At 47.0% G+C, this 71,119-nt stretch overlaps 2 protein-coding genes across 2 annotated transcripts; both read right to left on the bottom strand.

Annotated features, from left to right (window-relative positions):
* Nucleotides 1–11,825: 11,825 nt before the first annotated feature.
* Nucleotides 11,826–42,308, bottom strand: SLC17A9 (solute carrier family 17 member 9). Its single transcript, XM_056845380.1, has 13 exons — nt 42,160–42,308; nt 33,893–34,090; nt 32,678–32,817; nt 31,191–31,290; nt 28,571–28,701; nt 27,580–27,676; nt 26,123–26,219; nt 23,304–23,391; nt 22,762–22,796; nt 14,819–14,934; nt 13,348–13,403; nt 12,128–12,157; nt 11,826–11,989 (listed from the first exon to the last, which is right to left on the bottom strand). The coding sequence occupies exons 1-13, from the start codon at nt 42,306–42,308 to the stop codon at nt 11,826–11,828; spliced, it is 1,401 nt and encodes a 466-aa protein (XP_056701358.1).
* Nucleotides 42,309–48,367: 6,059 nt separating this feature from the next.
* GID8 (GID complex subunit 8 homolog) lies at nt 48,368–67,059 on the bottom strand. Its single transcript, XM_056844496.1, has 5 exons — nt 66,984–67,059; nt 57,173–57,302; nt 54,492–54,688; nt 51,214–51,411; nt 48,368–49,174 (listed from the first exon to the last, which is right to left on the bottom strand). The coding sequence occupies exons 2-5, from the start codon at nt 57,288–57,290 to the stop codon at nt 49,001–49,003; spliced, it is 687 nt and encodes a 228-aa protein (XP_056700474.1). The 5' UTR covers nt 57,291–57,302; nt 66,984–67,059; the 3' UTR covers nt 48,368–49,000.
* Nucleotides 67,060–71,119: the final 4,060 nt, after the last annotated feature.

Raw genomic sequence — 71,119 nt, 5'->3', positions numbered from 1 at the left:
CTCCCAGGTTAGACAAAGAGAGGAGGAGGAGAAGGAGGAGAGTTGCCGACTTTCTCTACCACTTAAGGAAGAATCAAACTGGCTTACAATCTCCTTCTCTTCCCCTCCCCACAACAGACACCCTGTAAAGTAGGTGGCGTTGAGAGAGCTGTGACTAGCCCAAGGTCACTCAGCTGGCTTCATGTGTAGGATTGGGGAAACAAATCCAGTCCACCAGATTAGCCTCCCCCACTCATGTTGATGAGTGGGGAATCAAACCCAGTTCTCCAAATCAGAGTCCACCACTCCAAACCACTGCTCTTAACCACTACACCACACTGACTATAAGAAGATAACACACATGTACGTCTAGAGCAATGTAGCGGGGCGGGGGCAATGTCCAACCGTGCTGTGACTCATGAAATCTCATATTGAAATAAATTCTGTTAGTCTTTAAGGGGCCACAGGACTTTTGTTTTATTTTGCTGCAGAAAAGTGCACGCTTGACGTGCCTCTTTTTAAACTGCCCAAGCAAAATAACCAGCACGATGGCCAATATCAAATAATATGATGGAAGCAATGTAGTATTCTAACAGGAGGCTGCCTATTATATGATGCTTTGTATACTACATTGCTTCCATTATATTATTTGACATTGGCCATCGTGCTGGTTATTTTGCTTGGGCTTCATTTTCTGATGGTGAGGGGTCTGGAGACCAAGTCCTATGAGGAAAGGTTGAAGGAGCTGGGAATGTTTAGCTTCAAGAGGAGAAGACTGAGAGGGGATATGATAACCATCTTCAAGTACTTGAAGGGCTGTCATATAGAGGAGGGTGCCGAGTGCTCCTTTCCTGGAGGTTTTTAAGGAGAGGCTAGATGGCCATCTGTCAGCAATGCTGATTCTATGACCTTAGGTAGTTCATGAGAGGGAGGACATCTTGGCCATCTTCTGGGCCAAGTAGGGGTTACTGGGTGTGTGTGTGTGGGAGGTAGTTGTGAAATTCCAGCATTGTGCAGGGGGTTGGACTAGATGACCCTGGTGGTCCCGTCCAACTCTATAATTCTATGAGTTGTTTTCTGTTGCCCCAGATGGTCGGACCAGAACCAACGGGTTGAAATTAAATCAAAAGAGTTTCTGTCTAGACATTAGGAAGAATTTTCTAACAGGGCGGTTCCTTAGTGGAACAGGCTTCCTTGGGAGGTGGTAAGCTTTCCTTCCCTGGAGGTTTTTAAGAAGAGGTTAGATGGCCATCTGTCAGCAATGCTGATTCTATGACCTTAGGCAGATGATGAGAGGGAGGGCATCTTGGCCATCTTCTGGGCATGGAGTAGGGGTCCCTGGGGGTGTGGGGGGGGGGAGGTAGCTGTGAATTTCCTGCATTGTGTAGGTGGTTGGACTAGCTGACCCTGGTGGTCCCTTCCAACTCTATGATTCAGCATAGATTGTTTTTTGTTGTGGTGGTTGTATTGTCATTTTAAACTGCAGCATAATCTTCTGAGGGCAGAGCGGGCAAAGAAGGATGAGTGTTATTGAGAAGGGGAAATTAACATTACGAGACTACAGTTTTCATGCTTTTAGATGTCACCAACTCTGATCATTGTGGCACTCCACTGCAGAGCAGTTGAGCATGGCGTGTGTGGCTGGTGTGCATGGCAGATGACTCAAGTCCATGCTCATGTGTACTGGAAAGCAAGATCCAGGCATGCACAGGGCAATGTTATTAATTGGGTTTCCGTACAGGTTGGGGAAAAAATAAAACAAAAAGCAACATAATAAGCAGTGGGTTTCTTTGTGCTCAAGACTTGCTGGAAGAGGAGTTTCATTTGAACATTTCATTAAAAGAGGGAAAACCTACCGCCTCTTATCCTTTTAAACACCCAAATTGCACATTAATCAAAATCAATTTTCATATCAAACAGAGAAAGTAATCAGTCCGGTTGGCTGTCAAGTATCCGATGTCTGCCTTGCCTCATCTTTCCTGATCCTTGAATACATTCTTGCTTTGAGTTCTGGGTATTATTAGTTTTTTGTGCTCAGTAAATCTGGTATTAAAGGTAGCTCAATTGGAGAATGCAGATTTCACGGTTATTAAATGGGCTATGAGAAGCAATCGTACGATACAAAATGGCTCCCAGTTAATCTAATAAATCTGACGGGCTAAGATTTAAAAACATAACAAAAAACCTTAATCTTATGCATAGAAACAATCTAATTTCTGAAAAGCCCATGCTTTAGAATAAAATCCCCATAAAGGTTGGAGTAATCACACTTCTCTTCTGGCAAGGTATTGTGCTTACTGGGGCCGGACTTGATATTCCGCAGTATTCTTAAATTGCAGTCAGAAAGAGTAAAATTTTGGGCAGGCAAAAAGGTGGGGACTAACTATTCCTTCCTTCCAGCATGGTGAAGTAGTTAAGAGTGGCAGACTCTAATCTGAAGAACCAGATCACGATGGGTAGCCACGTTAGTCTGTCACTAGCAGCCAACACGGCGTAGTGTTTAAGAGCGATGGTTTGGAGCGGTGGAGTCTGATCTGGAGAACCGGGTTTGATTCCCCACTCCTCCACATGAGTGGCGGAGGCTAATCGGGTGAACTGACAGCCCATTCCTGAGAATGGGGCCGAAAGTCTTCCGGAGGCGGCGTGACCTCGCCACCAGTGTAAGTGCGTGTAATCGCACTTACGCTGGCGGCGAGGCCACTCCTGCCGGCGGCCAAGCGCTGCGGGACTGTGCCTCGCCCCTCCACTGGCGTGGCCTCTCCGTGGCACAGGCCTCGGCGTGGAGAGGCAGCGCCGGCGCAGGGGGGCATTCCAGGGGCGTTTCAGGGAGAGGCGGCTCCCTATCCTGTTTCGGCCCTGGCTGGCGGTGGCAAGAATGGTGTTGCTGCGCCTGCTTTTGAGCAGGTGCAGCCTCGCTGTTTTCAATGGGGTGAAAGGCCCCATTAAAACAAAAAAAAAGTGAAAGGCCCCATTAAAACAAAAAAAAAGTTTTCCGGCATACGCAAAATGGCTTACGCAAAATGGCGCCATCTCCGCACGCCGTATTTTCAGGAATGGGCTGTGAGTTTATTTCCCCACTGCTACACATGAAGCCAGCTGGGTGGCCTTGGGCTAGTCACAATCTCTCATCCCCACCTACCTCACAGGGTGTTTGTTGTAGGGAGGGGAAGGTGACTATAAGCCGGTTTGATTCTTCCTTAACTGGTAGAGAAAGTCCGCATATAAAAACCAGCTCTTCTTCTAGCAGTAAAAACAGCAAGAGTTTAGTAGTGCTTTAAAGACTGACAAAGTTTCTGGCAGTGTATGAGTTTACAATCCAGTTTACAATCACCTTCCCTTCCCCTCCCCACTACAGATACCCTGTGAAGTAGGTGGAGCTGAGGAAGTGTGACTAGCCCAAGGTCACCCAGCTGGCTTCATGTGTAGCAGTGGGGAAACAAATCCAGTTCACCAGATTAGCCTCTGCCGCTCATGTGGAGGAGCGGGGAATCAAACCTGGCCCTCCAGATCAGACTCCACTGCTCCAAACCACCGCTCTTAACCACTCCTCCACATGAGCGGAGGACTCTAATCTGGTGAACCAGGTTGGTTTCCCTGCTTCTACGCACGAGGCCAGCTGGGTGACCTTGGGCTAGTCACAGCTCTCTTAGAACTCTCTGAGTCCCACCTACCTCACAGGGTGTCTGTTGTGGGGAGGGGAGAGGAAGATGATTGTAAGCCAGTTTGATTCTTCCTTGAGTGGTAAAGAAAGTTGGCATTTAAAAACCAACTCTTCTTCTTCTTCTATCCTGCTGTAGCCATTAATTACACCAGATCCGTTTCCGTGAACGGATCTGCTGCAAAGTGTTCGTGCCGTTAGTTCTCCAGGAAAGAAAGTGACTTGCAACTGCTGGTGAGCGCTGTTTGTTTGGAAGCGCTCCCCGAGGGGGGCCGCGCTCCGAATGTTGGAACGGCTCGCCGCTCTTCTCCATGACAGTGCTTCTCCTTCGCTCTGATCACCACCACCGCACACTGGAGAGAGGATAAATTAATGTTTTTGAATAGGAGACGTGACGGGGAAGGGGGGAAGCAACATGAAAAGGAGCTTAACAGCTGCAGTGAGCCTAAACAGCCAGCAATCGAACATCCCCTGCCAACAGCTGCCTGTTTGCCATTAATGAGGATTCAAGACTGGTTCCGGTCGCTTTATAATTTTTTTATATAGGAAGTCATCACACACATAATTGCTACACGGGTACCTTCGAACCATCTCCCGCGGTTCTAATTTCTCTCTCTTCCCTTCTTGGAATTAAAAGTTACTGGTTAAAAGAGAGGAGAAACATTACTGTGAGCATTACAGAGAGCCGGTGTGGTGTAGTGGTTAAGAGCGGTGGTTTGGAGCGGTGGAGTCTGATCCGGAGAACCTGGTTTGATTCCCCCGCTCCTCCACATGAGCGGCAAATGTGGTGAACTGGATTTGTTTCCCCACTCTTTCACATGAAGCCAGCTGGGTGACCTTGGGCTAATCACAGCTCTCTTAGAGCTCTCTCAGCCCCACCTACCTCACAGGGTGCCTGTTGTGGGGAGGGGGAAGGGAAGGAGATTGTAAGCCGGTTTGATGCTTCCTTAAGTGGTAGAGAAAGTCGGCATATAGAACCCAACTCTCCTCCTCCTCCTTCTTAAGATACTGCATTAATTACACGAGGCCAGTTAAATCTGTATTATTATCATGGCCAATAATTTCTGTAGGACATACTAGCATGCAGAAGAGCTTTGGCCCTATTGTTCATGAAGAACCATGAACTATCCAAAAAATGTTTGTAAGCATGTTCAGAGTGGGATCTGGGAGCCGAACTGTTCTATACCGTATATGTAGGGTTGCCAGGTCCCTCTTCGCCACGGGCAGGAGGTTTATGGGGCGGAGCCTGAGGAGGGCGGGGTTTGGAGAGGGGAGGGACTTCAATGCCATAGAGTCCAATTGCCAAAGCTGCCATTTTCTCCAGGGGAACTGATCTCTATTGGCTGGAGATCAGTTGTAATAGCAGATCACCAGCTTGTACCTAGTGGTTGGCAACCCTAGGTACACCTCCTGGCATTCAGCTGGCGTGTTCCATGCCCAACGCTTTCAGCCTAGTGAGGTCATAACTTTTGCTTCCTCTCTTCCTGTCACATGACTTTTCAATTATCTGCTTGCAGCTCAGTGGGTCGGGGCTGATTGGCTAAGAAAGGTCGACACCGACTTTTTAAATAATGCAGCCTATAAGTACCAGGTGTCAACTCTCCAAAACAAAACAAAAATCACAATGATCGAAGACTTTAAATAAATTAACTTTATTAATTTACAATACATATACCATACTTTTCCATCTTTACAATCCTCAAGGCAGCTCACAGCAATCAAAACAACTCCGGGGAGGGACCAAATAAAATGACATTTTTTAATTTAGAAAATCTTTACGCTACCTCTCTATCAACCAGCTTGAGGCAGCGCACAAAGTCAAAAGAAATAAATAATTTCTTTTAAAGCATCAAACAATCATCAATATTATAATATTATGTATAACTGTCAATGTCAAGCCATAAAAAAGCAAGCTAAAATGATGTCCCTGTCACAGCTCTCACAGGCTAGAACTGATAATTTGAACAGCTTTTGAAAAGATGGAACATTTAAAAGCCTGGGTAAGGAAAAATGTTTGGGTCTGGTGCCTAAAGAACAGCAAAGCTGGCACCAGGCGAGGGTGAAAGGGGAGGCCATTCCAAAAGCCAGATGCCACCACTGAAAAGGCCCCGTCTTTAATCACCACCCACTTCACCTCTGAATGCAGGGGTTCAGAGAGCAGGGCTTGGCAAGTGGATCTTGACTGGCGGCAATAAAAGAAAAAGTAACAAATCCACCAGGCGCAGGGAATCTAATTCTCAGCAGGTCTAAGTACCCTCTAAAATGCCCATCTCTTGGAATCAAGCCAGAGAAAATGCTGAGGAATCATGACTAGGGTTGCCAATCTCCAGGTGGGGTAGGGTTGCCAAGGGCCCAGTGGCGACAGATAAAATCCCGCCAATCCATCGGGCTGCCCGCCCACCAGCTGAGGGCCAGCGGGCAATGTGTGCACACGCACCCGCACCTATGTCACTTCTGAGTTTACCTGGAAGCGACGTGGACGCTCTAGCAACCTCTGCAGAGCAGAGATTGCTAGAGCGTCTGCGTCGCTTCCGGGTAAACCCAGAAGTGACGCCGGTGCGTCGAAGCGTGTCAGGCGTGTGCATGTGTTACGGCAGTGGTCGGCAAACTCATTAGTCAACAGAGCCAAATATCAACAGTACAACGATTGAGCTTTCTTTTGAGAGCCAAATTTCTTAAACTTAAACTATATAGGTAGGTACACTGTTTATATGTTCAACATAGAACACTGACCTTTTAGGGGAGGGGCCGTGGCTCAGCAGTAGAGCATCTGCTTGGTGTGCAGAAGGTCCCAGGTTCAATCCCCGGCATCCCCAGTTAAAGGGATTAGGCAAGTAGGTGATGTGAAAGACCTCAGCCTGAGATCCTGCCAGTCTGAGTAGACAATACTGACTTCCGATTCAGTAGAAGGCACCTTTATGTGTTCATGGATCATTTCCGTTGCCACACCCCGCAACACTTTGACAAGTTTCAGCCCCAAAATTATTCACTGAGTGCACGGGAGGTTTTGCCTTGGCTTTGCCGCTCCGTAGATGCACATCTTCCCGCATGCGCGTTCTCCAAACTCAAAATTAACCCCCCTGCAGAGTTTTGAGAATTTGGTTGGGGGGAAATGTGCATGTGTGTGTGTGTGCGTGTGCGTGTGTTAAGTGCCAGCCCGGCCACAGCGAGGGAGACTCCGAAGCAGAGGGTGGGGCAGAAGGCAGCACCCCCGGCCCACTCTTCCACACGTCCCCGCCCTGCCCCACACCTACCTCGGCCGCAGCCGACTCCCCGTGGCTCCTCGCCCTCCGGCTCCAGGGGGCATGCTTCCCCAGCCCTTCCTCCGGCCAGCCAGCCAGGCCTGCCCGGGCCACGACCCCGCACCTCCGCCCCCTGGCGGAGGGCCGCGAGCCAGGGGAGAGCAGAGGCAACAGCCACCCGCCCGCTCGCCGCCTCCACCTGCAGGGAGGAGCCGCAGCGCGCCGCTGCCTCCTCCTCAAGAGCCGTACTCAACCGGCCAAAGAGCCGCATGCGGCTCGCGAGCCGCATTTTGCCGACCACTGGGTTACATATATATATACAAAATACAATCCTATACTATAAGATACACATACAAAATTCTCAATATCAGTCCAGCATAATACAATGATGTTTATAAATGTCCTGTAAGTCAGGTAAGTCAATGTGTATTGTCCGTGATGGACTTTTTTTATGCTTATTAGGAGCTGGAAAACAGAAGTCTGAGGCAAGAGAATTTTGTATGTGTATCTTATAGTAAAGGATTGTATTTTGTGTGTGTGTGTGTGTGTGTGTGTGTGTGTATATATATATATATATATATATATTCACTTGTTGCACCTTATGCACCTTATAAATTAATTTCTATATATTTGGAGGGCTGTTTGGATCTCTTCCATTATCCGCACAGCACTGAGCCTTTGTTTTCTCCAGACCACTGTGTTACAGCAATGCTCCTGAAAAGCTCCTGCCGATGGAGCTACGGGACCTGGTAAGCCTAAGGTGTGGGCTGGAGCTCTCCCAGAATTACAACTGATCTCCAGAAGATAGAGATCAGTTCCCCTGGAGAAAATGGCTGCTTTGAAGGGTGGACTCTGGCATTATAACCAGCAGAAGCCCCTCCCAGTACCCTCCCTAGGCTCCACCCCCAAATCACCCCCAAATTGATTTCCCAACCCAGAGCTGGCAACCCTACATGTACCCAAGTCCTTCAACACCTTTCGCAAACAGTGCAGATGGTACGAGCTAACACCGCAGAGTGAATAGCATAAATGTAACATTTACAAAGATGAACCACTGAGATAATTTACTAAATTGGCAGCTGCCACCGGGATGGTGTACAAACTTTCAAAAGTAAACATTCAAATATTTCAACAGGAGACCAACCTTTAGGCTACACTAGATTTTCCAATAAATGCCTGGCTGCCACTCATAACTTGCCCCTCTGCCAACATTGTGACAGCTGACATTTCCCATGCTCTCCCCTCCATATCACTGGCTGCTAATTTGTCTAGTTTGGTTCTTAACAGCTCTGTAGCCCCAGCGCTCCCCATAAGAAGAGCCCTGCTGGATCAGGCCAGTGGTCCATCCAGTCCAGCATCCTGTCTCACACTGTGGCCAACCGGCTCCTCCGGAGGTCCAACAACCGGGCACAGCGGCCGAGGCCTTCACGAAAACATCAGAAGAGCCCTGCTGGATCAGACCGGTGGTCCATTCAGTCCAGCATCCTGTCTCAACCAGTTACTAAAACACTGGGAGATACTGTAGGTTATTTGCTACTTCCAAGAATGTGCAAAGGAATTCTGCTTCTTGGAATCGTATTCACAAAAGCATTAAGGCTAGGCTTAGAGATCCAGGCTACATCAGAACATTCCCACATTACATTTTCAAATGACACCAAGTGCAGAATCTTTTCCATGAGAGGCACCCCTGATACCGACTGAACGGAGTATTCAGTTTTGTCCTCTAAACCGTTCATCTTAGACGTCTGACTTCCGTTTGCTCCAGTGGCCATGGCGCTAAGGCACACAAGAGTGAGTTAAGAACTGGCATCCTGTCCCTGGATCATTCTCGTAAGTGCTGGCGAAAAATTAGGGTTGCCAACCTCCAGGTGGCACTTGTAGATCTCCCAGAATCACAACAGATCTCCAAACTACAGAGATCAGTGCCCCTGGAGAAAATTGCAGCTCCAGAGGGTGGACTTCATGGTATTACCCTGCTGTGGTCCCTCTCTTCCCCAAACCCTGCCCTCCCCAGGCTCCACCCTCAAATCTCCAGGAATTTCACAACCCAGAATTGGCAACCCCATGAAAGGTACAAGGCGACCATCTGGGGTGGGTGGTTAGGAACAGCGGACTCTAATCTGGAGAACCAGGTTTGATCCCTCGTTCCTTCACATGAAGCCTGCTGAGCGACCTTGGGTCACTCGCAGTTCTCTCCAAACTCTCTCAGCCCCACCTACTTCACAAGGTGTCTGTTGTGGGGAGGGGAAAGTAAGGCAATTGTAAGCCGCTTTGAAACTCCTTAAAGGTAGAGAAAAGAAGAGTATAAAAACCAACTCATGTTCTTCTGAGAGCCAGCGTGGTGTAGTGGTTAAGAGCGGTGGTTTGGAGCGGTGGAGTCTGATCTGGAGAACCGGGTTTGATTCCCCACTCCTCCAAATGAGCAGCGGAGGCTAATCTGGTGAACTGGATTTGTTTCCTCACTCCTCCACACGAAGCCAGCTGGGTGACCTTGGGCTAGTCACAGCTCTCTCAGCCCCACCCACCTCACAGGGTGTCTGTTGTGGGGAGGGGAAGGGAAGGCGATTGTAAGCTGGCTTGATTCTGCCTTAAATGGTAGAGAAAGTCAGCATATAAAAAACCAGCTCCTCTTCTGCTGCTGCTGCTGCTGCTGCTGCTGCTGCGTACCCCGTTTTAAAAGTGCCAAACTGTCCCCTTTCCCCCGTGGGGGCTCCTCAGTGCTGACTGACATTGCTGGTGGGGGAGGAGGAAGCTGAAAGCTTTCATGTTGCTCCAAAATCCATGAAACACTCTATGGACCCACACGGACCCGTTTCTCCAGTCCATTTTTAATGATACATCCTGGCTGGAATCGAGTTCCGGTGGGCTGCCCCGATCAATCTATGTCATCCAGAATTTGATGCTTCGTATGAACCATAAGCGGGTCTTAGATGGACTCACATTCTAGCTCTATCTGAAGAAGTGATCTGTGGCTCACGAAAGCGGATACCCTGCCAGAAATGTTGTTAGCCTTTAAGGTGCTACGGGACTATTGCTCTTTTCTACTGATAGTGATGTTACAGGTACTAGCCAATTCCTCATGGCATTTCAAGCTATAAAGCCCATGAGAAGAGCAACAGCAGGCAGGGCTAAGATGGAACCTGGACATTCAGGGGAGGAACCAGGCAGGTTATGGGTGCAACTAAGAATCAGAGTCCCCTCTCTTTTCAGAACCCAAAACTGGCGTTCCTTCAAAATATAGTCTTACAAATCAGACCAGTAAAATACCGGTTGGTTAACAACCCTACATGCTAGCAAGTGAGGAAGGAAATTCAACATTTCCCCCCCCCCGAAGTCAAGGCACTTGGTTGGTGGAAGCGATCCACGGTTCCAATCTGTTGCAATTTTCCTAACAGAAGAAGCTTTTCCTTCAGAAAAATCATTTGGATCCTGTGCCACACTAAAGAATTATCACACTAAGGAACACTGGAAGTGCTTGTAGCTCTGTTTGGGGAAACTCAGACTGGGTTTGGGTGTTTTGTTAGTGCCGCTCGGCTTAAGGGCCACTGAACTAGAACATCAAAACGGTAAGCATGGAAAATCTACAGTTGTCATGAGCCCCTGAAAGACCACCGTGAAGGCTGCTGAAAATAAGTTAAACTTTCTGCAAGAAAATAGTCTTTGGCCACTTATGCAGGGTCGGTTTTGATGCTCGCTCAAAGCTGCTTTTTAAAATCCGCCCTTTAAAATGACTATTCACGGTCCTGATGCAAGAGGAGAAAGTCAAACAAATTCCACCTCCCCCAACTCGCCTGCTCCTTCGTTCCTTTGTTTGAATAACCATTAGCAATGGTCGTTTGCATAGCTAAGCTGCGGCTGTGATTTTTCATGGTTCCTTCAGTAAATGCTTCGATGCAGGGGCGGAGCAAATACAAAAGGATCCAAACGATTGTGGCACAGGATCCAAACGTGTTAAAGGGGTGCTTAAGAAATGCGAAGTGGGCATGTGTGAGCTTCGCAGTGACGTCTGGAATGATGGTTCAGTGTGAAGAATTTAAAAAAATTTGCGGGGCACTTCAGCCTGGTACGCACTGCTAATTACCAAGCATAAATGGCCTTTGGGATCCTTGTGGTCACCGTTGCCAATGAATGAGCAGCAATTTGTGGGGAAGAGTTTTTGTCTGTAATTTAAATACCATTCATGTAAAAAAGGAATGGAGGCTGACCTACAATACAGGTCACCTGGTGAGAACGCCATCTCTCAGGTTGCCAGCAAAATGGGCCGCACGCCCAACAATAAAGTTAAGTTAAAAGATCAGTAGGCCATAAGAGGAAAGGTTGAAGGAGCTGGGTATGTTTAGTCTGAAGAGGAGAAGACTGAGAGGGAATATGATAACCATCTTCAAGTACTTGAAGGGCTGCCATATAGAGGATGGTGCCGAGTTGTTTTCTGTTGCTCCAGAAGGCTGGACCAGAACCAACGGGTTGAAATTAAAACCAAAAGAGTTTCCGTCTAGACATTAGGAAGAAATTTCTGACAGTTAGAGCGGTTCCTCAGTGGAACAGGCTTCCTCGGGAGGTGGTAAGCTCTCCTTCCCTGGAAGTTTTAAGAAGAGGCTAGATGGCCATCTGTCAGCAATGCTGATTCTATGAACGTAGGCAGATCGTGAGAGGGAGGACACCTTGGCCATTTTCTGGGCATGAAGTATGGGTCACTGGGGGTGTCAGGGGGAGGTAGTTCAGAATTTCCTGCATTGTGCAGGGGGTTGGACTAGATGACCCTGGTGATCCCTTCCAACTCTATGATTCTATCTCACAGCCGATCTGATAATGTGTGGGTTGCTTTCATTCCGTGGCCAGTACCATTATCTCCACGTTCAGCTTAAATTCTGCTGCTGTCTCTTACGAGCCGGCATTTCCAGTCTGATGTTGGCCTGGGATGTGCTTAATCCAGGTCGCAGAAGGGTTTATAAATCTACGTACGCAGAGTCGATGTCCACTCTTTGGGCTTTTCCGAAGATCAGAAATGTACAAAGTCCGAGGACATTCACCATCGCCACAAGATGGAAAACAGACGTCCAGGAGCCTGTGCTCTCAATCAGATGTCCAGCCAAATACACACAGACCACACCTATGCACAGACAGAAAGAAAAATGATCGGCAATTCTGGCAAATTCCCTACCCAATTTTCTGGAGTATTAAACAAGCTTATTGTGTACACAATGGAGGTTTACTGGACTGACGATCCAATTTCTGGGCACTAACTTACCTAATAAAGCTCCACCAGTATTGGCCACACCTATGGAAAGGAGAAGAAACCAAAAGATTTGGATAATTCTAATTCCACATCCCTTCTCGGTGCTGTGTTAGAGTTGCCAGCCTCCAGGTGGGGCCTGGAGATCTCCCGGAATTACAACAGATCTCCAGACTACAGAGATCAGTTACCCTGGAGAAAATGGATGCTTTGGAGGGTGGACTCTACGGCATTATATCCCGCTGAGGTCCCTGCCCTCCTCAAACCCCACATGCCCCGGGATCCACTCCCAAATATCTAGGAATTTCCTAACCTGGAGTTGGCGACCCTATTGCTGCGCCATAAAAGGCTATCTTTCTACTGGCCATCTTTGATCATTGTCTCCCAAGACCTTGTCTTCTCTCTCCCCACTCATTAAGTCCTTCTCTAAGACCCCCTGCTTTTAGCAAAGCATCCCCTGAACTTCCCTCTCCCTGAAGGTGGAGTTTGGGGCACTGCAATTTAAGAAAGATGAAGACAAGTTGGAACGTGTCCAGAGGAGGGCAACAAAGATGGTGAGGGGTCTGGAGACCATGTCCTATGAGGAAAGGTTGAACGAGCTGGGTGTGCTTAGCCTGGAGAGGAGAAGACCGAGTGGTGATATGATAACCATCTTCAAGTACTTGAAGGGCTATCATATAGAGGAGGGTGCCGAGTTGTTTTCTGTTGCCCTAGAAAGTCAGACCAGAACCAACTGGTTGAAATTAAATCAAAAGAGTTTCCGTCTAGACATTAGGAAGAATTTTCTAACAATTAGAGCGGTTCCTCAGTGGAACAGGCTTCCTCGAGAGGTGGTAAGTGCTCCTGCCCTGGAGGTTTTTAAGAAGAGGTTAGATGGCCATCTGTCAGCAATGCTGATTCTATGACCTTAAGCAGATCATGAGAGGGAGGGCATCTTGGCTATCTTCTGGGCATGGAGTATGGGTCCCTGGGTGGGGGGGAGGTAGTTGTGAATTTCCTGCATAGTGCAGTGGGTTGGACTAGATGGCCCTGGTGGTCCCTTCCAACTCTATGATTCTATTAACCTTTCCAGCCAAGAGCAGTCACTGGGACTCCCCAAAACTGATGCTACTTACTACTCAACTGCCCCAAGTCTACCCATGCAAGCTTATCCCATCCGTGGCCGCTTGTCAGGGGCCCACAACCATCAAGCCCCCGCTCCTTCCATTGAAAAGACAGAAATAACCAACACTCACCAAACAACAGGCCGGCGCATGAAGGGGCCAGATCCTGGACGTTGACTGCGATGCCGCTGTTCAGGAAGAGGGAAAGGTACAAATGTGGGAAGGAGCTAATACAGCTAGCACCATAGCTTTGGAAAGTAGCTACAATATGGGACGACTGAAGCTAAATTAGGGCTTTTCCACATTTTCACTTTCCTCCCTTGTGTGTTCCTGTTGCTTCGGGAGGTTTTTCTGCTCTGCATGCATTTTGCTCCATCTAGTGGTCCATTCGATATTACATCGCTTTTATATTCGGCACAAAAACCTGCAGTTTAAATCTACAGGAAGATATGAGGGACATAGAAAGATATAATATCGAATCGACCACTAGAGGGAGCAACACTCTTGCAGAACAGGAAAAAAACATCCCCGAAGCAACAGAAGCACAGAAGCCAAGAAAATGAGAATGCCGAAAAGCCCTTAGACCGTTGGTTGTCCATCCAGGTCATTATGGTCCTCTCTGACTGGCAGCAGAAGCGCTCTAAAGTCTCAAGCAGGGAAAGGTCTACCTCAACACTACATGCGACAGCAGACACTAGTCCAACCCGTGGCTGCCAACGCCATTTTAGAGGGAAACGTGGCTGTTAAAAATTCCCGGGGAGGCTGTTTTAGCACTTTAAAAAGCCCAGGGGTGGGGATGGGGGACAAAACTGCTTGTTTCCACTGCGCCACACAACAGTTTTTAAACAGCTAAATTATCCTCTAAAATGGTGCCAGCAGCCATGGGTTGGACCCATGTCCACCATAACATGTAGAAGTAGAAAAGAGCAAGAGTCCAGTAGCACCTTCAAGACTAACAACATTTCTGGCAGAGTATGAGCTTTTGTGAGTCACAGCTGACTTCTTCAGGTAACATGTAGTTTGTCTCTGAGGCCCCTTAACTGGAGATGCAAGAAGAAAACCTGGGACCATCTGCATGCCAAATGGGGGATCTAGCACCCCAGGCCAGGGGTTTGAGTTGCATTCATTTGGAAGAATGTGGATTTATTGGGAATTTTAAACGGTCATTTATATGTATTAATAGGATTTTTTAATCGATGGTACATGGTGTTGCTATATTGGTTGCAAGCCACCCTGAGCCCGACCTGGGTCGGGGAGGGGCGGGATATAAACAAATAAATAAATAAATAAGATGCCAGGAAGAAAACCTGAGACTATTTGCATGCAAAATGGGGGATCTAGCACCACAGACCAGGGGTTTGGGTTGCATTCATTCAGAAGAGATGGTTTTTCTGCCACTTCTGCCTTCCAGCAGCCTTCCCATTTCATCTTCACAACCACCTTGTAAGGTAGGCTGAGGTAAGAGACAGGGACTTGTCCAAATCCAAGAGGGATGGTCAAAAGAAGATTTGAACACAGGCCAACCCAGCCCTTCCCAACTAAGCCTGACTTACCTGCATCCATCAGTGTTTTCAAATGATGAGAGACTTGCAAAGAACCTTACCTGTGGTTGAAGCCCTGGAGTCCGATGCAAGCAGAAGCAAACACTACCGCTCTGCAGAAACTGGAGGTGTGACCGATGCACAAGGCAAAAATGCTAGACACGCCGGAGCCAACCACCTAAAAACAACAGCGTCAGAAGTACTCGATTCTGTTCTCTGCTGGTAGCAACACTTATCTTGGTAATATCACCTGATTCTCATGCAACCACCATTGGTGTCAGCCCTTGGCCCACAGAACCAGAAATCACCACAAAGTCATATAGAGTCCAAACAGATGGCTTTTACTGGTCAATTAGGCATACAGTGCAAACGAATAAAATGACAGCTATGAGAGGCTCACTAGCTGGGAGATATTATAAGGCAGGGAAGGCGGGAGATTACACGTACAGGCTGAATACAGTTTCTCAGGAGCTGGGTTCCCAGGCCTAGGTATGCGACCTTGGGGGGCAGACAATACAACGCAGAGACAGAGGCAATAACGAAACCGAGATAGCAGCCTGACATTCTGCTCCCCTCAAGGCCCCCTCCCAGTTCGCAAGGGGGCTGGCCGATCTGGGTAAGCAATGTGAAAGGCGTCGACGAGGTCGGGGGCGGAGACATCCCGTGCACGTACCCATTCGTCATAGGCAGGGGGGAAATGTTTCCAACGGACCAAATATTGCAGGTTGCCATGGTGAACACGGGAGTCAAGGATCTTGGAGACTTCGAAGTGTTCCTCCCCCCCCACCATGATGGGTTGCGCAGGAGGTGGGTCCGGATGCCATCGTGGAGAAGCAACATGGGGTTTGAGGAGGCTAATGTGGAAAACAGGATGCACACGCCTCAAGGACTTGGGGAGAGCCAGTTCCACCGTGACAGGGTTTATGACCCGGGTGATGGGGAAAGGGCCAATGTATTTGGCACTGAGCTTATGGCACGGTTGGGTGGAACGGAGATTTTTGGTGGAAAGGTAAACCAAAGTACCCACTTGCAGATCACCCCCGGGGGAGCGATGTTTGTCAGCTTGTGCTTTGTATTTACGTTTGGCTCGGTCGAGGTTGCTAACGAGCCAGGGCCAAGTGGTACGGAGGGCGTGTGCCCAGGAGGCAATGTCGGGGTTCCCCTCCCCCTCTATATCATCTGTAGGAGCGATGGGACTGAAATCTTGTCCATACACAGCAAAAAATGGGCTAAAACCTGTGGATTGATGCATGGCATTATTGTAGGCATATTCTGCTAAAGGTAACAGTTCTACCCAGTTATCCTGGTGGTAGTTAACATAACAGCGTAAATAACATTCAAGTACAGCATTGACACGTTCAGTTTGACCATCAGTTTGAGGATGGTATGCACTAGACAACCCTTGTTCCACTCCCACCAACTTGAGGAAAGCTTTCCAAAACTTAGAAACGAAACCACTGCCGCGGTCACAAATTATCTTACGCGGAAATGAATGTAAACGAAAGATATGCGTCACGAAGAGGCGGGCCAGTTTCTGAGCAGAGGGGATTCCTGCGCATGGAATCAAATGTATTTGCTTAGAAAACAAATCAGTAACAACCCACAATACAGTTTTACCCCCACTGAGAGGGAGATCAGTCATGAAGTCCATAGCAATCACTTCCCAAGGTTTGCTGGGCGTTTCAAGAGGTTGTAGCAGTCCCGGGGGTTTGCCCTGCGATCGTTTCGCAGCGGCACAAACGGGACAGCTGCGGATGAAGGAGTCAATGTCGGAACGCATTCCCCCCCACCAGAACTGTCTGCGCAATAAGTGAAGGGTTTTCAGGAACCCAAAGTGCCCAGCTGTTTTGGCTCCATGGGCTAAATGTAAAACGTCCTTTCGGAGAGCCTTGGGGACATATAATTTCGAGTCCTTGTACCAGGATCCTCCTTGTTCCAAAACACCAGGAGGTAGGGTATGAGCGGAACGTTCTAAAAGGCACTGATCCCGAAGGACAGTTAAAAAGGACTCGGAAATGGGGATTTTGGAGGGGGCCCCCCCGTCGGCCATGGAGATCTTAGAAACAGTTATGGGGCTAGTGCTTACGTGCGGCGGCGCGCAGACTGCAGGCGGCTGGGCGGTCGGAGGGGTAGGAAGGGCGGGAACTCCGGTTTGTTGTGGTGGCGGCTGGGCAGCCGGTTGAGCTGGCGGAGCTTGTACGTTGGGTAAGGTGTGTTGATGCTGGGATCGAGTTTGTACAGCCAGCATAGGTAGAGCCCCACGTTGCATAGGGGTGAACAGAGAGTTGGTGGGTCTTTCGAGTTTTACCGGATATTGTGGTAAACGGGAGAGGGCATCCGCAAGAACGTTCTGTTTCCCAGGGACGTGCTTCAGGGTGAAACGGAACTGCGCAAAGAACTCCGCCCACCGTTGTTGTTTCGCCGATAGCTTATGGGACCCCGTGAGGGCAGCTAGATTTTTGTGATCGGTCCAAACCTCAAAGGGGACTTTAGACCCCTCCAAGAATTGTCGCCATAGAGTCAGTGCATGATGAACTGCTGAGGCCTCTTTCTCCCAGATGGGCCAGTTTAATTGAGCGTGCGCAAATTTTTTTGAAAAGTAAGCGCAAGGGTGAAGAAGACCATCCGGTCCTTGCTGGAGGAGAGCCCCTCCCATGGCTACATCGGAAGCATCGACTTGCACAATGAACATTTGATTTGGGTCTGGGTGCTGTAGCACCGGCTCCGAAGTGAAGAGGCGTTTGAGGGCTAGAAAGGCGGCTTGGCATTGCTCAGTCCATAGGATTTTCGCGGAGGGCAAGGCAGCCGAGCTTATTTTTCCCTTAGTTTTCAGTAGGTCCGTAATGGGTAGAGCCACCTGGGCGAAGTTAGGGATGAATCCTCGATAGAAGTTTGCAAATCCCAGAAACTGCTGGACTTGCTTCCGGTTGGTGGGGGGAGTCCAATCGAGGACGGCTTGGACTTTGGCGGGGTCCATGCGAAGACCTTGGTGGGAGATGATGTATCCCAAAAACGTGAGTTTGCTTTGGTGAAATTCGCACTTAGCTAGTTTTGCGAAAAGTTGATGGTTACGCAGGCGTTGCAGAACTTCCCTGACCAGAGCCACATGCTCGTCCATAGTTTTCGAATAAATGAGAATATCATCTAAGTAGACCACCACCCCACGATATAGAAGGTCATGTAGGATTTCATTGATGAGTTGCATGAAGACCCCCGGAGCCCCTTTTAATCCGAACGGCATCACAAGGAATTCATACATTCCGAAACAGCTAGAGAAGGCAGTGAGGTGCTCATCCCCTTCGCGGATACGGACTCGGTAGTAAGCTTCCACCAAGTCTAATTTAGAGAACACACGGCCTTCCTGTAATTGTCCCAAAATATCGGATATTAATGGGATAGGATAGGCATTGGTCTGGGTAACCGCATTGAGCTTTCTGAAGTCAATGCACAGGCGAAGGTCGCCCTCTTTTTTCCGGACGAAAAACGCGGGGGCCGAGTTTGGGGCATTCGAAGGGCGAATGAACCCTCTGGCGAGGTTTTTGTCCAAAAAGTCCCGGAGGACAGTGCGCTCGGAAGCGCTCATAGGGTAAATCTTACTCTTGGTTAATGTGCAGTCCTTTACCACTTCAATCGCACAGTCTGAGGCCCGGTGGGGGGGTAAGGCATCACATTCCTTAAGGTCGAAGACATCTTCAAAGTCTCGGTATACAGCGGGTAGAGCCGGTGGTGCTGGGGCAGTAGAGGTTAATGCTGGAACGGGCGGATATGGCAGAGCAAAGTTTTGCCGATGCTGGTCGCAGGTGGGACTAGCGAAGGAGATAGTGTTTGTATCCCAATCAATACTGGGACTATGTCCTTTAATCCAGTTAATTCCCAAGACCACTTCAAATCGGATAGGGGCTATAGTGAAGTCTATTTGTTCCCAGTGGGAACCAATTCCCATTGCCACCCCTATGGTGCGGTGATCAACTGGACCCCCCTGGAAATGGCTTCCGTCCATTTGGGCAAATTGGACGGGGGCGGGTAAAGCCTCAGAGTCGGCTCTGAGTGCAGCAAAAGTGGTTTCGCTTATGAGAGTGCGACAGCAACCGGAGTCAATTAGTGCTTTGACGGGGATTTGTGGGCCACCGTTAAGTTGCTGTAAAACTGCATCCACGTAGACGGTGGAGTCCACGTCTTTAATTTTGGTAGGAGCATTCGGTTTGATAGGAAGATCCTGAGAGGTCTGTGGAGACGCTCCATTCACCACAGACCGGAGCCGTTTTTTGACAAGTCGAGGGGAGATTCCAGGTTTAAGGCTGGAGAAATCCAAGGATTTTCCTCATCCGAAGAGGGAAAATCGTCCCCCAATGGGGCACTTGTAATCCGAGACCCGGCGGGGTCGTTGGTAGTAGGCAGGGAGGCTGGGTCCCCGGCATGGAGTGCAGAGGGTGTGGGTCTTCCCGGAGCTGCGCTGCGGGTGGCCGCGGTGCCTCTGCGTGGTGGACGACCTCGGGCGCGGGTTGTTGTGCTGGGACGAAATATTTCCTGGCGGCGTGGGCAAACGGCTGCAAAGTGGCCCATTTCTCCGCAAGTAAGACAGGCACCCCTCTGAAATCGGGCTTCACGTTCCTGGGGCGGACGTGGGGGATTTCGTGGGACGAGCAGTGGTGCCTTGGGTTGAGGCTTTTGGGTGCCTTTTTCCTTGTGCTTTTGACGGACGAGAGAAATGAAGCGTCGGCGGCTTTCCACTTCCTCGGCTAATAGGATCCAGTCTTCGAGGGTATCGGGATCGCCTCGCATGTAAGACCAGTTCAAAATGTCAGGATGCAAGGCTTCCCTGAAATGATGGATCAGGGTGGTCTCGGGCCAACCTACAATTTTACTTGCCAGTCGTTGAAATTCATCGGCAAATTCTCGAACTGTAGCAGAGCCTTGTTTTAATTGTAAGAGTTCCGTTTTGGCTCTTTCCCCCAGGAAGGGGTCCTCAAACCTCCTTCTCAGGGCAGTCATGAAGTTGTTGAGGGAACGAATAGCACGAGAGCGGGTGTCAAACTGGAGGACCATCCAGTCAGCCGCTTTACCTGTCAGAAGGGAAGCTACGTAACGCACCCGGCTGTCTTCCGTGGGGAAAAGTTGTCCCTGTTCTCGCATATAACTGTCCACTTGATGCAAGAAACAAGGCAAAGTCTCGAGAGATCCGTCATACGTAGTCCTCAATTTGAGTTGCTTCCAAGGGCCGGGCGCAGGTTGACCCGGTTGCATGGGTGGTCCGGGCGGAGGGACAACAGGAGCTCCAGGAGGCAAGGGTGGAGCAGGCACATTAGCGGGTGGTTGCACGGGTGGTCCGGGCGGAGGAGCAACAGGAGCTCCAGGAGGCAAGGGTGGAGCAGGCACATTAGCGGGTGGCTGTACGGGTACCCCCTGACCCGGTATCGGAACGGGCTGTCTCAGAGCTATCAGGGTTTGTTGTAATTGCCTGTTCTCCTGAAGCATACGTTCCATTACTTCCTGGAGTTGATCAACACGGTCGGAGAGCTCCCGATTCTGGGCTCTTAAGAGATGAGCCTCCTCACTTGGGCCACCAGTAAGATGAGGCTTACTGGTCCGGAAGCTTGTGGCCCATTGAGAGCTATCCCCATATAAATCCTCGTCTTCAGACTCTTCTGAGTCTCGACGTCGGTCAGCCAAACGGCGTGCGCGTTGGGTCGCGCGCGACGGGACAAACGCCGGGGAAAAGGACAGACCTGATAGCCCTAGTACATTGCCTTTAGGGCGCGTGTCCACGTTCGCCTGATTCCTAATCCTTGCTGCCGCCGCCCTGGCTGCTTCCGCAGCCTCTCTCTCTCTTGCGACCTTAGCCGCTTCGGCGGCTTGCTGATCCGCAAGAACTTTGGCGTTCTCAAGTCTCAGGGCAGCCTCTGCCGTAATGCGCGGCAAAAGTTCTGTCTCCAGGAGTGAGAGTATGGGGTCGGGTTCCCCGCCCAGCAGAGGTTGTACTCGAACCGCCAGTGCGGGTGCCTCGGCTCCGAAGGTCGAGGTCAAAACTTGAGCCAAGGTGGCTACCGGGGTGTCCTTTGTACATTCCACAAGGAGAAGAGCGGTGCTAATAGCGACTCGTTTGGCCTCAGCCTGACAGCTGGCTGCATCCGGGATCAGGGAAAAACCCTCCGGTGGGGCTCCCGCCATGGTAGAAAGAGTTTCTCGAGAAATAAGATTATCCAAAAGTCCAGTTAATATTTGTAAATCCTCAGTCGCCAATCGGGCATCGTCCAGTAATTGATCCAAGTCCTGAAGATCTAGACGAGCATCAGTATCCTCCGACGTTAACATCCAGAGACGTCCTTTAAGAGATTGCCACTGTTCCTGTACCAGTCCCCTCAAGCGGCAAACCTCTCGGGTCGTCCGGAAAAGTTCAGCGATTAAGTCTTGTAACAGAGTAGGATCCTCAGAGAAGGGCTCCAGGGTGTAGATCACCTGGAGAGCTGCACAGCTCCCATCCAAATGGCAGGCGAACCCCCCTGGGCTCCAGCCTGGCTAGTAGAATGGTGAAGAGAAGGGGATAGCTGTCATAATGTCAGCCCTTGGCCCACAGAACCAGAAATCACCACAAAGTCATATAGAGTCCAAACAGATGGCTTTTACTGGTCAATTAGGCATACAGTGCAAACGAATAAAATGACAGCTATGAGAGGCTCACTAGCTGGGAGATATTATAAGGCAGGGAAGGCGGGAGATTACACGTACAGGCTGAATACAGTTTCTCAGGAGCTGGGTTCCCAGGCCTAGGTATGCGACCTTGGGGGGCAGACAATACAACGCAGAGACAGAGGCAATAACGAAACCGAGATAGCAGCCTGACATTTGGCCACAGAAAGCCACAACCCAAAACATCTGGGTCAGCTTCAGAGCAATGAGCAAGCACTTGGCCCCTCTCCATGGCTCTCCAGGGTCTCAGGCAGAGGTCTTTCACATCACCTACTTGCCTAGTTCCTTTAACTGGAGATGCCGGGGATCGAACCTGGGACCTTCTGCATGCAAAGCTCTACCACCGAGGCACAGACCCTCCCATTATTTGCCCCACTGCAGAATGTTGCATACACTAATGAGCTACACGTTAAGTTTCCCCAGTGGGATAAATAGGAGCTCCCGGGGCCATTCCAGATCAGGAAAATGATGCATGGTGGAGGCTTAAGGACCACACACACACACATACCATTGAACAACTGATCTCCAGACTACTGAGATCACTTCCCCTGGAGAAAATGGCTGCTTTGAAGAGTGGATTCTATGGCACTATACCCAGCTGAGGCCCCTCCCCTTCCTAAACAATGCCTTCTCCACGCTCCACCCCAAATCTCCAGGAATTTCCTAAACTGGAGTTGGCAACCCTAGCCCCAATGCTCCTGAGATTTAAATTCTGTGCATGGACCTCCCAGCACAGGTCTCATCAAAACAGGCTGCCAACTTTGGGTTGGGAAATACCAGATTTCGGGGGTGGAACCTGGGGAGGGAGGAGTTTGGGGAGGGGAGGGACCTCAGTGGGGTATAATGACACAGAGTGCCACAGAGTCCACCCACCAAAGCAGCCGTTTTCTCCAAAGGAACTGATCTCTGTCACCTGGAGATCAAAAAGGGCAAGAGTCCAGTAGCACCTTAAAGACTAACAAAAATATTTTCTGGTAGGGTATGAGCTTTCGTGAGCCACAGCTCACTTCTTCAGATTCAAGAAGATCTCCAGGTCCCATCTGGGGGCTGGCAACCCTACATCAAAAGTCCTTGAGGCAGCCATATGTTCACAAGTAGATCTTGTAATGTGTGGATAAGTCCTCCTGGAGAAGGTAGTGATTGATCTAAGGTCACCCCGTGAGTTTTATGGCAGAATAGGGTTTTCAACCTCTGTTTCCCTGGTCCCAAGCCTAATAAACTGTCCGTTCACAGAAAGAACATTTGCAGATCTTCCCACACTCAAAAAATGGGTCCTGTCCCCGCCCCCACTCCATTACATCATGTTTTTTCCCCTCACCTGCATAATCTTACGAGTAGTGATTGTTTTATATCCTGAAAGCAAAAAAAGAAAGACTGTCAGAAAACTGATACAAGGTGAAATACAAGCAAGGCAACATCCAGATCCCCAAGATGCTACTTAAGAGTCACAGAATCATAGAAACAGAGTTGGAAGGGACTTCCAGGGTCATCTAGTCCAACTCTGCACAATGCAGGAAATTCACAAATACCTCCCCCACACACACATGCCCAGTGACCCTCCTCAGCTTTCGAGATCTGACAAGATCGGGCAAGCTTGGGCCATCTAGGTGAAAGCAGATGAACAGAGGTGGTTTGCCATTGCCTGCCTCTGCGTAACAACCTTGGATTTCCTTGGCAGTCGCCCATCCAAGTACTAATCCGGACCAACCCTGCTTAGCTTCCGAGATCTGATGAGATCGGGCTAGCTTGGGCCATTGAGATCACGGTGGAAAAATAATTCCATTTCCTTGTTCCAGAAGGAAACTGTATTTCTGTTCCTTCCCATACTGAACTCAATGTAAAGACAGAAGGACAAATTACCTTGATTGATTAACTGATCGGAGAGGAATCCACTCAACAAACTTGCTGGGATTGCCACCAGCCATGGAACGACGTTAAATACCCACCCCTGAAAGAAGGGAAGAAAGAAACAGAACAATCACAATTGCTTTACTTTAAACAAAGGCCTAGTTTATTATTAATTATTAATTATTATTTAGTACATTTTTGTCCTGCTCAGTTTCCAAGGAACTCCGGGCAGCGTACATTATTCATTTTATTCTCACAACAACCCTGTGAGGTAGGTTAGGCTAAGAGGGAATGACTGGCCCAAGGTCACCTAGTAAGCTTCTGGAAAGTGTGGCGATTCGAACCTGGGTGTCCAGAATCCCAGTCCACACTGTAACGTATCTCTTTTTTCCTTTTCCAGTCTAAATCTGTATAATTTATAAGTGGCTGAAATCTGTTTTTGTCAGACTAGTGTGTTCTACCACATTTTCTATTTTTCCTAAAATGTCATCTTGTTTTAATAAATACATAATAGCAACTAGAAATGCACCAATAATAGAAGTTCAACACTCCGACCACTATGATGCAACGTGAAAAGTAATAGAAAATACTCTTTTCCCCTTCCTTTCCATTGTGAGTTAAGTAGCATTGTTTTTAATGCCAATGATCAGTAAGGAATGAAATGTAGTTATTACATATTTTGATTGATCTCTTGGATAAATTGACACAGCCATAGCTGTGGAATTTAGTACAATGTCTGAACCAAGTCTTCCCAAGACATGACAGTCCGTTTTTAGTCTGGGGTGTGTGTGTGAGTGCTGTGCTAGACATATCTCTTCAACCCAGTTTCATTCTCAAGGTTTATGGTTTGCAGGGTCTGCATGGTTTGTTTCTGGTTCTGCTTTACTAGTGGTTTAATAATTCTAGGTGACTGTTATAATGCTTTTATTGTTTTAAATGCTTTACTGATATTTATATTGCTTGATGTATGGGTTTTATTGTTGTTACCCGCCCTGAGCCTGGTTTTGGCCAAGGAGGGCAAGATAAAAATTGAATAAAATAAATAAATAAAAATATGTAATGCTGCCTCTTATTTCAATCATAGAATCATAGAGTTGGAAGGGACCACCAGGGTCATCTAGTCCAACCCCCTGCACAATGCAGGAAATTCCGGACTACCTCCCCCACACACCCCCAGTGACCCATACAATATAAACAAGCTATTTGTGATTTGCAATAATACCAATTTTGTTACCTTTTCTTTGACTCAAGGAAGACAGTGAAGCAGACCAAGTCCCAGGGTTGATGGTGGAAAGTCCATTCAAATTGCAGCGGACCTATGGCGACCCCATGGGGTTTTCAAGGCTAGAGATGTTCAGAAATGGTTTGCTATTGCCTGCCTCTGCGTAGCAACCTAGACATCCTTGGTGGTTTCCCATCCAAGAACTAAGCAGGGCTGACCCTACTTAGCCTCTGAGATCTGAGGAAATCAGGACATCACGGGCCATCCTGAGCAAGGTACGCCCCAGTACCAAGTCTCAGAACTGATTTATACAAGATAGGTATCTGTCAAAGGGAGCTTTGACTCTCGAAAGTTTATATCCCGAAAACCTTGTTCGTCTGTGGAGTCCTACTGGACTCCAATCTAGCTGATTGATTCAAGAGTTCACTTGTATTGTGCATGTTTGATCAGTAGGTGGCGCAGTTTTACCACATTCAGCCTTTTCCCCAAAGATTACCTTTTTCCAGCTTTTACCTTCCTAGGTGATCTGCATCGATTAAGCAACTTACAAGGGGTAGAAAAACCTTCTTCTGAAAAACATTAAATGTAACTAATACTTAATCGGCTGCTCTGTCTGGCGGCATCACCAACACTTCCGTGGTGGGCTACGTATTCGATTAAGAAGTGGGTTTGTATAAGCATCCAAGCGTGCGTTGAAACTGACGCAGCCATAAACCAGTGTTGTTTGTATGTATCCAGAACATTTCCTCCTCTTTAAACCCCAGAAATTAAGGCCCAACACCTCAATCAGAGAAATCAGCACACAGAGGAAGCGGTTTTGAAGGCACTCCAACTGTGCTTTTTCCCTTGGAAGGTCTTTTTAGTTTGTGCTTTCTATCACTGTGGGAATATTTGAAATTAGTAAATGAATGAATCAATCAATCAATGAATCAATCAATGAATCAATCATTCTATTCATCACCTATCCTAGCAAGCTTGGCGTAGTGGTTAAGAGCAGTGGACTCTAAACTGGAGAACCGGGTTAAATTCCCCACTCCTCTACATGAGTGGCAGACTCTAATCTGGAGAACCGGGTTGGTTTCCCCACTCCTCCACATGAAGCCTGATGGGTGACCTTGGGCTAGTCACAGTTTTCCTTGAACTCTCTCAGCCCCAGCTACCTCACAAGGCGCCTGTTCTGGGGGAGGAAGGAAGGTGATTGTAAGCTGCTTTGAGATTCCTTAAAGTTTGAGAAAATCAGGGTATAAAAACCAACTTTTCTTCTTCCTCTGCTTGTCAAGGCAGGAATACTTTTTCCCCAAGAGAGGGGAATATTATTTATTTAAGTATTTAGCCTATTTATATGCCACTTTTCTTCTGGAACACAGAGCTCAAAGTGGCTTACAAAACATCAAAGACATGGGTGAGGGGGTTGGTGAAGAAACAGGCAGGATACACAGCGGATGCCTCTTCTCTGCCCAGAAAACCTTTAAAAGGACAGACAGGGCTTCCCGGTTGCTCTCTGGTCTCTAAATATAAGCAGGGAGCCATACTGATGCTTTGGGGACCCCGCTGTGGTTCCTGGGGTTTGTCTTTTACTTCCCTCCTCTCTGAAGCAAAGTGCACTTACTTTCGAATCAGGGAACGTTTCCTTGAAGAAAGTGGGCAGCCAGGAGAGCAGGGTGAAGAAGGTGCTGGCCGCACAGAGCTGAGCTACTATGACAGCCCTGAAGGTACACAATGGGAGAGTGAATCATTACACCGGGCAGGTTAGCAGTGTAAAGCTAGAGGGAAATGACTGATGAGACAAGGGCATATCGTTTATTAACACACTTATATACTGCTTTGCCTTGTAGTTCAAAGCGGCTTACAAATCAGTTAAAAACATTTTCAGTATTAAACCAAATATAAATTAACAACACCCCCCCCCGTTCAGAGAATGCAATATCTGCCCCATAACGTTGGAGCTTTTACTATCACTGGTAGGGTTGCCAGCTCCAGGTTGGGAAATACCTGGAGATTTTGGGGGTGGAGCCTGAGGTGGGTGGGGTTTGGAGAGGGGAGGGACTTCAATGGGGCATATATAATGCCATAGAGTCCACCTTTCAGAGCAGCCATTTTCTCCAAGTGAACTGATCTCTGTCACCTGGAGATCAGCTGTAATAGTGGGAGATCTCCAGCCACCACCTGGAGGTTTGGAAACTGGCACGGGAAAACTTCAGTACAATGATACAAAATATGTGTATTGTGTTTCAAGACATTTCAACAAGTACAATGGACTACAAAAAGTAACAATAAACAATATATATACAAAATATACAAAACACGTTTGGTATATTTTGTATATATATTGTTTATTGTCACTTTTTGTAGTCCATTGTACTTGTTGAAATGTCTTGAAACACAATACACATATTTTGTATCATTGTACTGAAGTTTTCCCGTGCCAGTTTCCAAACCTAACGGTATTAGCACGGAGGTGCCCTCTTTTTTCTTGTTTTGCTAACCACCTGGAGGTTGGCAATCCTAATCCCTGGGAATGATCTCACAGCCCTGTTCCTAGGGTTGCCAACTCCAGGTTGTGAAAATCCTGGAGATTTTGAGGGCAGGGTTTGGGGAGGGGACCTCAGCAGGGTATAATGCCATAGAGTCCACCCTCCCAAGCAGCCATGTTCTTCAGAGGCACTCATCTCTGTAGTCTGGAGATCAGCTGTGATTCTGGGAGCTCTCCAAGCCTCACCTGGAGGTTGGCAGCCCTACCTGGTCAAGTAATGGTGGTGCTTTTCTTGCTGCTGTGCTCTTTGCATCAGGGGCAAGTGCCACTGTTAATGGAACAGTCCCTTGGGAAACAATCTTCTACCTAGTTGTTTGAAGTGTTCTGGAGTCACCATGAGGGCTAGAAACTTACTCTTTAAAAAGAAAAGAAAAGGGTCTCAAGGATTCTGAGACAGCTGTCAGAGCCTTTGAATTTCTCACCACCATCTGCAATCAGTGTTATAAAGAGGCAAAATGCACAAGGCAATGAAAACAGATTTGTTGAAGTCAAGAAATGGGAAAACTGGAGGTGGGCCCATGTCAGCAACTTACCACACAGGGGCCTTTTTAAATAACTGTCTCCAAGGCACTTTGGACTGTTTCGGTAAGGAGAGGCCCTTGGCTAAGTCTTCCAATGGGATGATGAGTTCTGCACACAGGAAACAAAAGAGAGCCAGCGTGGTGTAGTGGTTAAGAGTGGTGGTTTGGAGCAGTGGAGTCTGATCTGGAGAATCGGGTTCGATTCCCCACTCCTCCACATGAGCGGCGGAGGCTAATCTGGTGAACTGGGTTTGTTTCCCCACTCCTCCACATGAAGCCAGCTGGGTGACCTTGGGCTAGTCACAGCTCTCTCAGAGCTCTCTCAGCCCCACCCACCTCACTTGGTGTCTGTTGTAGGGAGGGGAAGGGAAGGCGATTGTAAACTGGTTTGAGTCTCCCTTAAGTGGTCGAAGAAACTATGCGAAGGAGGAAACCATGTGCAAATTTACAATTTGTATTCAGGACGCATTTACCCTAGCATGACGGTCCTTACCGGACACACAAAATACAATTTGTTCTGAAGTGTCACCGGTCAGTTCGAATATTATATCGACCTGAAGAAGCCTTTCAAAACGTGGGTGTATGACTAGCCGCACGTACTCCAGCTGCAAGTATTCTGGACCTTTGCCTTCGGGCATTTTGGGCTATGTTTTCCACCCCTGATTTAACTCTTTCTGCATTGGGTCTTTGATGCCGTTTGAACTTGCGGGTGGGGCATTCTCGTACTTTGAGGTTATTGGCCTCTGTTTCTGCATATATGCAATTGTGCTTCACTGTATATAACTGCACTCCATATGTTGTTGTTTCATTGTATATATATCTGCACTGTCATTTTCCAGTTAGCAGGAAATGAATGTCTAACTATATGCATTTTGGAATTTTACCTTATTATTTTTGAGGCCTTGTGCTGCCATTCTCTTATCTTAATTCTGGCACAGGCAATTGTTTTGCTTGTAATAGTACCTGCAGGTTGGCAACCCTTGGCAGGAAAAGCATGACACACCTTTTTCATGGAAGAGGTATTTGCACATGCAGTAAACCCAGAGCAGCGTGAGCAGGCCTGAGAAGTAGAAGACGCTTTCCCACCCGTACCACTCCAAGAGGACGGATCCTGCTCCACCCATCACCAGTGTCCTGGAAGGAAAGAAAGATTTCAGACTGTGTGCTTATCATTCTGTCATCCAACACAGAACTGGGGAAGAGGCCAGAGAGAGAGACTGACTGGGGAGGGGCATACACGTTCACTCACAATAACGAGACTGAATTATTTGCTCATGTTGGCTTTGTGGGAGGGAAGCACAATTCAAGTTCGTTTTACTGTGACTTTGTGTGGTTGTACACCACCTTAAGCACACAGTGCAGAGGAAAGAAAGAATGAATGAAATCAGTTTGGGCTTGGGTTTCCCCTCCACCCCCCCAATGTGTGTGTGTGTAAAGTGCCGTCAAGTCGCAGCCGACTAATGGCGACCCCTTTTTGCGGTTTTCACGGCAAGAGACTAACAGAGGTGGTTTGCCAGTGCCTTCCTCTGCACAGCACCCCTGGTCTTCCTTGGTGGTCTCCCATCCAAATACTAACCAGGGCTGACCCTGCTTAGCTTCTGAGATCTGACGAGATCAGGCTAGCCTGGGCCATCCAGGTCAGGGCTCTCCCCCCCCCCCCCAATACGAGGAGTAAATGTAAGGTTGTCAACGTCCAGATGGGGCTGGGGGCTTCCCAGAATTATTGAAGGGCTGCCATATAGAGGAGGGTGCCGAGTTGTTCTCTGTTGCCCCGGAAGGTTGGACCAGAACCAAAGGGTTGAAATTAAATCAGAAGAGTTTCCATCTAGACACTAGCAAGAATTTTCCAATAGTTAGAGCAGTTCCTCAGTGGAACAGGCTTCCTCGGGAGGTGGGTGAGCTCTCCTTCCCTGGAGGTTTTTAAGAAGAGGCTAGATGGCCATCTGTCAGCAATGCTGATTCTATGACCTTAAGCAGATCATGAGAGGGAGGGCATCTTGGCCATCTTCTGGGTATGGAGTAGGGGTCACTGTGGGTGTGGGGGTAGTTGTGAATTTCCTGCATTGTGCAGGAGGTTGGACTAGATGACCCCGGAGGTCCCTTCCAACTCTATGATTCTATGATTCTATAATTGACCTGAGTCAGGTGGAGCCTAAAGAGGACTGGGTTGGGGTATATTGCCATACAGTCTACCCTCCAAAGCTGCCGTTTCCTCCCAGGGAACTAATCTCTGCCACCTGGAGATCAGTTGTAATCTCAGGAGATCTCCAGCCATCACCTGGAGTTTGCCCACCTTATCTTTAACGTATTATTTTATTTTTATTAAAAGGTTTAGAATGCAGGCCCAGGGAGCCAAACATCAAAGAGTGTCATCAATCGCTAAAACTACTCCTGTACTGGCCACTGTTAGAGTCCCACCCCCTCAATTAGCTTGGCCTGCAGCAGAAGAGATAAGGTTGCCAACCTCCAGGTGCTAGCTGGGGATCTCCTGTTATTACAACTGATCTCCAGCCGATAGAGATCAGTTCACCTGGAGAAAATGGCCCCTTTGGCCATTGGACTCTATGGCGTTGAAGTCCCTCCCCTCCCTAAACCCCACCCTCCTCAGGCTCCGCCCCAAAAACCTCCCGCCGGTGGTGAAGAGGGACCTGGCAACCCTAAGAAGAGAGAAGGCTTGAACGTGAACTGAGCAAACTGCTAATTTCTTTGCAGGCCCAAGCAAGAAATAAAGCATCAACAATATTAGCACCAGGAGCCATTGAAGAGTATATATGGAAGAAGCAGACCTGCGCCTCTTTAAGTTAACATGTTGAACGTTCTCTTTTCTTTGTGTTAGCGGGTACCATTTGTTAGGATTTACCTTTGTTCTGAGTGCCCTTTCCTGTCTCTGTAAATGTTGCTGTGCTCATAGCACATTATCCAGTCATACCAGTGGTTATAAAGTTGTTCTGTTTATGATTAGTAGAAAAAGAGCACGAGTCCGGTAGCGCCTTAAAGACTGACACAAATTTCCGGCAGGGTTATGAGCTTTCGTGAGCCACATCTCACTTCTTCAGATACAGCTAGGTCATTTATGATGTTTACCTTGAAAACTATCCTACCTTGAACCTTTTCTTTTTGAAGTAGTTTCATAACTGATTGTCAAGCCACAAGGGTGCTGTCATTGATCGGCGTGAATCCCCCCCCCCACAATCTTCCAAATTGGAAAAGATGATTCAGGAGAGGGATTTATTTTGTCTACTGGGGCACATCACAACCCTCCCCATGGGCTTGCCAACCTCTAGGTACTAGCTAGAGATCTCCTGCTATTACAACTGATCTCAAGCAGACAGAGATCAGTTCACCTAGAGATTAGCAACCATACTAAGGGGATAGGGCTAAGCCCCTTCTCTCTGGGCACCATCCAAATAAAGGTCCACACGCTTGAGATGCACAGAATTTCAAAACATACCTCTCCACCTGATCCTAGGGCATCCCTGGGGAAAAGGTGTGGTTAGGCCCAAAGAAAACCAATAATTATTCCTATTAACTGGGTCAAGGGCAGCCTCAGAAAGAAAACACAGCTCAAGTAGAATTAGTCCCATATATCTTTACAGTCATGCTATATGCTCGAAGAAACTTACCCAACTTGAGATCCTGTTCCCACTGTGCTATAGGTGAACGCTCTTTCACTTTCCCGCACCTTCTGGGAAAACAAGCTGGCTAGGGCAGGAAAGAAAACCCCTAATAAAAAAAGGAGAAAAAATCTGCAAGGGATTGCGGGTAGGGACTTCAAGCATCATACAACGCTTTTCGGTCGTAGGATCTCTCTTAAGGCTTCCCTCAGAGGCAAACGGACATTTCAGTGCAATCCTATGCAGAGTTTCTCCAGTCTAAGCCCATAGTCTGCATAGGACTGCATTACCGTACTGATTTTCTACAGAAGTTGTACTGTTTGTGAACATTCTTGTGCTGACAACATTCCCTGTAACATCTGCAATTATTGTGAACATACTGTTTCTTTTGGTTTTAATGGCTTATTTGTGGCAATTTGTTGTTTTAGTATGTTTTTGATTGCACTGTAAAAAAACATTCATTTTGCTTTTCATGGGAAGCCACTTGGCAAATTCATTTTGAAAAAATGGAGCAAAAAGCAATTTCAGTATATAAACAAAGTCAGTGAGAGGCATTGGGTTGTTCTTTCTGCTAGGGAAGATGGCCAAATGTGCTCTAACTCCAATCATTTCACCTTCATTGGTCATAACACAGTCAGGAAACGTATAGACTGATTTTATTATTGTTGAATGCTACAAGATCAGTTTGGAAAAAAGGTTTGAGAGCGCACAAAAAATTGGCACATGGCTGCATTGATACACACACCAATTGAATGGGTGTGTGCAAATCAATTGGTATCATAACATGATCAATGGTTGATCTTCGTTCTGAATTTTTAGACATTGGCTGCGTTGGGAAGAGCCCCACCCGAAACCCCCTGGCATCTCCTTCACCCTGTCGTTGGCACCCAAGAGTTCTTCTCCACCATCAATGTACCAGCCTCCTGTCCCCATCCCTTGGGAGTCAAGAACATAAGAGAGGCCATGCTGGATCAGACCAAGGTCCATCAAATCCAGCAGTGGCCAACCAAGTGCCTCTAGAAGGCCCACAAACAAGACAACTGCAGCAGCATTGCCCTGCCTGTGTTCTACCCAATATAATAGGCCTGCTCCTCTGATACTAGAGAGAATAGATGTGCATCATGACTAGTATCCATTTTGACTAGTAGCCATGGTTAGCCCTCTCCTCCATGAACATGTCCACTCCCCTCTTAAAGCCTTCCAAGGTGGCAGCCATCACCACATCCTGGGGCAGGGAGTTCCATAATTTAACTATGAGTTGTGTGAAGAAATACTTCCTTTGATCTGTTTTGAATCTTTCACCCTCCAGCTTCAGTAGACGACCCCGCATTCTAATATTATGAGAGAGGGAGAAAAGCTTCTCCCTGTACACTCTCTCCATACCATGCAAAAATTTATAGACCTCTATCATGTCTCTCCTTGACCGCCTTCTTTCCAAGCTAAACAGCCCTAAGCATTTAGCCCTAAGAGTCAAAACTGTAAGCAGATTTGCTTACCTTGCAAGAGCCCCACGAGGAACCGGGAGATGGTCATAAGAATGAGGTGGGTGGAGCTGAGATAGATGAGCAGAGGGGTGAGGGCTGTAATGGATCCCCAGGCAGTCGCAGAGAGGAGAAGGACTTTCTCTCCTCCTATCCTAGAAGACAGAAGAGAATCAGGGTCCACCCACAAAGGGGGGCTTCCCACTCATCTGAGTCGGTTCTGGATGCAGGAAGCAGTTCCTCAAAAACAAAAAGAGCATTAGATGTGGCTTGAATTTTTCCTCCAAGTGGACAATGGGCAAGCATAGGCTGGGGTTTTCTCATGTGAACCTTGGGAGCCATGTTATGTCCTAAGACATCCTGCATATATGTCACAACAATCAGCATTATGTTTTTAGAAGAAGAGGAAGAGGAGTTGGTTTTTATATGCCGACTTTCTCTACCACTTAAGGAAGAATCAAACCGGCTTACAATCGCCTTCCTTTCCTCTCCCCACAACTGTGGGGTAGGTGGGGCTGAGAGAGCTCTAAGAAAGCTGTGACTAGCTCAAGATCACCCAGCTAGCTTTATGTGGAGGAGTGGGGAAACCAATCCAGTTCACCAGATTAGCCTCCGCCGCTCATGCGGAGGAGTAGGGAATCAAATCCGGTTCTCCAAATCAGAGTCCACCACTCCAAACCACGGCTCTTAACCTCTGCACTACGCTTGACCACTACACCAGCATAAGGACATAAGAAAAGCAATACTGGATCAGACCAAGGTCCATCAAGTCCAGCAGTCTGTTCACACAGTGGTCAATCAGGTGCCTCTAGGAAGCCACAAACAAGCACCGTCCTGCCTGTATTTCACAGCACCTAATATATTTGGCATGCTCCTCTGATCCTGGAGAGAATAGGTATGCATCATGACTAGTATCCATTTTAACTAGTATCCATAAATACCCCTCTCCTCCATGAACATGTCCACTCCCCTCATAAATCCTTCCAAATTGGCAGCCATCACCATATCCTGGGGCAGGGAGTTCCACAATTTAACTATGCGTTCTCCTCCTCTTCTTCTAAAAAATTATATCCTGCTGTTCTCCCCGATTGGGACCCAAAGCAAGGTTTTCACACTATCAATACTGCAAATAATTAACTAAATACTTTCGCAGTCTGGGTGGTGAAATTGAAAATACTGATTTCAGCACCAAGGTGGTGATGGCGTTTGGCAATGCTGTGGTGTTCATACCGGTCGCTCAGGTGCCCTCCGACGACCTGGGTTAAACAGTAGCCCCAGAAAAAGCTGCTGAGAACCAGGCCCGACTGTTTCTTGTCCCAGTCAAAGTGAGTGCTCATGGCAACCACGCAGATGGGCATAGCAACCCTCGCACAGTACAGCAAGCAGGTGCCAAGCAGCAGCATCACAGTCCAGATTCGAGACTCGGGCCTGCAAGAAAAGTCAAGAAAAGAATAAAAATGTAAAAAATTAAAAATAAAGGCATTAGAAATTGGGCAAGTCTTCCAGATTCCTGTGTGGGAGGGGCCGTGGCTCAGTGGCAGAGGCTCTGCTTGGCATGCAGAAGATCCCAGGTTCAATCCCCGGCATCTCCAGTTAAAGGGACTAGGCGAGTAGGGGGTGTGAAAGACCTCTGCCTGAGACCTTGGAGAGCTGCTGCCGGTCTGAGTAGACAATACTGACTCTGATGGACCAAGGATCTGATTCAGTATAAGGCAGCTTCATGTGTTTCTGTGTGTATAAAGTACCTTCAAGTCACAGCCGACTTATGGCGTCCCCCTGGGGCTTTCAAAGCAGACATGGTCAGAGGTGGTTTGCATTCAGAGGTACCATATGGTCCCATCATGTAGGGTTGCCAGATCCCTCTCCACCACCAGCGGGAGGTTTTGGGGGTAGAGCCTGAGGAGGGCAGGGTTTGGTGAGGGGAGGGCCTTCAATGCCATAGAGTCCAATTGCCAAAGCGGCCATTTTCTCCAGGTGAACTGATCTCTATTGGCTGGAGATCAGTTGTAATAGCAGGAGATCTCCAACAGCCTCAGCTCAGGTCTTGCAAATTGAGGGCCATGGCTTCCTTTATAGAGTCAATCCATCCCTTGTTGGGTCTTCCTCTTTTCCTGCTGCCCTCAACTTTTCCAAGCATGGCTGTCTTTCCCAGTGACTCTTTTGTCTTCTCATAATGTGGCCAAAGTACGACAGCCTCAGTTTAGTCAGTTTAGCTTCTAGGGTCAGTCCAGGCTTGAATTGATCTGTAACCCACTGATTTGTTGTTGTTGTTTGGCAGTCCACGGTATCCGTATAATATTGGGGGGGTGTCATTTTGTACTTTTGCCCCCCTTCAAAAAAAAAAAGTGGGCAAGCCAGCGTTAGTATCATTCAGTGCCAAATGGAAGATTGCGGCTGGCTTGCTTAAGGCCCCCTGGCGGAGTTGATGGCAGAGTTGAGATTCGAACCCTTTTTAGTCCACAAATCAGTTGTGCCTTTGGAGTATGCGCCTATTGCATCTCCCTGCCATCCTTCATGCTTGTTACACCCAATCTGATTCACATCACACAACTGCAGGCAACGCAGGCTAGGCAGGTTTCCTTCGGGGCCTCACCGTGCCCGACTGGCTTCCACCTTCCAGTGCCCTATCAATGTCAGAGCCAGACGATCTCCCTGCGTTGTCACGGGCCTTCAAAGATCTGCCACTCTCCTGTCATTCTAAACCGAGCTGACGCGTTTGCCCCCGCAGTGAAGGAACCAGCAACACTGACGATAACTTGGCATGACTCGGAAGGCTTCGCTCCGGGCGAAGGGAGAAAACTCTCTCTCGTGCCACCTGTAAACATGGTTATTGGCAACCGAAGCCCTCTCCAAACTAGGTTCCCCAGCTTCCAGGAGAGGCTTGGCCATCTCCCAGATTTACAACTGATCTCTATACTATAGAGATCAGTTCTGCTGGAGAAAATGGCTGCTTTGGAAGGTGGACTCTAGGGCGTTATACCCCACTGAGGTCCCTCCCCTCTGTTACCCTGCCCTCCCCAGACTCCAGCCCCAAACCTTCAGGAATTTCCCACTTTGGAGTTGTCAATCCTATCTCCAGCAGCAGAAGCAGAACAAAATTGTTCCATTGCTTTAAGTGAAATTAATGTGGAATGGAAAGTCCATTCAGCTAAGAGAAATTTGCAAAAAAATGGGTATTTTTTTGGGTAGCATCGGAGGGTTGACTTTATGACATCCCATCCCTGCTCAATAGGGTTGCCAGGTCCTTCTTCATCACCGGCGGGAGGTTTTTAGGGCAGAGCCTGAGGAAGGCGGGGTTTGGGGAGAGGAGGGACTTCAATGCTATAGAGTCCAGTTACCAAAGCGGCCATTTTCTCCAGGTGAACTGATCTCTATCGGCTGGAGACCAGTTGTAATAGCGGGGGATTTCCAGCTAGTCCCTGGAGACTGGCAACTGTACTGCTCAACTCCCTCCCCTTGATCCTCCCCAGGCTCCACCCCCAAATCTCCAGGAATTTCCTAACCCAGAGTTAGCAACCATAGAAAGGGGGGCATTGGTGGTCTAAAGACAAAACACACTGGCATTCCATTCATTTATTCAAGATCGCTGGCTACGCGGGATCCCTGAACACATTCTTCCACGTGGCTCGTGGTTCTATCCGCCTGCCTGAACACAACGGCACACAAACATATGTTAACAATTAACCAGCCACATGGAGACAAAATCTTTTCCCCCCCCGAAGGATTATTTGCCAAGTCTTGGTCATGCGCTCAGAGCTTATGCATCATGCCTTTGAAATCTGTTATCCAAGTGCCCTTCATGGACAGTCTAAAAGAGTCACAGGACAGCGGTGCAATGGATTCTGTATGGTTCGAGCCTCCCCCTGGCCCCCGGAGTGCTGATCTCAGCTGTCCCAGGAACGGACAAGCCAGAAGGGCATTGACCTGTTTATTTAGGCTGGTAGCTTCTTTGACAAACAGGCCACGCTACCCAAACCTTAAGGCAGGGGTGTCAAACGTAAGGCCCAGGTAGGGTTGCCAATCACCAGGTACTAGCTGGAGATCTCCTGCTATTACACCTGATCTCCAGCCAATAGAGATCAGTTCAGCTGGAGGAAAATGGCCACTTTGGCCATTGGACCCTGTGGCATTGAAGTCCCTCCCCTCCCCAAACCCCACCCTCCGCAGGCTCCGCCCAAAAAAACTCCCACCAGTTGTGAAGAGGGACCTGGCAACCCTAGGCCAGGGGGCCGGATCTGACCTAGGGTTGCCAGCTCTGGGCTGGGAAATACCTGGAGATTTTTGGGGCGGAGCCTGAGGAGGGCAAGGTTTGGGGAGGGGAGGGACTTCAATGCCATAGAGTCCAATTGCCAAAGCAGCCATTTTCTTAGGATGGCCAGGTCCCTCTTTGCCACTGGAGGGAGGTTTTAGGGGTTTGGGGAGGGACTTAAGAGTTCAATTGCCAAAGCGGCCATTTTCTCCAGGTGAACTGATCTGTATCGGCTGGAGATCAGTTGTAATAGCGGGAGATCTCCAGCTACTACCTGGAGGTTGGCAACCCTACATTTTCTCCAGGTGAACTGATCGCTGTTGGCTGGCGATCAGATGTTATAGCGGGAGATCTCCAGCTACTACCTGGAGGTTGGCAACTCTAATCTGACCCCTTGAGAGTTCTTATCTGGCCCACAAGCCGGCCGAGGCAGCCATACATACACACACACACACACTCCCGAGGTGTCAATTACCAAAGACTGTTAAATAAAATACTGTAAGAGTGTTTTAAGCATGTTTGTATTTTAAGTAAAAAATAAAGTAAAAAAATAATATCATTAATTGGCTTTGTCTGTGTCTTCTATAAAGTTTGTATCCCCAGTATCTGGCATTAAATTTGATGGTACACATGCCAACCTCCAGGTACTAGAATTTACATTAGCTGCCTATCGCTTGGCCCTTTATCTCCAAGGGCCTGGTGCTAAGGTTGCTTCTTCCTTACACACTCCAGGACAGTAACTGCTTGTGCACGCAGGATCCTCCTCCTCCACCCGACGCTGTGAACTCTTTTTCCCCTTGTCACCTTTCCGATATCTGACTCAGACATCTCGCATGTGACCTAATTTTGTTTAACGGCACAGTAAAGCTGGGAAACTGGTCTCCTGCATCCTGTGTTTTTAAACCCTCTTTAATACAATGAAGCCTACTGATACATCTGAGTTTGGTAGTCATGCACTGGCATCTTCCTGTGAAGTTCTTTTTTCCCCCCGAGAATCGTAACTTTCAGGTCAGCAAGATACCCATTTCAGAGGGAAGCCGTGTTGGTCTGCAGAAGAACACCTAGATTCGAGTCCAGTAGCTAGGGTTGCCAACTTCCAGGTACTAGCTGGAGATCTCCTGCTGTTATAACTGATCTCCAGCCAATAGAGATCAGTTCACGTGGAGAAAATGGCTGCTTAGGCAATTGGACTCTATGGCATTGAAGTCCCTCCCCTCCTCAAGCCCCACCCTCCTCAGGCTCTGCCCCAAGAACCTCCAACCAGTGGCGAAAAGGGACCTGGCAACCCTACCAATAGCACCTTAGAGACCAATAAGATTTTTGGGGTAGGAGCTTTCAAGAGTCAAAGCTCCCTTCGTCAGATACGAGTTGGAATGGAGCTCTCTAAGTCTTTCTATCCCATGCAATTCTGACTGGGCTATAAGGACTCAGAGATCTCCATTCCAATTCGTATCTGATGAAGAGAGTTTTGACTCTCAAAAGCCCACACCCCAAAAATCTTGCTGGTCTCTAAGGGGCTCCTGGACTCGAATCTAGCAAGGCACCAGTAAATCTAAATGATCTTCCACAACATTCTGAATTAAGGCAAATTTGAGACCACGTCTTCTTTTGTACAAAGAGTGAGCTAACTGTGCAGTGTAGAAAGCATAAGGTATGTGTTGAAAATTGTGATTGCGTAGATCACTTCTGAGGCGAATGAGTTCTCTGACGGCTGACCTCAGGTTCTGAGTCTTGCCTAAGTGGATAGGGGGACCAAAATGGCATCTGGGTTTGAGACCCCTCACCTATTGTAATGGGTAGGTCACCCAGCAGGCATCATGTGGAGGAGTGGGGAATCGAACCCGGTTCTCCAGACTGGAGTCCGCCACTCTTAACCACTACACCATGCTGGCCCCTGGATGGAAGACAACCAAGGAAATTAGGGTTGCTACACAGAAACAGATAATGGCAAACCACCTCTGTTGGCCTCTTGCCTTGAAACTCCCATGGGGGTCGCCAGGAGTCAGCTGAGACCTGACCACACTTCAGTTTGGATACATGAAGAAGAAGAGTTGGTTTTTATATGCCGACTTTCTCTACCACTTAAGGGAGACTCAAACTGGCTTACAATCACCTTCCCTTCCCCTCCCCACAACAGACACCCGGTGAGATAGATGGGGCAGAGAGAGTGTGACTAGCCCAAGGTCACCCAGCTGGCTTCGTGTGTACGAGTGGGGAAACAAATCCAGTTCACCAGATCAGATTCCACTGCTCCAAACTATCGCTCTTAACCACTACACCACACAATCATGCCTTCATAGAAAATGTACGCAAGCATGGTCCATCTACTTCCTACCCACCATGGACAGAACGGTCCATATGGAACAGTCCCACTCAAAATGCCGAACGTGCAACAACCTTAGACTAGCCTTGCTGTGTGCATGTGTGTGGGGAGAAGTGACTCATGAAAGGTGCGTTTAAATCTAAGAGAAGGCAGGCTGAAGGAAACAGAAACAAAAGAGGACGCTGGATGGTAGGGGAGGACAATTATTTAAAAACAATTTATTTAAAATTTATTTAATAACATGCCTCTGCATCAGACTTGCAAGCTACCCCCATTTTGAAGGCACTTCAAATGTTTATCAAATGTTAGCTTATCACAGTCAAAGAATAGGGTTGCCAACTCCAGGTGGGGAGATTCCTGGGATTTGGGGGTGGAGCCTGAGGAGGGCGAGGTTTGGGGAGGGGAGGGACTTCAGCGCCATAGAGTCCAATGGCCAAAGTGGCCATTTTCTCCAGGGGAACTGATCTCGGTCGCCTGGAGATCAGTGGTAATAGTGGGAGATGTCCAGCCACCACCTGCAGGTTGGCAGCCCTAGGGAGGGATGGACCTCAGTCGGGTATGATACCATAGAGTTCACCCTCCAAAGCATCCATTTTCTCCAGGGGAGCTGATCTCTGTAGTCTGGAGATCAGTTGTAACTCTGGGAGATCTCCAGGCTCCACCTGAATGTTGGCAACCCTACCAAAGAACTACCACATGGGGGGGGGGTATTTGCAGTAAAAGCCCAGTCAAAAATCCAATGAAGCAGAGGAACCGAGAAAGCACTTTTCACTACACAAACTGGTACCGAGATCAAAACGCCTGAGCATTTTCATATGACATACAAAGAACATTTAACACAATCACCACTTCGGCACTGACTGCCAATAAATAAATAAAAATTGCTAGTGCAATCTTTCCAAATGTGACTGCATTAACTGAACTCTCCAGAAAGGTAACGACACCATTGAGTAGATCTAAGCCCCATACAGTGTGATCCTTTGCTGAGTTCCCCCAGTCTAAGCCCACTGAAATCAGTGGGTTTAGACTGGAGTACATCTGCATAGAATTGCACTGATAATCTGCTTTGAGCTGGCTGAGAGTATGAGTCGTGAATTAAAGTCCCCAGTTCAATTTTCAGTCACTGGGTGGCAGTATTCAAGCAACTAATAGTGCAATCCTAAACAATACTATCACCCTTTAAAAACCATTGGCTTGGGTGGACCTAGAAGAGTGTAATTCTGTTCAGGATTGAGCTGCATGAGTGAAACTAGGAAACTGGGATTGATTGGCAAATTCATATCCTTTTCATTTAGAGTTTCGTCAATACCGGAGATTTCTTTATGGGTGTTAAAATTAACACAATAAAATTACGAGCATTGTGGTCCCACAATGAATGATCACAATTCTCATCTAGCATACATTTGAGCTTTGAATAGATATGTCCCAGGCTGGACTCTGCATTTTGTGGCTTTTTTTGCCCAACGGGTTTGCATTAAATATCACACACGCTGAGGACCTATACAGTTTTATTCCGTCCTTCCTCCAAAGAGTTCAAGGCAACGTTAACTGGCCTTCCCCCCACTATTCTGTCCTCACAACTCTGTGAGGTGGGTTGAAAGATTGTGTGACTGGCCCATTTTGTGTATCTGATAAAGTGAGCTCGAGTCCAGGAAAACCTATGCTAGCTATACTTGTTAAATCTTGAAGATTCCACAAGAATTCTGTTATGTGGACCCTATGGACCAATGACTACAGCGGGATCGTACAACTTTAAGGCTGACAACGAAGAAATGGAAATTGTTCAATATTTTCTGTTCCTTGGCTCCTTCATCAACCAAAAGGGAGAATGCAACCAAGAAATCAAAAAGCGATTGAGACTGGGAAGGGCAGCCATGAAGGAGCTAGAAAAGATTCTGAAGTGTAAGGATGTGCCACTGGCCACCAAGATCAAGTTAATTCATGCCATAGTATTCCCCAGTACTATGTACTTCATTGAACAATGAAGGAATTTGACAGGAAGAAAGCTGATTCCTTTGAAATGTGTTGTTGGAGGAGACTGTTATGGATACCCTAGACCACCAAAGAAACAAATAACTGGGTTTTAGATCGAATCAAGCCTGAACTGACCCTAGAAGCTAAAATGATTAAACTGAGGCTGTCATACTTTGGTCACATTATGAGAAGACAAGAGTAGAAAAGACACTCATGCTAGGAAAAGTTGAAGGCAGCAGGAAAAGAGGAAGACCCAACAAGAGATGGATTGATTCTATAAGCGGGAGCCACAGCCCTCAAGTTGGCAAGACCTGAGCAAGGCTGTTAAAGATAGGACGTTTTGGAGGACATTGATTCATGGGGTCGCCATGAGTCGGAGGCGACTTGACGGCACTTAACACACACACACACACATGGCTGCACACTGTATTTCCTGGCTTCACACCAATGTTCGTCATTCATCTAATCTCCAGTCATGCAACAAAGGGCAGTCAATCACACTTGAGACTTGAGGAAATGTGGGTGGGGGGGAGCTGGAAAATTTAGTTCCATCAAGTGGGAGAGCCAGCACAAGAAAATGCATTTGCATATAGGAAAAAAACCTAGCCTTCCAACCCAACTTTTTAAAGAGCTACCCATTCATTCTAATTGGAATTCCGGCTTTGACGCTGCCTTGAACCATAAGGAAAGAGACACTGTCCTTCAGTGTTACTCCTCTGAAGATGCCTGCCACAGCTGCTGGCGAAACTGTCAGGAAAGAAAACACCAAGACCACGGTCACAGAGTCCGGATAACCTACAAGAACCAATGAACTCTGACCGTGAAAGCCTTCGACAATATAAAGAACACAACGCTTGCCCCAGGCATGCTCAAAGAATCTCCTCCCGCTGAGGCAGGGTGCAAAGTCTTAAAAAGGTAAAGGTAGTCCCCTGTGCAAGCACTGAGTCTTACCTGGACCAAAAAGCATCCAGGGATCCATCTTTCTTCGTGCCTTTGTCGTGGTGGTGAAGGTGATGGGCACATCTCGTGGGCTGCTGCTGGTGGTGAGAGAGATCTCTTCCGTACGCCTGCACTCCGCTTTCGCCCAGGCTCAAGGCCATCCAACTTGGAAACTCTCCCCCTTTCCCCGCCCAGTGCCAGCAATGCCCAGCAAAGCACCCCCTTGCCTCGCTAGCCCTGAATCGACCAGGGTGGCAGAGCCAGGGGAGAACTGGGTGAAATGTTCCACTCTGTTCTTGACCCACTCTGCCAAGGATGCTCGTGGGGAGGGGAACCAACCCTAAGAGGCCAAGCTCGACTGATTCACTAGCACGGCCCAAGCCCCGAGGAATCCGACCTGGCGAGTAATTTGAGCTGGGAGAGGAGTTTCCCCTTTTTGCGAGACACCCAAGTCCACGTGTCACTTTTCGCAGCGTCTCTTCCTGTCCGGGGCTTTTTTTTTCCAGGAAGCCTGGCGGCCACGCCGGCAAGGGGCGCTTAGGGGGGTTTAGCCAGAGGGCGCGTCTCCAAGGGGATCGCGCGCACAGAAGAGCTTGCTGGAGAGGAGAGATCCACTGGATCCCCAGGCCGCTGGGGAAGAGAAGAGAACGACGCGGGGGGGGGGGGGGATACCGAGCCAAGCAAACTCGCCCGCCCCGATCTCCGAGAGTACGTTTCCTAACAGCCTGCGAGGCGAGGCGTGCTTACACGGGAGTAAGGCCCAGGGTGCAATTCAAATTACTTTCCCAGGTAATTCACAGTGGGTAGCCGTGTTGGTCTGTCTGCAGTAGTAGAAAAGGGCAAGAGTCCAGGAGCACCTTCAAGACTCACAAGTATTTTCTGTGGGTAGCCGTGTTAGTCTGTTTGTAGTAGTCAAAAAGGGCAATATTCAAAAACCAGTGGGTGAACATTTCAACCTTCCAGGACATTCTGTTGCAGATTTAAGAGTAGCAGTTCTCTTACAAAGGAATTTCAAAGGGAGATTGGAAAGAGAAACTGCTGAATTACAGTTGATATTCAAACTAAAGTCAATGCATTTACCTGGGCTGAATGAAGACCTTGCATTCATGGCCCATTACCAATGCTGATTTCTCCACACCCATCTCTCCCCTGGACATCACAGACTCTTTTGCATATCACACCTAATCCAATCAAGCCTGCTATTCACATTTACACACTGTTCCTCTACTTAAAGACCGATGGATTCACATTCTAGCTGTATCTGAAGAAGTGAGCTGTGGCTCACGAAAGCTCATACCCTACCAGAAAATATTTTTGTTAGTCTTTAAGGTGCTACTGGACTCTTGCCCTTTTTAAGTATTTTCTGGTAGGGTATGAGCTTTCGTGAGCCACAGCTCACTTCTTCAGATACAGCTGGTACTTGAATCCATCTGTCTCCTGGACATCAGGAGGGAAGACACCCATCTCTCCCCTGGACATCACAGACTCTTCTGCATACCGCACCTAATCCCATCACGCCTGCTATTCACATTTACATTCTGTTAACATTTACATACTAATGCTTGTCTGAATTCACTCTCTTCTACTTAAAGACAGATGGATTCACATTCTAGCTGTATCTGAAGAAGTGAGCTGTGGCTCACGAAAGCTCATACCCTACCAGAAAATATTCTTGTTAGTCTTTAAGGTGCTACTGGACTCTTGCCCTTTCCCAGGTAAGGCTGCCACTGGCTCGTCTCGGTTAGGGACTGATTTTTTAGCAGCTTTTCGACGGTTCGAAAGAGCGTTTGTGTGGGATGGTGGTTAATGTTCGGGTCAGGGCAGGGGAGAGCCGAGTTCAAATCCCACCTGGTCCTAGAACGTGATCGTTCACGGGTCAGTCTCTGGTGTGTCTGTATGCATTAAGTGCCGTCAAGTCGCGTTCGACTCATGGCGACCCTATGAATGAAAGTCCTCAGTCTCTCTCCCGCCACCTAATCTACCTCGCTGGGTTGTTGTGAGGGGAAAATCTGGAACTCCTTGGATCAAATATGCACTGAATATAAGGATCCCATTGAGGTCAGAAGTGTGCTTCTGGGTACAATTCAAATTCTGGGTACAATTTTATTAAAAACGTCAGTAAGGCTGGATTTTGGTTGGTTTTTATTTTTGTTGCTATTTTTGAAAGTATGGAGTTTATAGGCTTATTTTTACAGTCCCCCAGTCTGAAAACTGACATTGCTATAGCATAATAAAATCCTATAATGAAGACTCCATATTTAATAATTAAAATAGAACATCATGGTATTGATGAAATGAACACCGTTGCAGCTGCTTATAGTTGGAGTTCTCCAACGTAGATGTCCCAGGATAGCCTGATCTCACTGGATCTTGGAAGCTAAGCAGGATCAACCCTGGTTAATGTATGGATGGGAAACCACCAAGGAAGCCCAGGGTCTCTATGCAGAGGCAGGAGATGGCAAACCACCTCTGAATGTCTCTTGCCTTGAAAACCCTACTGGGTTGGCATAAGTTGGCTGTGACTTGACAGCGGTTTCCAACACACTTAGAGTGCTCCCCACACCAAGTAAAGAATTTTTATACCCTGATTTACTCTGCTGGCTTACAATCACCCTTCCCTTCCTCTCCCCACAACAGACACCTTGTGAGGTAGGTGGGGCTGAGTTGGGAGAGAACTGTGACTAGCCCAAGGTCACCCAGCTGGCTTCATGTGTAGGATTGGGGAAACCAACCCGGTTCACCAGGTCAGAGTCCGGTGCTTATATGGAGGAGTGGGGAATCAAACCCGGTTCTCCAGATTAGAGTCCGCCACTCCTAACCACTACACCACGCTAGCTGAGGCCTGCTGTTGATGTTACATCCTAGCACTGGGTTTCAGTGATTTAGTGCCTCTGAATATGGAAGTTCTCTTTAGTCACCACAGCTAGTAGCAGCTCCGGCATGAATCTGTCCAACCCCCCTTTAAAGCCATAAGAAAAGCCCTGCTGGATCAGACCAATGCCCATCAAGTCCAGCAGTCTGTTCACACAGTGGCCAACCAGGTGCCTCTACGAAGCCCACAAACAAGATGACTGCAGCAGCACCATCCTGCCTGTGTTTCACAGCACCTAATGTATTTGGCATCTATGCTCATGGCTGTCACTTCCTTCATTGGTCCTCACAGTGTACTCACCCACTGGCCACTCTCCTATCCAGAGGCTACTGGGTTAGAAGCCATGGATCCGTCCCACCAGGGGTGATGCTGTTAGGGGAATGGATATGTGGGTTGTAACTCATTATTTACCCACATGGGAAAACTGGCCATCAGCCAAGACTGCACGTATTGCTGTGATTTTGCAGGAAGCAAGCACTGCCAAGAAGAAGAGCTGGTTTTTATATGCCGATTTTCTCTACCACTTAAGGGAGAATCAAACCAGCTTACAATCACCTTCCCTTCCCAACAGACACCCTGTGAAGTAGGTACGGCTTAGAGAGTGTGACTAGCCCAAGGTCACCCAGCTGGCTACACGTGGAGGAGAGGAGAAACAAATCCAGTTCACCAGATTAGCCTCCGCCGCTCATGTGGAGGAGTGGGGAATCAAACCCGGTTCTCCAGATCAGTGTACACCACTCCAAACCACTGCTCTTAACCACTACACCACACTGGCTCTCTTTAATGCTTACTGAAACCACAGAATGTAGAGGTCGTTTTGAGCTATGCCCTTGCCCAAGCCAGACCTATACAAAATTGGAAATTACACGGATTGGTAATACTTGCATATTTTGTACAGGTTTTTCTGGATACGAAATGTTGGTTGTCCACGTTCATGCTCCCCCCCACACACCCCCAGCTTGGAACATATACTGAGCTACTGTTTAAACAGAAATTTACTGTGTATTAAACAACTAGGGTATTTAAGCAAAGAAAAAATTAACACATCCAATGTCACACACGTTGATCAAAGTGGTATTTAATGCTAAGCAGGTAAGAGTGGTAATATAACATTATGGAGCTAACAAAGTTGCGACCGTCCATCCATAGCCACCGAATAAGACATTTCTCATGCATATGACAAATTCATTTATGTACTGAGGACTGCTTTTTTCTGTGTACAGTATTTCCATAAGTTACTTTTTTTCCACAGCCTCTCCCATTTGAGAATAATTCAAACCGATTATATTATATTTCGTATATGCAAACTATTTTATATACACATGAATATAAAGATTCCCTAAGAGTACCACTGGGACTACACCCTTGAGCTTTCTGTAAAATGCATAGCTTTCTTTCATACCATTTTAAATATTTCTCTCCGTTATCCCCCCAAAAAACTCTATAGGTTAAAGCTGCTTCAGTGTGTGATACGTTACAAAACCCAAAATGAAATAATACACCTAGAAATAATGTTATGTTTAAACCCTTTACGGGGGACCCCCCCACACTCACACACATATTTGGCTTTGAAGTTAATGAATTAAAGAAGCTAGTGAAAGTTCCAGTTCTCTGTGTATTTATGGAATAAGCATAGTGCTCTAAACATACAGGAATCCTCTGAAGTAGAGCTGTTGGGCAGTTTTCACCACTGAGGAAAAGTGTAATGAAACACGGGTGCTGTTCAGCTTTGTGCTAGAAAGTCGAACTCTCAAGCTAGACTGCATGCAGCAGCCAAGAATGGAGGGGGGAAGCCAGTTATACACTTGACACTGTTGTATTTCTACTGCCTATACAACTGCTCCCCTCCAATCATCCTGCCTACAAGAAATAAGTATTCACAGTACTGCTAAGACCATGAGTTGGATCGTGCAGATGCTTCACAAGAAGTAATGCTTTCTTCTGGCCAAAGGAGGCTTTCCCCAGATGGTAAAAAAGCTTGCTGGAGGAAGACTTTGGGTCACTGGAGAAAAGTGTTGCCACTAACAGAATAGATTGGCCAGATCCAACCCAACCTCTCTAAGGAACCCCCCGTCAATCTGTGTCCATTTCCCTGAAGTCTGCACAAAAACCATTCCTGTTTTGATTATGTCCAAAGTTTATAATTCAGACCCAGGCGGTTAGTAGTAGTATTCCGCAGGGCTTCCTACACAGTATTTAAAATGACTACTGCCTCGAGTGTACAATTCACGTAAGCTGCCTCTAAACGTGTCATTAGAATTAACCAGATTTGCATGGGTGGGGGTGGGCATAGAGTAGAGAATATGCACAGAGCAGCTAGGCAGCTATTACTACTTCTTCTGCTGTCCTCGTCAGTTATCTCAATAGCTTTGCCAAAAAAAAAAAAATTGGTCACTTGGGACCACAGTCTCGCAGGTCGCAAGGACTAACACTGAACACCACCTGGCTGGCGAATCATGCTTTTAAGGTGGCTGTCACACATGCTCCAGGGTCTGAGACGCTATGCCAAGGACATTACAGCATCCAAATCAGGAGGGCTGAATGGAGTTAAAGCCGGGTGTGCGCATGAGGCAGAACGGAGCGACAGGAGGTGGCAGTGGATGGCGCAGTTACAGACAGTGGATCCCAGTTTTCAAATGTGGCTTTGCATAAAATGCACTCCACGCAAACTGAAAACACAGCAGGAAGAAAGAAAGGTTTCCACCTCCTCCCGTTTTCTCGCTGGGTTGATTTTTCTATTTGGGGAGTGTTGTTGTTGATTTTTTTAAAGCTAGGAAACATTCGAAAACCAAATCCTCCACCTCTGGTCTTGACAAGGCACGTGCCCATTCTACCGTCTCAGCCTCACACCTCATAGGCTGGCACGTGCAAACCTGGGCTTTTGCTGAGGCAAGCCAACCCCTAAGACGTCACAGCAAATCACATCATCCCAGAATAAAATAGGAATTCAGGAAGGAAGCGGGGGGCATCTGTAAAACCTAAACTTTGCATAACCCAAAGGGGAAGGGGAAGTTATTCCCCAACAGAGCCAAAGAAATGTCATGTTTGTCTAGAGGATCTGCGTTGAGAACGTTTCCAACAGCTTAAGTTGGCTTCACTGTTTACATCTGACCCTTCCCCACAAACACTCCTGGCTTTTAATGCTGCAACAGCCATCCTCACCCATCCAATTACTGCAACTGGAACTCGAATGGAACCAAACTAAAACCGATACAAAGAAAAACCTAAGTCCGGAGCGATCCGACGTTGCGTTTCAGAGGCTATTTTGGTCAACCTTGAAAATTACAAAAAGAAAAGCCTTTATTTGTCAGTAATACTTGGAAGAGAAACCAGGCCCACCAATGACATTCAGCCCCATATAAATAAGTCACCAAGGTGTGAAAAGCAAAGGGGAAGTTACTTTCAATTACAGCATACAAGCTTTCTACGCTACATCCTATGCAGAAAAAAAACGTCGCTGTGAGATTTACAAAATGATCACTCGACCAACTGCTAGTCTTTAAATAGGGAATGCTCGTTTGGCTATAAATTAACACAGAGAAAGAGTCATCGTTCAAGTGAAAGACAAGGTTAAATTTAACTGGAGAGTTGCCTAGAGCTTCAACATTAACTCGCCGGCCACCAAAGTGTGCTTGGTAGCCAGCCATTACAACCCTTGAGCACAGTATATATATATATATTAAAAAAGAGAGAGAGAGCCATGTTCTGTTTCCGCTAAGAATGTATGACAGTGCATAGCCTAAGTCAGATGGTCAAAGCGACACAATGCTTTTCAATGCTCATTTGCTGCATTTAAAAAGGGACCCGTCTCCCTTTGAGTATGCTTGCTAAGAAACAAAACAGAAAACAAAACAAAAAAACCCCACACACAACCAAATTGCAAAGTCCTGAACTGTAGTAAAAATATTTCAGTCACAGACTGATTAAAAATGTATATAAATGTGCAGTTCCGAGGGGTTAGTGTCCACCTGCACACATTTTTTACTTGGGTTCCTCAATTGTCCCCTTGCTGAGGTCTGTCATTTTGGGATATTTTACTTTCTTCTGGTCCAGCTCATTCTGAGCCCACAGTAGTAGCTTCAGCAATTTTGCCAGCTTGGGTGTCGATTCGCGATTTTCATAGTCTAGAACGGCCTGGTTCACCTCGCTCCATACCTAGAAAACAAAAACTCCGTTCAGTACCGGACACGTGTTTATCGAGAAGTGCCAGAAGGAGTCAGTGGCAGCCGATCGTCAGGTGAGACCAGCCAAGGTTCCAACACCTCCCTGGTTATGATGGCTTCAAGACTGTGCCTGGTCTTCAAGAACCCATATGTGAAATGGTACTATTAATAGCAATACTGTTGTATGGATTACAGAAGACCCTATGGCACTTTGTGGATAAAGGGTTAGATCCAGACTAAATTTTCTGAACAGGGGGACAGAACCTTCCTGCTTTCCCCCTCCCACTGTAGCCCACTGGTCATCTACCAAACACGGCTCCGGGAGGGGTGGGGGACCCTGAAGAATGACAAGAGAAGAATCTAAAGCAGGAAGGGGGATATGGGGATAACTGCAAATATACTCTGGATCCAACCCAGACTTGTATCCTATGGTCCATTTCTGTGGAAAGACTGGCACTTCTGCTGATAGAGGATATTTTTGCTTATCCCTCCCCTCCCCCGATTCTGAACATAAGAAACGCCGTGCTGGTTCAGACCAAGGCCCATCAAGTCCAGCAGCTGGTCCACACAGTGGCCAACCAGGTGCCTCTAGGAAGCCCACAAACAAGACGGCTGCCTGTGTTCCACAACACCTCATATAATAGGCATGCTCCTCTGATCCTGGAGAGAATAGATATGCATCATGACTAGTATCCATTTTGACTAGTAGCCATGAATGGCCCTCTCCTCCATGAAAATGTCCACTCCCCTCTTAAAGCCTTCCAAGCTGGCAGCCATTGCCACATCCTGGGGCAGAGAGTTCCACAATTTAACTATGCGTTGTGTGAAAGAATACTTCCTTTTATCAGTTTTGAATCTCTCGCCCTCCAGCTTCAGCAGATGATCCCACGTTCTGGAATTATGAGAGTGGGAGAAAAGCTTCTCCCTGTCCACTCTCTTCATACCATGTAGTTTCCCTGGAAGATTTGTAAGGGTCTCTTGACTCCCATAAACAAAATTTCAGAAGAAGGCGGGAAAGCCTCATTCCTCTTAAAGCTTGCAGCTCTTTCACACATTTCTGGTAGTTACCTTTATTTTTTTACGTGAATTACAGCAGTCCAACCTGGAGGTGACAGTTGCATGGCTCACTGTGGCTAGATAAGGGTGAGACAGGTAGGGCACCAGCTGCTTAGCCAGGCAAAAATGAAACAGCGCCACTCTGGCTACATTTGTGACCTGAACTTCTATCAAAAGGAGGTCCAGCATCACACCCAGGCTCCTGACGGTTGAAAAATGTTGTATGTGACAGCCAGGATCTTAAATTGAGCCCGGTAACTGATGGGCAGCCAGTGGGGTGATAGCAGAGCTGCATTTATTAAAACCTGGGCATGGAGCCTAGTAACACAAATAGCTGATCTAAAAGCAACTACCTGAAAGAGTTCCGCAGGGCCTGTAAAACAGAGCCTATGAGGGTAGTGGCTAGCTATTCTATGTTATTCATCATACTGGCCTCCCCATCCCTTTCCGCTCCACTTGTTATCTGTGGGAGGAGATTCTGCTGTCCAGCCTACGGCAGTTGCTACCATTTTAGTGCCATCTTGCTTTATATTATTGTATTAATTAATGTGTTACGGTTTTGTTGATTTTAAAGGTTGTAACCCGCCCTGAGCCCGGTCTGACCAAGAATGAGGGTGGGCTATAAATGCAAATATAAACAAACAAATAAAATTCAGAAAAGGCCAGGGCCAATTTTAGCCTCACTTCAATTTATTCCAAATCAAGATAAAAATCATAATCCCGAACATCGACGTTACAATAAAGGTAAAAAAAGGTAAAAGTCCCCTGTGCATTCCTGACCCATGGGGTGACATCACATCCCGACATTTACTAGGCAGACTTTGTTTACGGGGTGGTTTGCCAGTGCCTTCCCCAGTCATCTTCCCTTTACCCCCAGCAAGCTGAGTCCAATAAAGCCAAAACTTCAAAAGACTCCTTGGTAAAAGGACTGATGCAATATGAAATTTTAGCTGCTGCAAGATACAGTTAACTTACTTTCTGCCTCTGCATCATGTTGAGCAAATCTCCAAAAGGTGACTCCTCGGGGTTATCAAAGGCAAGCAGGGCCAGAGTGCGTTCCATCTCCGTCAGGCATTCCCTGCTCTCCTCTCCTTGTTCTGCTAGCTGCGTCTGGGCAAACTCAAGGGCGGCTTCTGTCTCCCGCTGCCGGATCAACTCGATTAAATGCTGTTGCTGCACGAGCCAAAAAAATATAAAAAGATACAAGCAGACAACATTGAAGAAAACGGCACGTCAAGGTTTTCCATGCATTATACATTCATGTTTTCAAGCAGCATTTGCTGAACACTCAAGTACTTTGGAAAAAAGGAGAGAGGCTGTTAAACAGCTGGACCTCCACGAGGAAGAGGATTTCAAGCCCCATCATTTCACCTGAGCACCATTCCTCGAGGGCTGAGTTGTGTAAGTGTAAAAAAAGAGGACAGCCCAGAGAGGATCTGGGCACATGGGTCCCTGGACTCCTTCGGCTCTACAGTTAATCTATCGTCTGGGCTAAGTTCCTTTAACCCAGAGACTACGGGCTCTTAACGATTTTATCTAGAATTGTAAAAGGCAGCCCATTTGGGGAATGGAAGCTTGAGGGGATGGTTGGGAGGACTACAGACACATTTTGGCAGCGACTGCTTAAAAGCTGTCTGAATGTATCAGGAAACATTATGGGCAGAATACGGATAAACTTTTAAATATAAAAACAGCAGGATGCTGTCAAAACTTGTACACCAGCCTTTCCTTGTTGCATCTACACTTGCAATGCCAAGTGACTTTTCCCAAGCCAGTCTCTGCCATCACATGGCGAAGCTGGGAATTTACAGACTTCTCCCTGTTACCCATAGAAAAGCCAGTGTGGGGTAGTGGTTAGAGTTTCCAATAAGGATCTTGGAGGCCCAGGTTCAAATCCCCATTCTGCCATGGAACACATGAAGATGTTGTATACTGAATCAGATCCTTGGTCCATCAAAGTCAGTATTGTCTACTCAGACCAGCAGCGGCTCTCCAGGGTCTCAGGCAGAGGTCTTTCACAGCACCTACTTGCCTAGTCCCTTTAACTGGAGATGTCGGGGATTGAACCTGGGACCTTCTGCATGCCAAGCAGATGCTCTACCACTGAACCACAGCCCCTCCCCTCTGCTGGAAGTTTGCTGGGTGAGCCACGGCCCCTCCCCTTTGCCGGAGATTTGCTGGGTGAGTGTGATGCTCCCCCTGCTCATGGCCACATTGCCCTTGCTCCGCCATGACCATCCCTCCAGTGGAGGACCTGCAAGGCCTCAGACTGGAGAGGGCTGCACCACCTTGCTCCTCCGTCTTTCCAAACTCTCCACTCTTCCACGCTACCTGAGCAGGGATAAGTCATCCTCCTTGGCCTGCTTCCAATTCTCCTTAAAGAGACCACCTTTCCAATCCCCTCCATGGGCTTTCTCCTCCCCTCTACCCCTTCACCCAAGCAGAAGTGTCCTGAAGCCCTGTCTCAGCTGTAGCCACCTCAGGGGTTGCTCCCTGTCCCAGGCAGGGCTTGATGATGTGACTGGCTCCACCTGGCTGCTGAGCTCTGTTACTGAGCCTACATTCTGCAGCCCTGCTTGGCCTGTTCTGGGTGCCTCCTGGCCTGGCTGTTGCAGCCAACATGAGCTGCCCCAGCAAATCCAGGGTGGGTTCGGTCACCAGATAGTGAGCTTGAGCTCACTCACAGAATCATAGAGTTGGAAGGGGCCATACAAGCCATCTAGTCCAACCCCGTTCAATGCAGGATCAGCCTAAAGCATCCCTGACAAGTGTTTGTCCAGCCTCTGCTTAAAGACTGTCAGTGAGGGGGAGCTCACCACCTCCCTAGGGAGCTGATTCCACTGTCGAACAATTCTTACTGTCAAAAACGTTTTCCTAATATCCAACCGATACCTCTCCACCTGCAATTTAAATCCATTATTGTGTGTCCTATCTGCTGCCAACAGGAACAGTTCCCTGCCCTCCTCTAAGTGACCACCCTTCAAATAGTTCAAGAGAGCAATCATGTCTCCCCTCAACCTCCTCTTCTCCAGACTAAACATTCGCCACTCCCTCAGTCTTTCCTCACAGGGCTTGGTCTCCAGGTCCCTGATCATCCTCATCACTCTCCTCTGCACCCGCCCCATTCTGTCCACATACTTTTTGAAGTGAGGCCTCCAGAACTGCACAGAATACCCCAGGTGCGGCCTGACCGATGCAGTGTACAGCGGAACAATGACATCTTGCTATTTGGATGTTATGCCTCTGTTGATGCACCCCAAGATTGCATTAGCTCTCAGCCTAACCTACCTCACAGGGGTGCTGTGAGGCTAAAAATGGAGGATTTAAGTCATTGGGGCGATACGCAGGCCATAAGTAAGTTAATAAATAAATTAATGCACGTAAGTTACAAGCTATCTGAGCAAAGAACATGAGAATTCTACACAGCCTTCATAATCCACTGTTGGTACTAGAGATCTTAAGCAACAGTTGTTTGAATCACATTTAGGATAATAAATCAGCCTGAATACTGTGGCGCAGATCTAACACTGCTGAACAAGACACAAGATCTCAAGTCAGCACCTCCAGCATAAAAGAAGAACTGGTTTTTATATGCCAACTTTCTCTACCACTTAAGGAAGAATCAAACCGGCTTACTATCACCTTCCCTCCCCCTCCCCACAACAGAAATTCTGTGAGGTAGGTGAGGCTGAGAGAGTTTGGAGAAAACTGTGACTAGCCCAAGGTCACCCAGCTGGATTCATGTGTAGGAGTGAGAAACCAACCCGGTTCACAGATTAGAATCCGCCAATAATAGGGAGGAGTGGGGAATCAAACCCGGTTCTCCAGATTAGAGTCCACCGCTCAACCACTACACATGCTGGTTTCCCCTCTCCCCTTAAACCTGGTTTAATACTACACCTGCCCCATGATCAACATTAATTTCCCTCTTAACCAGGGGTTGAAAATGCATTTCAAAGCCTAGTTAAGAAAAGAACCCCCTTGTGAGCTCGGAATACAGTAAGCACCTGTGTTGGCTGCAACATGAAACCATCGTTAAGACCAACAATGGAAGGAAATGGACGATTCAACAGGTAGGAGGGAGAAGAGGAAGCATGCAAATCTGGCTGCCAGAGTCTTAACATACACTCCTAACATTGGCAAAGTACATTGAGACATATCCTACAAGCTCCCCTCCCCCAAAAAAGGCCTTTTTAGTATAATCTTTCTTTACAATATGATACAATCAATACCGATTTAATGCTGATTCTTACCTGCAAATGGAAGTAAAGATACCGGTTTGTGTCCAACAGTTCCGGATGAAGGCTGTTGATGAGCGCAATAGCTTCCTGAATCTGACCTTTGAGGATCATTTCTCGAATTTTTATTCTTTCATCCAGGGTCTCCAGATCAACACTGGGCTCAATCCCAGACTCCATCCGAAACTTCTCAGCTGCTTCTTTGAAGCCCTCTGAAATGTAAGAGCCATCTGAATAAGAACCAAATTGCTTACAGAAAACATCCCTCCCCACCAACAAAAGAAAAAAAGGGGGGGGAGAAAAGAGCAAGCTACCAAGGTATTTCATACCAGGCCTCTGATTTTAGAACCATACAGGTAAAACCAAAGTGGTACAACCTCAGTGTTGGGCAAACCATTCCTGAAGTGGGGGGTAGATTCACAGTGGCTGGGAACAGCACAGCCGTGCCACCACCTCTGAGGCTTCCTGGCCGTTGCAGAGAATAAAAAAGACTTTTTAAAAATAAAAAAGGTGAAAATGGGGGAACTGCCCCCATTGAAAAAAAGCCAGACTGTGCCACGAAAAAAGGTGGTGCAGCCACGCCGGCTCAAGGGGGTAATCCCGGGGCCAAAGGGGTTAGCAGCCTGCTCAAAGGAAGCTCCGACGCCGGGGAGGCCTCTCCCAAACTGATGCGAGCGTCCTCTTCCAGGATTTAGTTTCTGGAATGGCTGTGCTGGTGGCGGGGACTGGCAGAGCTCCCTGGCTCCTGGACGCTGGCATGTTCACCCCAGTGCCGACGCAGGTGCCACTTTATTCCATGATAAAGGGGTCATGCTGGTTCCTTTAAGGAGATTCCCCCCTCTCAGGATTGCATCTTAAGTCTCTCTACAGCGATCGAAGATGTGGACCACACTCAGTAAAGGCATCAGAAGTCTGACAACACCTTAATATTTATTCTAGTATAAACTTGCACGAGTCTGAGTTCGCATTGTCAGATAAACAGGAGATCTGACTCACACAAGCTTATGCTAGACTAAGTTTTGTTAATTTTTAAGGTGCCACTTGACTACTGCTTTATTTAGCTGCTACAGACAAACGGGGCTACCCATCTGGATAATTTTACATATGAGGTCCTACTGCTTAAAACGCATCTTCTAGGTGTTTTTGTTAGAACATTCCAGCCCCTCCTAAAGATCCCAGCCATGGTCACCTGGATCAAAAAGCAATAAGTACCCCCATGTGACCCTAGCCACCAAGAAATCCAGACCAACTTTATTTCCTAAATTGCACTTTCCACCTAAACTTGGTTGGAGTTGAATGATGAGCGGCCCAACCCTAATTGGTGGGGGGGGGGTTGGAGCAAGCGTGACCCCAGCACCGGCATTAATGCCACCTGTGCTAGCTAAAGTGGCACCAATGCTGGCACTGGGGTGCTTATGCTGGGTTTGGGGAGCTGCGCAACAGTGCGAGCCTTGGGCACCGGCACAGCCTCACCGGCAGCATTTTCCCAGCACGGAGGCTCACACTGGCTTCAAAAGGGGGTGTTCCCAAGGGCGAGGCTGACATCAGTCAGCTCCCAAAGCCCTTTCGGCCCGGGGAGGCCCCTTTTTGCAGGCGCCAAGTTACGCCTGTGAAAAGGCAGGCATAGCCCCATGGAACTCTATGGAGAGATCCACGAGGTTTACTTGGAAAAGGCATTTTCAGCTGTGCCATCCCCGGGCCCAGGTTAAGTACTCCCCCTTAGGATTGCACTGAAAATCTACAACCCAGTCCTATACTCAGAAGCAAGACCTATTCAGGCCCCAGGCAAATGTGAAAAGGACTGCAGCTTTCACCACCGATGCCAACTTTGTCTGTTCAGAAGCAGCATGTGGCCCTTTAAGGCACCTCCTCAGGGCAGTCCCCATGGGAAAGAAAAAAAAATCACATGCCTGCCCACAGCTGTTGAGGCAAGTCTCTAAGTTAAACAAGCGTGAGAAGAAGAGTTGGTTTTCATTTGCCGAATTCCTCTACCACTTAAGGAAGAATCAAACTGGCTTACAATCACCTTCCCCTCCCCACAACAGACACCCTGTGAGGCTGGTGGGGCTGACAGAGTGTGACTAGCCCAAGGTCACCCAGCTGGCTTCATGTGTATAAGTGGGGAAACATACCCAGTTCACCAGATTAGCCTCCACCGCTCATGTGGAGGAGTGGGGAATCAAACCCGGTTCTCCAGATCAGACTCCACTGTTCCAAACCACTGCTCTCAACCACTACACCATGTTGGCTGAGGAAAACACTAAGAATGATTTTCCTACAGAACTTTATTGCATGGGTGGTAGAGCCCAAGGAATGCTCATCATGATTTGTAGAGATTTAGCAAATGTTTATTCCACATCTCCAGGAAAAATGCCCTTGGTGGCTTACAAAATAAACCGTAATTAAAAACAAAACATTAAAAGTTATTCATTAAAACCCAGCATTAAAACTATATTATCCTTAAATACCATACCACGATTAAATTAATCCCTGAGGTACACTAGACTGTGCTGTTTAGATTAGACCAGTTCAGGAGACATCCACAAATCATGTAATAGGTACAGTGAATAAATTATTTTTTAAATAATTTTTTATTGCTTTTTTATAATTAAACAAAAAATAAACAAAAATAAAATCATAATACAATACAAACAAAAAATAAATAAATTATTTTTAAGCAATTCATTGCTACTTACCTGTAACAAGATAGTTCATGATCAGGCGGTTCATGTCAGCTCTCTGGATGTGTAAATTATTGAGCTTTTCCATCCACTCGTCTTTCGTGATTTCATCGGGTTTTTCTGCATAACTCATTCTTGTCCCTCACTGGCAAGAAAAAGGGGATTGAGAACTGAGTAAAACTAATCAAAGTAAATGGACATTTATAATGATTCTACAAGAAAAGTGAATAATTATACTATTACTGACCTGGATGGCCCAGGCTAGCCTGATCTCGTCAGATCTCAGAAGCTAAGCAGGGTCAGCCCTGGTTAGTATTTGGATGGGAGACCTCCAAGGAATACCAGGGTTGCTGTGCAGAGGAAGGCACTGGCAAACCACCTCTGTTAGTCTCTTGCCATGAAAACCCAAAAAAGGGGTCACCATAAGTCGGCTGCGACTTGACGGCACTTTACACACTGCCCCATACAGCTTATATCATTGAAAGTGACTGAACTGAATTTCCTGTTTGCTATCTGTCACAGAAGCAGACAGCCATATTCTCCAAGCTACTTTAGAGTTGAATTTTAACCTGTGATGGATAGATGAACTATTGCACTGTGTACCATGATTTTTTTAAATGGTGCTACAACAATTTTACTGCAATGCCTTTGTATTTTTGTTTTTAAGTTGCATAGCAAGGGCATTTCAGGCATGGAATAGCCTGCTTGCATGCAGAAGGTCACCAGTTCTGTCCACTATATCTCAACTGAAAAGCCTCCCTCACTAATAGGACAGGGAAACCCAGGACCATGGAGAATCACCACAATCAAAGCAGTTATTAAACCAATGGCAGAGGTTAACATGGCCTAGATCTTCTTGCATACGAAGGCTTTCTTGCCATTCCTCTGCACATCCTCTAGCAGTCTTCAAGCAGCAGTTGGACAAGCACTTGTCAGGGATGCTCTAGGGCTAGGCTGATCCTGCATTGAGCAGGGGGTCAGATTAGATGGCCTGTATGGCCCCTTCCAAATCTATGATTCTATGAACTTCTATTCTATGAACTCAAGCAGCTGTTCAAGCTGACTCAAGCTTTAAAAAGCAGCTTGAAAATGGTACAAGGAACAAAACAGAGCACTGACTTTTTTGTTTAGAAACTGGAAGAAAACAGAAAGGGCAGTAACAAAAGAAGTTTCTAAGCATATGAATGAATGAATAATTTATTTACAGCTTTTGCCAGAACAAAGTAAACAATTACAATCGTAGAGAGGAAAGCATATGAAGAGTTAACACAATCTAGGCTGCAATCCCAAACACAGTTGCATTCAGTGGGAAGTGCCTGTGCTGTTAAGACAGGTACTGAACAGTTCACTTCCTCTACTTCCTGTTTCTAAATGCAATACTACTCATTAACCTATTATTATGATGACGGCTTTGCTGCAAGGATGAAATCCTCTCAGCCTAGCCTACTTAATATTCTGATCAAAGGACCAGGTGGGGGTGCACATTAACCCCAAATTCTTTGGAAGCAGGATGGGATATAAGTATGGTGATAATTTTTAGAGAATGTACAGAAATTTCTAAGACTATGTAGTAAGATTTTAATTCCACCCTATTCTGGATAAAAGAAATGTAATTACCAGAAATTGGTGGCTAAATTCAAAGCAATATCATATTTCATTGAATTAGTAGTCACTACTTCAGCATGAGAAGCCATTAACTGTTGCCTCTGTGAACCTCTCTTTTCCTTTTTGGAGGATAGAATGTTTTACAAACACTTCTCCTAAACACAATTACACCCAAATAATCTCACCAAGGTCTACTTCGTGTACTAATGATAACTGATGTGGAGAAATTTAGGCCCTAAAGGATGTCAGATGATGAGTTCAGCAATCACTTTTTGCAGATAAGGATCGAATCTGTTAATAAGTCAAAGGGTTTGTTATGGAAGCTATTAGTGTTAGACACTAACGCTCCTCTCTTTCATTTGATGGTAAAATTACTCAAAATTTAAGAAACCAATTAATCCCTGTCTAGGCTCCCACTGGAATTCAATTAAATTCAGAACTGAGGCCTCTTTTTTAAAATGCAGATATTACAGTGTACAAACATCATAGCAAATGCACACACTATCTCTGTACAACGTACACAATTTTTATTTTTACAATTCTTACATTATATTCAACTCGCATATGGCTGTGTAATTTAACCCACATTATCCAGGTGTTGGTCATCAGTTTTATTTTTAAAGCTCTTAAAGTTCTAAGCATGTTCATTGTAACATATGTAAAGGACTAGAGAGGAGATACACGTTACAGGGAATCTGCGTATATCCCGCATGTATGTGTGTTCACCCTAAAAATAAAATCGAGGTTAAGTGCATGAATAACTGTAGTTTAAATCACACATTCCATACTACATGCATTTAATGTAACATAATGCAACATAAAAACAACAATGCTTGTATAAAGTTACAAGCGCACTGTACAGAGCACATATACATCTTACATCTGTTTGTGGGAACTGACATGTGCTCAGTTCAAAATACTACTGAGAGGGACTGTATAAGGATAATTTTTAAAAATTCATTTATATCCTACATTTAGCCTCAATGGAGACCCAAAGCAGCTACTGTGTCTTACACTCACAAAAACCTTGTCAGGTACCGTAGGTTAGGCTGAGAGTGTGCGACTGGTCCAAGGCAGAGTGGAAATTCAATCCTGGGTCTCCCAAATCCCAGTCACAACCACTACATCACAGTGGATCTCAAAATGTAGAGTGTACATTGTATCCATATGTTGAAAGTAACATAAGAACTACTTGAAAGAAAAAAAATATCTCGTAAGCTACCCCACTGAGAACTGAAACTTCTTTTACAATTTCTTTAGCACAAAAAAGGAAAAAGAGGGAACAAAATGTTGCAGAATGCTTCTCTTCCCCTCTAATTGTATTTTACATACACAGAGAAAATAAAGAAACTTCTAAGCCATGTCACTTGTCCATGTTACTTGTCAGGGAAGTTTTGGCTGATCATGCATTGAGCAGGGGATTGGACTAGATGGCCTACATGGCCCCTTCCAACTCTGAGTCCATGAACTTATTTCTTTACATTATTTCTCAGTGAGATGGTACACCTTCCTCAATGAGACTCAATGCAGATTACATAATGCAATCAATCCATAGCATGGTGTGCCTAATTAGCAAGGTAATAGAACTAGGAACTGTACAAATTTGAAACAAAGCTGTCATGTGAACAAAGCGTAAGTAATAAAACATGACACAGTCAACAAAACATGACAGCAGAGCCCACTATTTACTTGTTATGTCTTTTACCATGCTGTCCTAAAGAGAGCCATGCTTTTCCATGCCCCCAGACTTACAATGAGGCAACTGTGCTTAGCCCTGACCTGGATAGCCCAGGCTAGCCTAATCTCATCAGATCTCAGAAGCTAAGCTGGGTTGGTCCTGGCTAGCATTTGGACGGGAGACACCCAAGAAATAAATAACAGGGTTGCAACGCAGAAGAAGGCAATGGCAAACCATCTCTGTTGGCCTGCCCTGACCAGGATGGCCCAGGCTAGCCTGATCTCATCAGATCTCAGAAGCTAAGCAGGGTCGGCCCTGGTTAGTACTTGGATGGGAGACCATCAAGGTAGTCCAGGGTCACTATGCAGAGTTGGACCATGGCAAACCACCTCTGTTCATCTCTTGCCTCAAAAATCCTACTGGGCAGCCGTAAGTCGGCTGCCACCTGAAACAACTTTACACATGCGCACAACCCTTAGGATCGTGCTGCAAAACACCTCCTGATCTGCTGCCACAGAGTCGCACCTCTGGGGTAAAAAAACCCACCCCGGTGATCACGTGAAGCTGCCTTCTACTAAATCAGACCCTTGGTCCATCAAAGTTAGTATTGTCTACTCAGACCGGCAGCGGCTCTCCGGGGTCTCAGGCAGAGGTCTTTCACACCCCCTACTCGCCTAGTCCCTTTAACTGGAGATGCCGGGGATTGAACCTGGGACCTTCTGCATGCCAAGCAGAGCCTCTGCCACTGAGCCACGGCCCCTCCCACACAGGAATCTGGAAGACTTGCCCAATTTCTAATGCCTTTATTTTTATTTTTTTACATTTTTATTCTTTTCTTGATTTTTCTTGCAGGCCCGAGTCTCGAATCTGGACTGTGATGCTGCTGCTTGGCACCTGCTTGCTGTACTGTGCGAGGGTTGCTATGCCCATCTGCGTGGTTGCCATGAGCACTCACTTTGACTGGGACAAGAAACAGTCGGGCCTGGTTCTCAGCAGCTTTTTCTGGGGCTACTGTTTAACCCAGGTCGTCGGAGGGCACCTGAGCGACCGGTATGAAAACCACAGCATTGCCAAACGCCATCACCACCTTGGTGCTGAAATCAGTATTTTCAATTTCACCACCCAGACTGCGAAAGTATTTAGTTAATAATTTGCTGTATTGATAGACTGCCTCGTAGAACAGTGTGAAAACCTTGCTTTGGGTCCCCATCGGGGAGAACAGCAGGTCTTTCACATCACCTACTTGCCTAGTCCCTTTAACTGGAGATGCCGGAGATTGAACCTGGGACTTTCTGCATGCCAAGCAGATGCTCTACCACTGAGCCACGGCCCCTCTAAAAATAAGCCCATGCACAATTGTCATCTATATCAAAGCTTAATGTGGGGGTCATGAAAATTTTAAAAAACAATTTTCTTTATGATTTATTATCAGTAAATGCTTGATTTGTATACCTGTTTTATATATCTATATACCAGGGGGTCGCATAAAAATTTCTCAGGCGGAAAGTGGTCGCAAGTGGAAAATGTATAAGAAGCCCGGGTCTATATCAGGGCTTCTAAAACTTTTTCTACTCGTGACCCCTTTTCATCTGAGAAATTCTTACGTGACCCCAGGTATACAGGTATATAAAACAGGTATACAAATCAGACATTTACTGATAATAAATCATAAAGAAACCTCTTACTGTTGCCAGATTTTTCGCGACCCCCACATTCAGTTACGCGACCCAGTATGGGGTCCCATCCACAGTTTAAGAAGCTTTGGTCTATGTGACTGTCAGAAGGCCATAAAGACAGTTGTTCATGGTTGTGCTCCCAGGTGTTGCTTTGCAGCTCTCTCCAAGGCCAGTCCGTGCCCCGTGTTTAAACTTCGTAGAGTCCTTCATAGATTCCTTTAGTGTGGGAAGTGCCAAGTCCTCCTTCCTGCCTCTGGGAGGGGGGTTGCCTGGGTTACTGGTTATCTCTTATTGCTTTTCTATATATGCTATGTGCTTTGCCTTAGCCCCTTACTAGTGTCATCCTGAATATGGCTTCTGTAACCTGTCGAGTCTAATCAATAAACCTGCTTTTGTGGACTTGCCGTCTGCTGGAATCTGTTTATGGGTTTGCCGCAGGGCTAGAGCTTACAGCACTGGTTCCCAACCGGGGGTCCGCGAGAACTAAATTAAGGTCCGCGAAACAAAGTTATAAACCCATAATAAATTAATGTTTTCAATTAAAAGTTCTCTATTATAAATATATATATATATTCAAATATTATTCTAAGTTTAATGTTTAACAAACAGTTATGATTAAAGTTTATTTTCAAATTCTCGGAGTTTTTGTTTTGAACCTTGGGGTCCCTGCACCGAACAAAAAAGTCCTAGTGGTCCCTGGTCAAAAAAAGGTTGGGAACCACTGGCTTACAGTGACATGCATTCAATGACTGATAAAAGTGCCTTAGCTGGCCCACAGCCCGAAGAGAACTGGTGTGTTTGTTTGTTTTCTTCAACGGGGCAAAGAAAGGGAGTGGGGAGGGGAAGCAAGGAGGAGATGTGTATAGTGAATATTACTGATACATTCCTATGATGCACAGAAGCAAAAGCTGCTCATATGGTGAGGTGCAGGAAGGATTCCCTCTCCCACTGCTGACACTGCTGAATGTGTGTGTGTTAAGTGCCGTCAAGTCGCTTCCGACTCATGGTGACCCTATGAATGAAAGTCCTCCAAAATGTCCTATCTTTGACAGCCTTGCTCAGATCTTGCAAATTGAAGGCTGTGGCTTCCTTTATTGAGTCGATCCATCTCTTGTTGGGTCTTCCTCTTTTCCTGCTGCCCTCAACTTTTCCTATCATGACGGTCTTTTCCAGTGACTCTTGTCGTCCCATGACGTGACCAAAATACGACAGCCTCCGTTTAGTCATTTTAGTTTAGCCTCAGTTTAGTCACTGCTGAATAGGGAAAAGGATGTTGTATGGCCTTACTGGAAAGCATCAGAGATGCGTGGGGTGGTGGTAGTTCAGCTACAAAACAGTGAGCAGACCCCACTGTGTGTACAAGGGCAACCTGTCTGGTAGGGGCACTATACCCCTCACTTTTTTTAGTGGTGCTCACTAGTAGGAGCGAGAAGCCTTCCCACAGTCCACTGAGTGAACTGTTTCTGAACAGATTCCTCAACTGAAATTACCCACCTTCCTACCTCAAACAAGCTTCAGTTTCCATTAAAAAAACAGAAATATTAATTGTTGTTAAAAGTAATATGCTTTGCCAAGTGGTGCTCACTAGTAGGAGCGAGAAGCCTTCCCACAGTCCACTGTGCGAACTGTTTCTGAACAGATTCCTCAACTGAAATTACCCACCTTCCTACCTCAAACAAGCTTCAGTTTCCATAAAAAAAATAGAAATATTAATTGTTGTTAAAGGTAATATGCTTTGCCAAGTGGTGCTCACTAGTAGGAGAAGCCTTCCCAGTCCACTGTGCGAACTGTTTCTGAACAGATTCCTCCCACCTTCCTACCTCAAACAAGCTTCAGTTTTCATTAACAAAAATAGAAATATTAATTGTTGTTAAAAGTAATATGCTTTGCCAAGTGGAGCTCACTAGTAGGAGCGAGAAGCCTTCCCACAGTCCACTGTGCGAACTGTTTCTGAACAGATTCCTCAACTGAAATTACCCACCTTCCTACCTCAAACAAGCTTCAGTTTCCATTAAAAAAATAGAAATGTTAATTGTTGTTAAAAGTAATATGCTTTGCCAAGTGGCGCTCACTAGTAGGAGTGAGAAGCCTTCCTACAGTCCACTGTGCGAACTGTTTCTGAACAGATTCCTCCCACCTTCCTACCTCAAACAAGCTTCAGTTTCCATTAACAAAAATAGAAATATTAATTGTGGTTAAAAGTAATATGCTTTGCCAAGTGGAGCTCACTAGTAGGAGCGAGAAGCCTTCCCACAGTCCACTGTGCGAACTGTTTCTGAACAGATTCCTCAACTGAAATTACCCACCTTCCTACCTCAAACAAGCTTCAGTTTCCATTAAAAAAATAGAAATGTTAATTGTTGTTAAACGTAATATGCTTTGCCAAGCGGTGCTCACTAGTAGGAGTGAGAAGCCTTCCCACAGTCCACTGTGTGAACTGTTTCTGAACAGATTCCTCCCACCTTCCTACCTCAAACAAGCTTCAGTTTCCATTAACAAAAATAGAAATATTAATTGTTGTTAAAAGTAATATGCTTTGCCAAGTGGCGCTCACTAGTAGGAGCGAGAAGCCTTCCCACAGTCCACTGTGCGAACTGTTTCTGAACAGATTCCTCAACTGAAATTACCCACCTTCCTACCTCAAACAAGCTTCAGTTTCCATTAAAAAAATAGAAATGTTAATTGTTGTTAAAAGTAATATGCTTTGCCAAGTGGCGCTCACTAGTAGGAGTGAGAAGCCTTCCTACAGTCCACTGTGCGAACTGTTTCTGAACAGATTCCTCCCACCTTCCTACCTCAAACAAGCTTCAGTTTCCATTAACAAAAATAGAAATATTAATTGTGGTTAAAAGTAATATGCTTTGCCAAGTGGTGCTCACTAGTAGGAGCGAGAAGCCTTCCCACAGTCCACTGTGCGAACTGTTTCTGAACAGATTCCTCAACTGAAATTACCCACCTTCCTACCTCAAACAAGCTTCAGTTTCCATTAAAAAAATAGAAATATTAATTGTTGTTAAAAGTAATATGCTTTGCCAAGTGGTGCTCACTAGTAGGAGCGAGAAGTCTTCCCACAGTCCACTGTGCGAACTGTTTCTGAACAGATTCCTCAACTGAAATTACCCACCTTCCTACCTCAAACAAGCTTCAGTTTCCATTAACAAAAATAGAAATATTAATTGTTGTTAAAAGTAACATGCTTTGCCAAGCGGTGCTCACTAGTAGGAGTGAGAAGCCTTCCCACAGTCCACTGTGTGAACTGTTTCTGAACAGATTCCTCAACTGAAATTACCCACCTTCCTACCTCAAACAAGCTTCAGTTTCCATTAACAAAAATAGAAATATTAATTGTGGTTAAAAGTAATATGCTTTGCCAAGTGGCGCTCACTAGTAGGAGTGAGAAGCCTTCCCACAGTCCACTGTGCGAACTGTTTCTGAACAGATTCCTCCCACCCTCCTACCTCAAACAAGCTTCAGTTTCCATTAACAAAAATAGAAATATTAATTGTGGTTAAAAGTAATATGCTTTGCCAAGTGGCGCTCACTAGTAGGAGTGAGAAGCCTTCCTACAGTCCACTGTGCGAACTGTTTCTGAACAGATTCCTCCCACCTTCCTACCTCAAACAAGCTTCAGTTTCCATTAACAAAAATAGAAATATTAATTGTTGTTAAAAGTAACATGCTTTGCCAAGCGGCGCTCACTAGTAGGAGCGAGAAGCCTTCCCACAGTCCACTGTGCGAACTGTTTCTGAACAGATTCCTCAACTGAAATTACCCACCTTCCTACCTCAAACAAGCTTCAGTTTCCATTAAAAAAATAGAAATATTAATTGTTGTTAAAGGTAACATGCTTTGCCAAGTGGCGCTCACTAGTAGGAGCGAGAAGCCTTCCCACAGTCCACTGTGCGAACTGTTTCTGAACAGATTCCTCAACTGAAATTACCCACCTTCCTACCTCAAACAAGCTTGAGTTTCCATTAACAAAAATAGAAATATTAATTGTTGTTAAAAGTAATATGCTTTGCCAAGCGGTGCTCACTAGTAGGAGTGACAAGCCTTCCCACAGTCCACTGTGTGAACTGTTTCTGAACAGATTCCTCCCACCTTCCTACCTCAAACAAGCTTCAGTTTCCATTAAAAAAATAGAAATATTAATTGTTGTTAAAGGTAACATGCTTTGCCAAGTGGCGCTCACTAGTAGGAGTGAGAAGCCTTCCCACAGTCCACTGTGCGAACTGTTTCTGAACAGATTCCTCAACTGAAATTACCCACCTTCCTACCTCAAACAAGCTTCAGTTTCCATTAAAAAAATAGAAATATTAATTGTTGTTAAAAGTAACATGCTTTGCCAAGCGGTGCTCACTAGTAGGAGTGAGAAGCCTTCCCACAGTCCACTGTGTGAACTGTTTCTGAACAGATTCCTCCCACCCTCCTACCTCAAACAAGCTTCAGTTTCCATTAACAAAAATAGAAATATTAATTGTGGTTAAAAGTAATATGCTTTGCCAAGAGATACAGTAAGTGTAGGTTTGCCTGAAATATAGCTACTCAAGTGCCAGAAGGGGAGACGGGGGGGGGGGGGGAGAAAGCGACGGAGCTCCAGAAGGCGCCGAGGGGGTGGGGGGGGTGTGGAGAGCGCGCGGCCGGCGCCTGCGAGGCTCGAGCTGCCCGCCCCCCGCCGGGCAGAGCGTCTCGGCGGCTTCCCGCCTCTCTCGAGCGGTAGGCCCGAGCGGGGGGCGGGTCCCTCGCCGCCGCCGCCCGGCCTCCCGGAGGCGCTCCAAGATGGCTCCCCACCCCCTCAGCCGCCCGCTCGGCGCCGGACCCGGCCGCCGCCGCCGCCGCCCCCCTCCAGCGCCGCCATTCTGCTCACCGAGCGAGCCCGTCGCCTCAGCCGCCGCCGCCGCCACCGCCGCCCGGTCCTCGACGCCAGGCCGCTCCGCCTCCCTCAGACTCACTGGCTCTCGCGAGAGCGCCGCGCCGCCGCCCGCAGCCAATCGCGTCGCTTCGGGACAGGGTCGCCGGTCATAGAGAAAAGGGAGGAGGGAAAGGAGAGGGGTACTATAGAGACGGAGGCCTAGGAAAGGGGCGGGTGTACGCCTAGAGCGGCCCTCTTTGGGAGATGTTGGGGGGAGGGCGGGGAGGGAAAGGAGGAGAGAGGCCTACACCCAGTTGCAGCCTGAGGAGCGTCCATTTGCCACGCAGGATGCGTGGTTAAATGGTGGGACTCCCTGCCCCAGGATGTGGTGATGGATGCCAACTTGGAAGGCTTGAAGAGGGGAGTGGAGATGCTCATGGAGGAGAGGGCTATCCCTGTCTACTAGTCAAAATGGATACTAGTCATGATGCATACCTATTCTCTCCAGGATAAGAGGAGCATGCCTATTATATGGGGTGCTGTGGAACACAGGCAGGATGGTGCTGCTGCAGTCGTCTTGTTTGTGGGCCTCCTAGAGGCACCTGGTTGGCCCCAGTGTGAACGGACTGCTGGACTTGATGGGCCTTGGTCTGATCCAGCATGGCCTTTCTTATGTTCTTTTGTTCTTATGTTCACTACACCTAATATAATGGGCATTCTCCTCTGATAGTGGAGAGAATAGGTACGCATCATGACTAGTATCCATTTTGGCTAATAGCCAGGGATAGCCCTCTCCTCCATGAACATGTCCACTCCCCTCTTAAAGCTATCCAAGTTGGGAGCCATCCCCACATCCTGTCTACTAGTCGAAATGAATACTAGTCATGATGCATCCCTATTCTCTCCAGGATCAGAGGAGCTGGCCTATTATCTTAGGTGCCTTGGAACACAGGCAGGATAATGCTGCTGCAGTCGTCTTGTTTGTAGGCTGCCTAGAGGCCACTGTGTGAACGGACTGCTGGACTCGATGGACCTTGGTATGATCCAGTATCCAATCCGGATTCAAGCTTACATGGCCTTGAAGTTCACTTGGTGACCGTGGACCAGTCAGTCTCCCACAGCCTAAGCTACCACACAGGGTCGTTGTGAAGATAAAACAGAAGAGAGGAAGGACTTTGTATGCAATGTCACCCTGTGTTCAATGAATGAAGAGAAAGTTGAAAACGTCATAGATCAGGAGTTGGCAACCCCAACACATGCTGAACAGAGAATCAATGTGGTGTCGTGGTTAAGAGCAGTGGACTCTAATCTGGAGAACCAGGTTCAATTCCCCACTCCACATGAAGCCTGCTAGGTGACCTTGGGCCAGTCACAGTTCTCTCAGAACTCTCTTCACCTCACCTGCCTCACAAGGTGTGTGTTGGGGGGGGGGCAATTGTAACCAGTTTCGAGATTCTTTAAAGGTAGAAAAAAAGCGGGGTAAAGTGTAGCTGACTGGGGAAGGCAATGGAATACCACCCCATAAACAGAGTCTGCCTAGTAAACGTCAGGATTTGACATTACCCCATGGGTCATGAACCTGATTTAGACCCATTTGTCTGTGTTCCACGTATGCACGCCAGCAGTATAAGAACTGAAAAGCGCTTTAAGCTACACATGTAATTTTATTTATTTATTTCCTTCATTTTACCCCCACCTTTCCTCCCCCCCCATGGGGACCCGAAGCTGCTTACATTGTTCTGCTCTCCTCCATTTTATCCTCACAACAACCCTGTGAGGTAGGCTAAGCTGAGAGAGTGTGGCTGGCCCATGGTCACCCAGCAAGCATCTATGGCAGAGTGGGGTTTATACCCGGGTCCCCCAGATCATAGCCTGACACTCTAACCACTACACTGCACTGGGTCTTAGTGCGTCAATAGATTAAGTGTCAGGACTGAGTTACAAGAACAAAATTCCTGCAGATTCCTGTGATTTGGGTCTAATGTTCTCAGCAGTAAATATCAATGTTTTTCTGTGAAAATATTGTTAAGTTCAGACAGTAAGGCTTTCCTAAGGCTTGATTACTAAGATTAATCACTTATACAGCCTCCTCATTTAGTTCAGCATAAACTCAGTGGAGCTATGAATTAAACATGCACATCTGGTTCACAGGCTATAGACTGAAGCTCTGGAGATCTCCCACATGTCGCTCCACAGCAGAATAATAATAACAATAATAATATTTGTACTTCACATGAAGCTGCTTTATACTGAATCAGACCCTTGGTCCATCAAAGTCATTATTGTCTACTCAGACTGCAGTGGCTCTCCAGGGTCTCAGCCAGAGGTCTTTCACATCACCTATTTGCCTAGTCCCTTTAACTGGAGATGTCGGGGATTGAACCTGGGACCTTCTGCATGCCAAGCAGATGCTCTACCACTGAGCCACAGCCCCTCCTCTCCCACAGCAAGCCGGGCTCAGGGCAGCTAACATCATATAGATACAATATAACATACAATAAAAGTTAACAATCTAACTTTGCTTGTCATCTAATCCATGACAATCCTATGTTTGTCTACAGTGGGCACAACCACAGCATGTTGCTATGGTTGTATGCTTATTTCTCCTTTCTCCTCCCTCTTCCGTAGAGCACATCTGAAGTGTTTCTAGTGTGGGGTGCTTTCAATCAAACACCAGAATATCCCAATGCAGGGTCCTATTTCTAGATAGGAGCAAATGCAGACATCCACTGCTTCCCGCCTGACCCACTGCAAGTTTATCTGGAAGAAAATCATAGTGGGTTCAATGAGGCTCACTCTCAAGCAAGTGTACATTGGATTTACAGCCTTTGACCATGCACAAACATACAGGCAAATGTCTTTTTCAGGCTAATCAGTGATCCTGACAGCCCCTGAACTAACCCTTATCTCTGTTTACATTTTTGAGCTGTGAATCAGAGGTCAAAGCAAGACTTAATAAAAGCCGATCATCCGGTGTTTCTCTTCCATACTTAAAAAGGTAGTCATTCACTGCAGTGCCTGGAGGCCCATAGAGAAATACAGCAACTGGTGAATTAAACTGTCAAAAGCAGGCATCTTACAGCTGTACAACCGTCCACAGGATATTTTCCCCAGCATTTCCCCCCTCCCTTCTGCCCAGTCCCTCAGGACACAGAGATTTATTATTTATTTAATTCATTTGTACCCTGCCTTGTGAATTTGTTCTCCAGCTGGCATGGTGTCGTGGTTAAGAGTGGTGGACTCTAATCTGGAGAGCCGAGTTTGATTCCCCACCCCTCCACATGAGCGGCAGACTCTAATTTGGTGAAACGGATTGGTTTCCCCACTCCTCCACATGAGGAGGAGGAGTCACAGTTCTCTCAGAACTACTCAGCCCCACCTACCTCACAAGGTGCCTGTTTGGGGGGGGGGGGAAGGTGATTGTAAACTACTTTGAGACTCCTTACAATAGTGAAAAGCGGGGAATAAAAACAAACTTGTTCTCGCCTCCATTTTAACCTCACAACAACCCTGTGAGGTAGGTTAGGCTGAGACACTGGCCCAAGGTCAGTGAACTAACAGGGCTTAAAGCATCCAGTGAGGGTTATTTTCAATTGGGGAAATAATGCAGGGAGCAATAATTGATCTCCCCCCCTTATCCAGTTCCATAGCCCTAATCTATTATATAGATTCTATAATTTTGCAAATAAATTACCCATTGAGGGGTCCAGTTGCCAGACCCCATTATCATGGGAGCAATGGATGGACACATGGTGTTATGCTAGGGTTCTTATAGTTTGGGAATTACTGCTGTAGATAAAAAAAATATTGTCTCTGGCTAGTGATAACTTCTGAACTACACAAGTGTGGTGTAGTGGTTAAGAGCAGTGGTTTGGAGCGGTGGACTCTGATCTGGAGAACCGGGTTGGATTCCCCACTCCTCCACATGAGTGGCGGAGGCTAATCTGGTGAACCGGATTTGTTTCCCCACTCCTACACATGAAACCAGCTGGGGACCTTGGGCTAGTCACAGCTCTCTCAGCCCCACCTACCTCACAGGGTGCCTGTTGTGGGGAGGGGAAGGGAAAGCGATTGTAAGCCAGTTTGATTCTTCCTTAAGTGGTAGAGAAAGCTCTCCCCTCCCTAACCCCTTCCCTCCCTAATCCCTGTCC

The sequence above is a fragment of the Euleptes europaea genome, chromosome 2 (assembly GCF_029931775.1).
Source record: "Euleptes europaea isolate rEulEur1 chromosome 2, rEulEur1.hap1, whole genome shotgun sequence".
Lineage (NCBI taxonomy): Eukaryota > Metazoa > Chordata > Lepidosauria > Squamata > Sphaerodactylidae > Euleptes > Euleptes europaea.
This window is presented reverse-complemented; position numbering and strand designations above follow the sequence as displayed.

What these genes read in the sequence shown, in the direction of transcription:
- GID8 (XM_056844496.1), bottom strand. Translation starts at nt 57,290, where the DNA reads ATGAGTTATGCAGAAAAACCCGATGAAATCACGAAAGACGAGTGGATG. An exon ending in CATGAACTATCTTGTTACAG is followed by an intron (nt 54,689 to 57,172) that starts GTAAGTAGCAAT and finishes CTTACATTTCAG; the next exon opens with AGGGCTTCAAAGAAGCAGCT. An exon ending in ATCTTTACTTCCATTTGCAG is followed by an intron (nt 51,412 to 54,491) that starts GTAAGAATCAGC and finishes TGGCTCGTGCAG; the next exon opens with CAACAGCATTTAATCGAGTT.
- SLC17A9 (XM_056845380.1), bottom strand. Translation starts at nt 42,308, where the DNA reads ATGGCCTTGAGCCTGGGCGAAAGCGGAGTGCAGGCGTACGGAAGAGAT. An exon ending in ATACCTCTTCCATGAAAAAG is followed by an intron (nt 27,677 to 28,570) that starts GTGTGTCATGCT and finishes TCCTGTGTGCAG; the next exon opens with AACTCATCATCCCATTGGAA. An exon ending in CTACTCGTAAGATTATGCAG is followed by an intron (nt 14,935 to 22,761) that starts GTGAGGGGAAAA and finishes TGTTGTTTTTAG; the next exon opens with GTGGTTGGCTCCGGCGTGTC.